The following is a 72,089-nucleotide window of genomic DNA, read 5'->3' on the forward strand; positions in this document are numbered from 1 at the left end:
CAGCCTATGGAACTGGCAACTCCCAAAGGGCTGGCATTTGCTGGGGCCACAAATTATAGCATATTATAACAGTAGGTTCTCCAGGTTGGTTGACCCGTTCTCCCTGAAGTGAAGCCAATTGGTTAGGCCTCAGCTCCATCATTTATATTTTTTCTGATATTCTAGCATGTACCGCAAAGCAATGCAGGCAAATAATGAGTTACTTGTCCTAGGACTAACAGTTCCCAACATTCCAACATGGGTGTGTATGTGTGTCTTCTTCATTTCCTCAGCATGATAGAAAAGTAAACAGAGGAAATTAGGTAGCTGCTTTGCTGGCATAAGGATTACACCCCTATCAGTGTCAGACAGCTAGCAATGTTGATTAGTGCCTGACCAAACACCTTGTGTAAGAAACCTACAGTTGCCCAATATGTCTGAAGCCTACTCTAAAAAACACAACACTGCCCTTTAAACAGGCCTTTGCACATTTAATAAACAGCATATAGGACAACGGTGTAAATTTAATACCAGATCTGACTCCTTAACATTTCTAGCTCACTACAGCCTGAGTGAATAAAAAGGTCTTCATCTAAATGGTATGCACAGGATCTAGTACAAGATGTAAAAGTTGTTGAACCAATTGGAAAAAGAGACCACCACCAGATTTAATATATATATTTAAGAAGAAAATTGCCAAATACAGTCACATTTTACTTCAAAGGAAAAACTCCTCTAAAATGAAGGAACTGGATCAAAAGAGAAAAAAAGCAATAGGGGCAAGAATACTGGAATCAAATATCAAGGCTGAGGAACTTTGCAACATAAAAATATGTAAGCGTATGATGGATGCTAGTTATTAAAACTAATTACTAGCCTAGACATTATAGGAAGCACAACAGAAACACAAGCAATATGAATTCACTAAGAAATTGCAAAGTCTTCCAGTATTTATGGATGACTGTTACAAGAAGATTCTTTCTAAGCATTTTCTGTACAGCAAATAGTGGCCAAGAGATGATTTTTGTCAGGGCCACTGCAGAGTGAATGGGTTGAAAAAACAACAAGGACCCTCCCTGCATTTTGCAATCATGATCAAACCTGCACCATAGCTTTTTTTTTTAAAAAAGCACAAACATTAATATGGAAATATGGATTTAACACCTTGAACACATGAGGGCCAAATAACACTTTTCTCTCATCCTCAGTCCCGTCATGTGCAATAAGAGTGGCATCATAGCACCACAGTAAAAGTCTCTGACGAACACAGGAAACTGCTTTATATCAAGTCAAGTCATTGGGCATCTACCTCAGTAATGTCTACACTGACTGGTAGCAGCTCCACATGATTTCTGGCCATGGTTTTTTCTAGCCCTACTTGGAGATTCCCGGGATTGAACCTGGGACCTTTTTATGCAAAACAAGCAAGAATGTCTGTCTGTTGTAATCTTATCCTTTTAATCCAAAATCCGTAGATGGGCAACCAACATTCCTAGCCTGATGACGAGTTCTGGAGAATTCAAATTCGCACACTTTCATGGGATTTCGGGTGGTATTGACCATCTATGGATTTTGGACTTTTTTTCTCTCTCTCCTAGGGTGACCATATGAAAAGGAGGACAGGGCTTCTGTATCTTTAACAGTTGTATTGAAAAGGAAATTTCAGCAGGTGTCATTTGTATATATGGGAAATCTGGGGGAATTTCCTCTTCATCACAACAGTTAAAGCTGCAGGTGCCCTGCCCTCTTTTAAATCTGGTTACTCTAGTATAGCTCCTGCACCTTTAACTGTTGTGAAGAAGACAGAATTTCATCAGGTTCTCCATATATTCAAATGACACCTGCTGAAATTGCCTTTTCTATGCAATTGTTAAAGATACAGGAGCCCTGTGCTCCTTTTCATATGGTCACGATCCAGCACGACTATTTTTGCTTTCTTATCCTTTTACTTCCACAAACCCAAAACTATCCCCCTTCCTCTTCCTCCCTTTGCTCTTCTTCCTTCTCCCGCAGCTCCACTTCCTTACCTTTTTAGCCTCCAAATTACATCTTTGCACCCAGTATAATTAGTACTACTTTTAAACGCGCCCTGAAGCCTTTAAAGATAACGCGACTCCAGATGTGGAGGGCGTTCTAGATGTGTTACCTCAGGGCGTGTGTGGCGAGGAGGGAAAAGGCATTCTGCACATGCTTTGGGATACTCTCGCCCTCGTTCCCCATTGAAGTAAGTCGCACGGCTGAGCCTGGGCGTCGAAAACGGGAAGCTCCGCCCCACTCGCCTGAGCCGCGGCTCTGACTGAAAACCGACATGGCTCTCGCGTGAGGGGGGGGAGGGGAGAGGAGGAGTTTGAATGTCAACGACCGTCTGGCGGGGCGGGGGGAAGCTGAGGGCACAGCGTTTCCCCCAAAGCAGGTGCGCGCGGTCGGCGCATGCGCGAACTGTCGACGCAGGCGCAGACTGGCCAGACGGTTCGAAAGGGGAGGGGTGACGTTCCCTGAGAAGGACTTCTTCTTTCGATCTCCCTCGCCGCCCTTACCTGAGGCAGTTGCTGCGGGTGTCCTCGCGGCCGGCGTTTTCCCGCCTTTTCCCTCTTTCCCCCCCACCCGCCCTCCGGAGCCGTCCTTAGTGCTCCGCTGAGGGCAAGAAGGGGGAGTCGTTGGCGGCGGCTCCTTGCTGCGCCCGCCATGCCCGCCGGTGCCCGGACCTGCCGCTGAGGGAGTCAGCGAACGCGCCAAAGGCCATGGCGGAGTTCCTGCCGGTGCCCGGGCTGTCCCTGCGGGAAGAGCCGCTTCCCGGGCCCGGCGCGGCCGAGACGGAGGCGGAACTCTCCCTCAGCCTGGCGCGCACCAAGACCCGCTCGTACGGCAGCACGGCCACCGTGGTGGCGCCTTTAGCCGAGCGCTACCTGGAGCATCGCCTCAGCCCCAGCGATACCCTGCAGGGCATCGCGCTCAAGTACGGCGTGACGGTAGGTGAGGGCCGGGCCGGGCCGGGCCCGACCACAAGGGGCTAAATACTCCCCCTTCCCCCCCCCCCGCTCGCACTCGCTTCTGGTGCTTCTCCTTCTCCCTCCCCCGTCACTGTGTTTCTATGCCCAGGAGTCGTCGTCCTCCGCTGAGCGCCATGGCTTTACCAAACATGGGTAAGGAAAGGGGAGAGAGCGCCCGAGCATGTGCAGAGGGCTTTCCTCGGGGTCTCCCATCAGCACAGTGATGCAACCAGGCATCTGTTTATTGATACTAGAGCGCCTCTCTGAGCATATGCAGAGTTCCCTTCCAGCCTGTTTCTTGGGCATCTGTGACAGATATAAGTATGTTTCTCTCTGAGCATGCACAGAGTGCCTGTCTTCTTTTTGCACCACCCCAACTTCAGGGATCTGTGATTTACAGAGTTGCCTTCCTTTGGGGCTCTTGACACCACAGTGGAATAATTACAGCCAATTCCTTGGGCATCTAGGAGGAGGGAGAACAATTCTGTGAGTATGTGCAGAGCCCCAGCCAGCCATTGGGGCATCTGACTACTCTCTCTTAGCATGTGCAGAATGTCTCTCTCCCCCATGTGGAGCAACTGTATGTGGAATGTGGTGGTGAGACAAGTTTTACCTCTGGCATCTTTCCTTTTAGGAGCAAATACATGGTTGGTCAGCAGATATTGCCCAGCTGGTTCAGGATACAAAGGTTTAGTTTATGAAGGTCCTGCTGCAACCCATTGCCTTGCAAATAATGGATAAGAGGAGAGAGCATCTTTGAGCATATGGAGGATGCCTCCCTTGCCACCACCATAGTTACTACAGTCAGTGCCTCAGCCATTTGGGATGTGGTAGGGCTTTCAGACGTTATTGAATTCCAACATCTTTTGCTTTTGGAACAAAGAAGTAGTTGAGCTATCAACATAACCCAGGGTATACAAAGGCTTCATGGGAGGAGTGAAAGTCCATGTGTGAACAGGAGGAGAAGGTGATGTGTGTTACACAACTGTTACTCTTTCCCACCCCGTTTGAACTGTGCTGCTGTGAACCTGAATTATTTAAAAGTTCACTCAATAATGTAAGCAACTGCTGTGGATTACAGTAAGTTTTAGAAGCAATACTGCAAAGAAACAGTGCATCATCTAGAAGGTGTAACCCCAGAAATGCCATGTGGCTGGGGATACTTAGATGTAACTCATAGAATGTGTACAGCCACCAGAAAATATTTTTTGTCATAGTCTTTGTGATACTGCAAAAGCTCCTGGGCAAATATATTGGGTTGCTTGAGGTAGCAAAGTGGACTTGTTTATACTGACTGGGTTCGAACAATCAGCGGGGGAAACAACGCAGTATGGCTTGTTTTCCTCACCCCTGTGTGTGCCGCTTGCACAAACAGCATTTATCTAATTACCTGTGTGCATTGTGTGTTGCGATGTCATCTGAAACTGGCATGTAGTGCATGCCAGGTTAGTAGCACATTCCCACCCCACAACCCCTATCACAAGCTATGGGTTGTGGGACCAGGGAAATAACTTATACTGTGTTGTTTCCACCACTGAACATCTGAATGTGGCTACTAACTTTGTTCTTGAATAATAAGATTTCCCTCTGTAACCTAGGTCTGTTTCATGCCATCCACTGCTCACTTCTATTTGTTAACCCTTCCTGTCTTCTGTTTGTCCCCCCACCCCGTCAAGATTTATTTTAAGTTCCTTCTTGCAGGGACCTGAGATAGGCTTTGAAAGAGTACAACCGGAAGTAGGCGAGTAATAGCAAAGTTCTTTACATTCTGAGTCTTAACGCTGCTTTATATGATATTTTACAGTTATGGGCACATTTCAGCTTCCCTTTCAGCTGCTTTTGGGGGTTGTTAGTGTAGTTTTCCTTTCTTCAATAAATTGCTTCTTAAACTACAAACAATATGTACATCAGCATCAAACAGGAGCATACAAGTGTTTTCATTCATGTGATTGATCAAATTATGTTTCTAGAATAAGAATGAACTTGGTAATAAATAATTTACTATTATCCTTCCTATCTACTGTCTCAAAAGAAAGTTGATTTGTAAAAAGATGTTTTACACTTCCTGTGCTTGTTTTGGTCTTTTGTAAATTTGAGTTGTGAGTACCTTGGGACAGGTATCATCTTTTGTGTGTATGTTACCTGATCTTGACTATGTGCCTGGCTTAAGACCTAGATATAATATCTAATATAACATTCTTGTCTCTTAGCTTGGCTATAGAAAGTGCAAACCACCAGGTTTAAACACAATAGCACTTAATAGTCACATAGCTTACTTCCAATATGAGATGTGGGCTCCCTGAATTCTAAGAGTTCACAGCCCCAAAAGGTTCACAGCCCCAGTATTGCAGCTATGCATCCAGTGTGGAGATCCCTTGGGTGTCCAGGCAGGTAACTGACCTCCCAGTGTGGTTGGGCAGTACTACTGAAATGGATGTCATCTAAGGAGGTGAGGCATTATCTGGGAATACAAGGCAAGAAGGTAGCACTATCAAGGAGGAAAACTCTAGTCCTAGAAAGATATATTTAGTTCCAGACAGAGTGTGTATATGCGAAGAGTGGATCATGGGGAGCAGGCAACTTGCTAGGTGAATCCCGGGAGGACCTTGGGGCCATACAACAGAGTGGCTGAGTGCATTGGGTTCTGTGGAGAATCTACTCAATTTCCTTAAGGGTATTGATAGAGTTCAGGCCAAGAGCTCAAAGGAGACAGTGACTTGGGATATACTCCAGATAGGACTGAACAAACGTTTCAGTAGCTTGGTATTGGAGAAGGAATTAGTAACCTTCCTTAGATTCTTGGCTTTTTGATTGAATTTGGGCTGGCTGATTAAGCATGACAAAAGCAAGACTTCCATGGGACCAATGGGTAGGTGTTCTCAGAACAAGAGAAACTACAAAGGGCATCCAGCTGAGGATGCTTCCGGTTTTAGATCACATTTTCCAACAAGACTATATTGACCAATTTGTATGTTACCTTTTGGGTTGCTTGACTATGATGGCGAGCTGGAAGTCAGCAAAAGATCTGCATTTATGTGGAATTTACATCATATTTGGGGCAACTTGTATTGATTGAGTTAATGCAAAGGACATACTTGTTATGAAATTTAATTCCAAGTAAGGCAGGTTATTAACACACTATCATTGGGATCGTTTTGCTTCTAGCTGCCTCAGATCTCTCTAGATCATGCAGCCTTCCAGTCTTAAAGTTTTAAAGTCAGATAGTTCTAACAGTATGTCTCAATAGGGTTTAAGAAGATGCCATGTAGCATAGCATAAGCAGCATTTCAAATGTTGCTATATATTTTTTTGTTTATTCGTTCAGTCGCTTCCGACTCTTCGTGACTTCATGGACCAGCCCACACCAGAGCTTTCTGTCGGCCGTTGCCACCCCTAGCTCCCCCAAGGTCAAGTCTGTCACCTCCAGAATATCGTCCATCCATCTTGCCCTTGGTCGGCCCCTCTTCCTTTTGCCTTCCACTTTCCCTAGCATCAGCCTCTTCTCCAGGGTATCCTGTCTTCTCATTATGTGGCCAGAGTACTTCAGTTTTGCCTTTAATACCATTCCCTCAAGTGAGCAGTCTGGCTTTATTTCCTGGAGTATGGACTGGTTTGATCTTCTTGCAGTCCAAGGCACTCTCAGAATTTTCCTCCAACACCGCAGTTCAAAAGCATCTATCTTCCTTCGCTCAGCTTTCCTTATGGTCCAGCTCTCGCAGCCATAGGTTACTACGGGGAATACCATTGCTTTAACTATGCGGACCTTTGTTGTCAGTGTGGTGTCTCTGCTATATTAGGACGTGTGAAATAGTTTTGGCAATTGTGTTGTATTTCATATCTGTTGTAAGTAACCTTGCGTATAACCACATCCTGTGCTGTATATTGGCACTGTGCATGCACATAAGAACATAAGAAGTGCCATGTTGGATTAGACCAAGGGTCTATCCAGCACTCTGTTCACACAGCGGCCAACCAGCCATCGGCCAGGGACCAACAAGCTGGACATGTTGCAACAGCACCCTCCCACCCATGTTCCCCAGCAACTGGTGTGCACAGGCTTACTGCCTCCAATACTGGAGATAGCACACAACCATCAGGGCTAGTAGCCATTGCAGTAAAATATTACATATGCCGTAAAATACTATTTCTGTAGTCTCAAGGCAAACATTTGGTTTTATTGTGTTTTACTATGCAGCCAAATCAGAAACTTTCCTTTCTGGAGTGAATTACTTATTATGTTATTGTAATAGTCCAGGATCTACAATAGACCACTATTAAAAAGTAGATGAGCATAGAATCTTGAAGTTTGTATGTGTTTCTGGACTATACAGGTACAAAATTAACTTGGATAGACATGCTCATAACAGACTTTCAATACCCAGATTTTTTTTGGGGGGGGGGGCAGATTAAAACTGTAATAAATAAAATACATTCTGTGGCATTAATTCTGTGGTGGATATGTGGCACTAATTCCAAGGTGGTGGATATGTGAACATGGATGTGTGATAATTCATGAATGAGTACATGTAGAAACCCTAGTTTGCTGGCAAAAAATATGGGGGGTTGGTCAAGATGTGCGGAAGAACTGATATATTTGCGAGTGGTGAAGTGGATAGAAGGTTAGATAAGGAATAGGCAGATCTGGGTTCAAATTCCCTCTTAGCTATGAAGCTCAATTCTGCTTAGCAGTAGATTACTAGCAGCTGAATGTGTAAGTTGATTCAACTGAAAACTATTCTGTAGTTAGAGGTGACATGAACTTTTCATCTGTAGTAATTTTAATTTGTAATGGCTCATTTACTGGTCTTATTTTTCATTTTGTGAACCGCCCAGAGAGCTTCAGCTATTGGGTGGTATAGAAATGCAATAAATAAATAAATAAAATTTACAAATGGAAGCCCATCACTTTAACCAGTCCGTAAAATGTCATGTTTAAGCCACTGTATAGAGAAGCAGTATGGAATAAGAGCCCAAGTTACACAATAGCTTTAGGTGCATTATTTATTAAGCTACACTGTAGTTGCCAGCAAGACAGCATCGTGGTAGTCCATTTTGAATATGAGAAGAAATATCACTGAGAAAATATTGTGTTTCTTGGAGTATACTGTGTATTTTTTTCAAATGGTTACATGTATAGAAAAACAGTGTGGCTTCAGAGTTAATAATAAATAGTAACAACAAAATAACTTTAATCCCGGGAGTCCCATAGAAATTAAAAGGAAGCACATTAATTCCCATTTTAATATGATCAATTAGAGTTGGAAGTATGGCAGGGCTCCAAAAAAGCTATTGTAACTGAAATAAGTACATGTCTGTAGCAGACACCTGTTATTTTTCAGCAGTAGTGATGATGAAACATGTTGGTGGAACAGTCACCAGAGATTCCTGTTGATTGCTTGTCAGTCTAGTGTTCCATTTATATTAATTACAACTTCTCCTTAGTACCATCTGAGAATTTTGGACGATTGTGGTGTGGTACAAATAGAGCCACTATTCTTCAGTTCAGTGCTATTGTATCTATTTATTTTATTACATTTATATACTGCCCCACAGCCGAAGCTATCTGGGCGGTTCACAAAATTGTAGTTCTAGGGTCTCCTTTATTTTAATTATTTGAGGAGTTAAGTGGCATGTAAAGGAGAGATTTAGGGTTCCTCTTTCTGTCTGCTACACAACGCTATTCTTGCTGCTTACAACGACTATTTCTAGCAAATGGTGGAGGGGCCCTCTAGGTTGGCAACTGGAAAGCCAGATCAGCCCTAATTTCCAACCAATTACAATGTATACAGGCAGGAGTTGCACTAGGTATCCTGGTTCATGAATTCAGTTCTGTTAATCACTGCTGAGTGAGTGAGAGAGAGAACTTGCATGGCTGTCTGGGGTTGTACTGCAACATGGCTAGAATTTAAATTCGGCTTTGCTGCATTATTTTGCACTCTTTGTAAGATACATTATAATGGGACACTTACAGAGGAATGTGGCTTAAGGGAGCACAGAATAGTAATTATATTACTTAAAGATACATTATATAGTATATATATTTTGAAAGAAGAGTCAGTAAAATCATTGAGAGAATATACTGGACATATATTTAAGAAATAAAGTTATGTCCTGAGGAAATGGTAGAAAACTGTTGGCTGTTGTGACATTTACTTGACTGCAATCAGTAACCATAGTTCTGTGTCTGTTTCAGATGGAACAAATAAAAAGGGCAAATAAACTGTTCACAAATGACTGTATATTTCTGAGAAAAACATTGAATATACCAGTTATATCTGAGAAGCCGTTGCTGTTTAATGGACTTAACTCCTTGGAGTCTCCTGAGAATGAAACCGACAGTCCACCTTCTTGTGAAGAAGGACCAGTGACAATTCAGGAAGACAACTCTTCACCCAGTCCTCAAGAACCTGACAATCAGCTCCCTCCACCTGAAGAATTATCTGCCAAAGATTTTCTACACAGACTGGATTTGCAGATTAAGTTGTCCAAACAGGCAGCTAGGAAATTAAAACCTGAAGATAACAGGTAAAATTTTATTTACCAATTTATTTAAACACATTTAGCAGGTTTGGGTGGGTAATTAAATGAGAGTAACATGAGTGCAACAGAGCTGACAGCAGCTTTTGTGCCAAAGTGACATCCCCTACCACTATGGTATCTACTACACAGATTAAACAGTTGCTGCATCATAGGTCTGAATGAATGGCACTTCAGAAGCCATCCTCAAATGTTTTACTTTGAAGTAGTGTTATAGAGTTGATTGAACTACTGTTGAATAAATTATGGATATCCTTGAATATTTTCATAGGTTTCCTTTTTCTTTAACAGGGAGGACGATGAGGAAAATTCCTATGCAACTTCTTCCTATCAGCAAGTAGATGAATGAAGAGCTGGAGCAAAAGCAGTTCTTAAAGAACTAAATATTTGAATATTCAAAAGCAAACCTTTTGGATTGATTTATTATGGTGTACTTGTTACAAGTTGTATATAGGTAATTCCACTGACTGTTCTTGCACTAAAATTATTTGATCTTTTGCCTTCCACAGGTCAGTGTCCTTTTCCTATACATTAATAAAGGAAGTGAACCTTCCAAAACTAGCAATTGCCTTCATATTTCTGCTATGAAAACATAGCACAGTAGCAACAATATATCCCTGAGACCACGTTGATGCAGGATCTTTAGGAAACAGTTGTACATGCTTATAGGATGACGTATAAGAGGGAGTAAGCGTTTATCAAAATATCATGGAGCCTTGAGGCAAATAAGCTTATCATGCAAATTTTGTGTGCATCAGAACTGACTGATGTGGCCCTGTACTGAGTGTGCGTGTTTGTACATGTGAATGTATATAGTTATATAAAAATACGTATATTTGTGTTCTTAAAATGAGCCAATTTTAGTGAACTGTTTTGGAAAAAAAGATGTTGGATTTTTAAGGTATGTATGGCAAAATATTTTGTTTGGAAGCTTGACTTTTTTTAAAAAAAACAAGAAACAAAGGGGGAAAGCTTAGTAAAAAGTATTTTTCTTTGTGCAAGGGTAATGTTTGAAACATAGCTTCTTGTGTGCAAATATATGTAGTTTTCATGTAATAAATACAAAATGCACTTTAAGAAAGTGACTTATCTTTGTTATTCAGTCTATCTGTATAGAAAGCACAGAGTGTCTGGTCCTTTGCAAATGCATTTCAAAATATGCTTTATTTGGAAGTATTAAAATTTCCTAAGCAGTCATAATGCCTGTGCCCTTTTTCCCCGCTATTGCAACTTTATTTGATATACGTTACGATTAGGATTGTGATGCCATCTACTTCCCTTGAACACACTTTTGATTTTTTTATTCTCAGAATATTAATATCTTGTTTGAGGAATACAAGAAAGCAGTGGCAGTACTGGGTTGGAACCAAAGTTAGAGTAGACCCATTGAAATTATTATTATTATTATTATTATTATTATTATTATTATTATTATTATTATTATTATTATTATTATAATATTTGTATCCTGCCTTTTGCCCAATACTGGGCTTCAAGGCGGTCTTGCAAAGTTTAAAACATACATTGTAAAACTTAGGAAAAGAAATGTAAAAAAAAAAAAAGTTTAAAATACACAACAAAATTATAAGACATTAACATAGATGGAGGACCAAATTAGAAATCAAATGCTTGAAATAGGCATGTCTTAATTAAGCCTCTACTCTATTAATAAGTCTGGATTGGTACAGCTCACATTTAGCACTTTTAAGCCCCATTGATTTCACTGGGAAAAGTTGAGTTATCAATTTATCCTCACTGGTGAACCCCCCAGCAGAGTGAGAAATGCTACAAAAAGGACTTGCTGAACTGGGGCAAGGTGCAACAAAATGACAACTGAGAGGCAAACTAGACATGACAATAAATCGAAATAGTTGCAGCGGGGTGGCAACAAGCGGAACTGGAATGAGGCTGGGCAGGGAGGGAGAGTTTCCTGTCCTACTGAGATCCTGAGAAGAATTCCCCACCCCCAAGTTGCCACAAATAGCATTGTGGGGTAAAGATGGGAAATGTTTAAATTTCCCTGCCTTCTGCTGTCCTGATCCTGATTGAGTCCCCCACCCCCAACTGGTTACTTCCATTTTTTAAAAATGTCCATGTTGATGTAGTTTGGCCCTGTGTTTCAGTGTAAGTAAGTGTACTGTAAAGTCATGCATGTTGGGGCAAAAAATACTAACTTCTATGCTGATGGGGTATGAACTGGCTGTGACCAACCAGGAAAAAGCTCTTGGGTTGTGATGATTAGCTCATGAAAATGCCTGCAGTGCAGCCATGGTGGAGAAAACAAGTCCCATGTTAGGGAAAGGGTTTGAAGCTAAAGCTACCAATATCAGAATGAGGAGGCTGTGTGACAAATACAGTTCTGGATATCTTATCCCAAAAACGAGAACTGAAAGAGATGCCAACCCCAACCCCCTCCCAAACATAGCCCAAATGATAGAAGTGGTGCAACATTTCCTTCTAAGAAAAGGATAAAGTTTGACGGACATGAAAAGAATGTATGTGAAAGAGATTTCTAAAATTAATGCTGCGGAGAAACTGGCCAAAGAACTTTTTTCTTGGTGAAATTGACTGGCAGTAGAGAGAGGACATATACAAGAAAATACTTCTTCATGCAATGCATCATATATGAAATTGACTGCCAGAAGATGTGGCCATGAATGGAGCTTAGTAGAGCAACAGCTATACAGCACAATGGCAGTATGAATCCTCCATGTTCAAAGGCAGCATACCAGCCTTCCCCAACCTGGTGCCCTACAGATGTTTTGGACTTTAATTCCCATCAGCCCCAGCCAATATTGCCAATGGCCAGGAATCCTGGGCATTGTAGTCCAAAACATCTTTTGGGCACAGGTTGAGGAAAGTTGTAGTATAATTTGGTTTGCTGAAGGCAAGCAACAGATTATATCTTCATGCCTTGCTTGTGGACTTCCCAGAAACATCTGGTTGGTTCTGAAAACAGGACACTGGACTAGATGGTCTGATCTATTTAGGTCTCTTGTGAACATATGTGATTGTGAGAGCACAGTCACATGGATGTATTGAAAAAAGATCAGAAGAGACATGTATTATGCTTATATCATGGTCCTTATAAAACGCGGGTGGGGAACTTGTGGCCTTCCAGATATTTTGGTCTACAATTCCCATCGACCTTAGCCAGCATGGCCTGTGCTGAGGGGTCATGGGAATTGTGAGCCAAAACAGCCATAAACTGTCCATCCCTTTTATAGCATGTGTTTACAATAGTTACAAACACGCAAGCTAATGGTGAAACTTGATAACTATGACCTGCATAACCGGCTTTGCAGTGCTGGTGCACTGAACCTCCAATAATAGAGATCCCCATTTTTATCAAGTAAACATTCTACAGTTCCAAACAAAGCATTCAGTGTCTCTCTGAGGTCTACTTTAAAAAACAAATATTGTGACATTACCTGCGAAGTTTTAACATTGATCTATTAGTTATTTCTCCTTTTATTCAAGCACAGCGAAAACTGCTGCTGCATGGATTGGCGTTTCTGTGAAATGAATTCAATTTAAGCTCTCCCTGTAGATTTACTGTCAACTTTTCTTCACTTCTTTTGAAAGAGAATCCTCCCGTGGTATTATTTTGCACTTATCATGGGCCTGTGCTTCTTAACACTGTGCTGGTTGAAAAGAACAATTGTCCTACTGCCCAAAGTAAAAAGAGAATGATAACTTATCTCACATCTGATTGACCTCTGGAAACTGATGGTTAAAGACATTAGCATGAACAAATAATGTTTCTAATAATAATAATGCAAGGTGCTTTTGCAAGTGACAAATGTGGATTTCGGTAAAATTTTGGAATGTATTTTAAACTACCATCATCAGAGTCATTATTTCACGGAGACGAATCCCTTTTACATAATTTCCAAATTGTACGTGCATTTATGTTTTTGGTGGCACCTGATCCAAGCTTACTGAAATCAAATGCAATGTGTTTCAAATATATTTTGTATCACAGAAAGTGCCTTAGAAGGATTACTCTGCCCGTTCCCTCCCATAGCCACCCATGCACATTCATAGACTTCAGTACTAATTTCTGCAGTGCAGGATCATGGCCTTTAAAGAGACAATGGACGAAAAAGAAGAATCAGAAATCGTCATTACTGTATCTTGTAGCAAAGCATTTAATAAAGTACAGTATCAGAAACAGGATTCTATTAGAAAAGTGAATCGTGAATGTAATATACTTTGTAATTGTTACGATTCCCTCCAGCAGCAATCTTTTTAAATAGTGAAGACTCCTCGAAGCATCTAAAAGATACTAAGAATGTTGTTGTTTTTTAAAAAACGGAGTGAGTGGAATTAGAACTAGAGATGTGCAGGCTTTTTCTTTTTTCTTTTGGTTCCATTTCAGTGATAGAGAAAATGCTCGCAAATGTGGTCTACTAATTGCCACTAAATGCTGTGATAGCAAAAGCATCCAATCAACAGTATACTATTAAGTACTTTATTGGGCATACGCAGTGCTAATTATAATAACCGAGATCACTCAGTCTGAGATTCATTCAGCACAAGTCAGAGACCTTTCGCAGTGCAGGGTAATGGTTGACGCTGCCCTTCACTTTGCTTTGTCATCTCGTGTTACAGAAGTTTATTGTGTTTGATGCTACCTAATATGACAACTTGAGCCAGTGATTAGAAACATTCACGGAACAAAGTACAGGAAAATGAACCTATTATTTTTTCATGTTATATTACGTAGCTATTAAAACCCCCACTATGTACTGAAAATGTGACTTATACAAAGTTTCAAAAAGCAAATTTTAAAATATGTACCAATATCAGGGCTGCTCCATTTTTACTTCCACTCTCTGCTTTGCAAGGGAAACACATGATCCAATTAGAACTAGACACATAAACCAAATAGTTGCTGATTTTTATATTTTAAAAGGGGGAGAAACTATGTTTTCTCTCTCTCTCTCAGCCTTTGGTGTAATCCAAGATTTATTTATTTATAATCGAAGATCTTATTTACACCTAACTTAATTAAGTCTGTGTAACACTTTCCTGCTTTTAATTTCAGACTGTTACAAACTGTAGAATATCACCTTTTCATCTTACAAAGCAGTATCTGCCCCCTCATGTGACCATCCAACCTGATTAAGAATTTTGATGAACTCGAAAGGTTTGCTTGCTACTTTGTCAACTTTTAGCTGGTCCTAATAAAGGTATTCCCTTACTGTTACTTTTGCATTTTTAACTAATGGACTAACACAGCTACCTTCAATTTTCTTGCTAGTGCCCTCTAAAGATACAAACCAAGGGGTTCCTGGACAAGTGTTTTATATTAGCTAAACTCTGAGTGGGTAGTTATGCCCTTCTTAGAATAACATACCACCCAGTCTCCAGCATAAGGCTAACATTCAACTCTCCATTGTCTCAACTTTTTCTTGCCCTCTCTCTCAGCTTCTGCCACTCAGTTCTCAGAGGTATTCTGAAAACCCACTCCTTTTGACACTCCTCTCTTCATCTACACATCCTCTTCTGCATCTTGATTCATTCACTCCTTAGTAGAAGCAAATTCTGTTGCTTGTTTGCATCACCTCTAAGCTGCATCCTTTACTCCATCCGCCTCCAACCTTCTCCAAACTGTTGCTGTCCAGAAGTTTGGGACTACAACTCCCAGGATTCCTAACCAATTGACAATGCTAACTAGAGCTGATGCAAGTTCAAGTCCCAAACACCCGAAGGACTGTCTTGACTACAGTAATTTCTTCCTCTTTCCTCTCCTTATGTCTTTAGACGTAACAATCTGCAATCATCAATTTCATCATTCCACATCCTTACCTCTAAAGCCTACTGCATCATTGTCCTATTTTCTCTCTTCCCTAACATTAATCTTGTGCTCCTTCCTTGTTCCATCCATTACATGTAAGCTCATCTATCATCACACTCCTTTGTCTCCTACTTCGCCTCATCTTTCCGTTTTCAGACAGCCAGAAAGACCAGGCATTGACATCTGTTCTCCTGACTGCCAGGGCATGTTTGCAGCCTCCACTGCTGCCAGTTCAGTGTTTTAATACTAACCTGGAAATGTGAGAATTAAGAAACTGTGTTGCAAAAGCAGCAGCTGTCACTCAACAAGAGACACCTACAGATGTTTGACTTTTGACAGCTCCACCTGCCCTGGCAGCACAATCCTACCTGCATCCTTACTCAGAAGTAAGTCCCACTGAGTTCATGTGGCCTCCTCCTACGTAAGTGTACTTTGGATTGCAGCTTTAACTTTGCTTTAGTGCTCCTTTCCCCATTACACAGGTACCAATCTTTTAACTACTGTTTAAGCTGTTTCCCTTGCAGAATTGAAAAGCCGGCATATTTTCTGAGTATATTTCATTTTCTTTTTTAAAGTCTTTACAATACTGATGATGCCAAATCAGTCATGCCCAAGCTGTGTGTGCTGGGGTCCTGTCGCAAGAGAGCCAACCCAAGAAATTAGTTAATGAAACAGTGAAAGCCTCCTCTGAAACTGAAATATCCATCTTCAAAGGAGGCTGCTAACTGTTAGTCTGCATGTTCCATAGCTTTGGTCTTGTCTCTTTCCAATCAATCTCTGCTGGAAGCAGTTAATTCTGCCCTGACCCTTCAATACATAGGATTGGATTGTTCAACCCTGTACCTATAGGAGCTTGCTTGAGCTTTAAAGGCTGCATCAAAGGCCCTCCTGTCCTGGCCTTCCATAGATAGCTCCTACATTGGCACCTCCCAGGGACAGAGCCTTTTCGGTGGTGGCCCCGCATCTCTAGAACTCCCTTCTCAGGGAAATATGCATAGCTCCATCACCTCTGCTTTTCAAGAGGTCCTCAAAGACACTACTATTCCAGTCTGTGTTTGGCTAATTTTAATGCTTTAATTTTTTTTATTGCTGCTGCTTATAGGTGAGGTTGATGGGGTATTTTATTGTATTTTTTTATTATTATTATTATTATTATTATTATTATTATTATTATTATTATTATTATTATTATTATTATTACCTTGTGTGTTTTCACTTCTTGTAAACCACCTTGAAAAAGCAGGTTAGGGTTTTTTCTAAGCAAGCAAACTTACTCTTGATGGAGACTCACCCGAAAAACCCATAAAAAGAAAGAGAAAAGAAAGACACAGCCACCTTCATGTAACATTTGGAACAGCGAGTTGCATGGAGACACACGAGGTAAAAGTCATCCTTCTGAAGTGCAAGTTGGAAGCGGCTTCCAATGTTAATTCAGAATGCTTCAGCTATCAGGCATTTGGGAAACACTGCTGCTAAATGGGCCATGGAGTCCAAAAGAGCTCTGGGAATTATAGCAATTTCCTTTGACGCCAAGGCAGGAGGGATGGTGGACCGCTCCAAATTTGACCTGGTTTGATTGGCAAACCAGCACACCTCTAATTCTAAGCTCCTCTAATGGGTTGCTTTTACATTTTTTTTTGTTTTGTCGTTAGAAATTAACACCTATTTACATGTGTCATTAGGTTACTCACATCAAGGATTCCATTCTTTATGCATGCACAGAGAAATAACACTTATTCAGGAGCGATGGAGTGTGTGAATTAATGAGAAGGTTGCTACTGTACCTGACCATAGCAATTCCATGGCAATGCAGCTCCTTCTCCCTGTAAGATCTCTTTTCAAGGCTGATGCAGTGTTGAACATTTAGCAGCTACATAATGGCACACGGACACAAGACAAACATACAGACAACAAGGAAATGGTGATAGCGCTAATGCATTGAAACAGGACCATCGTGGACTTGAAATAATAGAAACAGCAAATGGGAACTTGAACGTGAACTTTCTTTGCAAATATTTACTTGAGTTTTTGTTTTATTTTGCCCCAAGTAATGCCCTTTGCAAACCAAAAAGCATCTCTAAAAAGCCATTGAATGGTGTCACAAGTTGGTGGATGCTGGGGGGAAAGGAACTCTTCTTCAAAAACACTTGTCTTGTCTCAAAGAGCTGCTTGGTGACTAAAGTTAGGCTAAAGGGAACATGTTGGCATTTTACCCTGTTAACGATAAAGAAGGCAGCAAAATTCTGCCTTAAGTGGAATGGTGAAGGTATATGGAAGAATGGATATGCAGTCATTGGGGACTGTTGACAAAGATATATATTTTTTTAACCTGGAAAAGATTCAGTACAATGAAGACAGAATACTTTCTAATAACCTCTTAGGGGTAGAGACAGGGTAGTGGGGTGCGGGGAGAAAGAAGGTTGTAGGTCATAAAACTAGAGGTGGGTGAAGATAGACTAAACCTCTCTACAGCTTCAAGAGACATCTTCTGTTCTGTTCTTTACAGGCTACCGTAGATACGTTTGATCACGTCCGCCTCTTCTTTATCCAGAATGCCCTTGTCGACGTAAGCATCAGCTTGTTGATCAATGAAGTCTCGCAGTTTGGAAAGGTCGTAATCTGGAACGCAAGAATGAATTTATACCACAAATGTTGCTTGCAACAGGTCTTCCCTGTAAACTTGACTGTTTTACTTGGCAGGTTAAGGAGAATCATTTGATGGCAACAAGGAAAGGGCCTTTTCAGTGGTGGCCCCCCAATTATGGATGATCTCCCCCGATGAGGCTCGCCTGGCACCAACATTGTTATTTTTTCAGCGCCAGCATTTCTCTTCTCCCCAGCATTTAACAGCATTTAACAACATATGCTAAGTTTGTTTGTTTTTTAATGGACCCCAGAACTGTTGTGGTTTAAATGGATACTGTTGTTTTATACTGTTGTTTTTATATTTTTGATGGTTTAAAATTTTGTATACTTTTAATGTTCACTGTTTTTAACTTTTGTAAACTGCCCAGAGAGCTTTGGCTATGGGGTGGTATATAAAAAAAATAAAATAAAATAAAATAAAAAAAATATTTAAGGTCTTATTCAGGTTTCCCAACACCTATAAAATACACACCTGGAAAATGGGAATTAAAAACTCTTGACCTTGGATTCAAAGGACAATGCGTTAAGGAAGCATTCTGGGTTACTGGGTATAGACTGTGAATAAATGGGGAGAAACATCCCAAATATATCTGATCCTAAGCAAACTCAGGTTCTGTGACAAGAAAAGCTGAATGCCTTGACCTTTGAGGGCCATGGTGGGCTAAAAAGTGATATACAATTACTGTAAATAAACAAATAACAAATAGAAATTATGTGGATTACCATGCATGTCAACACAGAATTAAGTTTCACTTTTAATGGGATTTAGGCATGGTCTTACACAAGCAGCAATGAGGTGGCAAAACAGACTGCACCACTTCAAGTTGTGGTGGTGGTGGTGGTGGTCATGAGGAATCATGTTTTCAGATGTTCTTGTATGTTAAAAACTCATTACCAATAGAAAATTAGCATAGTAATGGTTGGGTTAGGACAGGGGTGGGAAGAAGGTAAGCTTCCAGATCTTTTGGACTTCAACTCCCAGCATACCTGACCACTAGCAATCCTGGCAGAAGGTAGCTCTCACACCTGGAGATCTACCTTCTGCCCTCCCCAGGGCTGGAACTTTCCCCCTGGTGTACTCATTTTCAGTTTGGAGGGATTTTTTTTAAAGAAGAGAATCATTTGAAAGCAGTATCCTTCACCTGTAGCCTGAAATGATAGAATCCATTAGACAACCTCAGCTAAATGCATCCATCACTTCATCACCATATTGAGCTTCAGGAATGGAGCACATGCTTTGTATGCAGAAGACCTCAGGTTTATTTCCTGGCCTTTCTAGTTCATAGGATAAGGTAGAAGGTGATGTAAAAGACTTCTACCTGAAACCCTGGAGAACCACTGCTAGTCATAGGAGACAATGCTGGACTAGATCAACAATAAACACAACCTGGTATAAGGTGGTTTCCTATGTTCCTTTTGGATCCAATTTTACCCCTGGAAAGGGTGCACAGAATTGCAGACTTCCAATGGTCCACCTTAGTTTGACCACCATCTTTCAGCTACATGCCATCAAATGTAGAATTCTTGGCTCTCTACACCAGTAGTCTTCCACTGGTGGATTGGGAACCAAACCTGGATCATGGGCCAACCTTCATATACATTTGTTTATTTTAAATTTGTTTTATTGTATTTTATAATTCTTGTAAGCCACCTAGCAGTCTTGATCTCTATGTATTCCAGTTCTGCGTTCACTTTTCATCCTCTAAGTTAGAAGATCAAGAAATACTTTTGTAAGCTGCCGTGAGAGCCTTTTTTGGCTGAATGGCGGCATAAAAATCCTTAAATAAATAAAATAAATAAATAAAGATCTGACTTTCAATTAGTACATTGAGAGCAGGATATTGTGAATCTATCTGCAAACACAAAGACCCTGCCATATTTCATAGCATTCACTTTCTGCAGCTATTAGGAGAATTTTATAATTGCTCGGCTAATTTATCTGAACTGAATAGGCAACGAAGTCTTCGTGTCATTTACTTTATGTTCATTTCAGTGTTTCGGCTTAACTTTCCAGATGATGAGCGTTAATATAAATGGAAGAACTTGCATATTATGAATAATTGGGTAAATATGTCTCCCGGTGCTATAACAATTAATAGACAAAGCACATCACTGATCTCTCTTCAGTTCTGTAGAAAAGTATGATAACGGGCACATTAGCCAAAAAAATCAGCAATATCTTCCATCTGTCATCTCAATTAACATTTACGCCTAAGGAACTGAACGTGGAGCTTTTACAAATTAATAATTCAAATCCCAATACTGTGTATATTTGCCACAGCATCTCTCGTCCTAGTTTTTCTTCATTTAGGGTTTCTTTTTTGTTGAGATTTTCCTTTCCTTATACTTCATCTTCTCGGGATTGCACACTCAAGGTTCTTCCAGTTTCAATTTTTGTTTTACAGAACGCTAAAATCTGCGCACCAGGCCTGCAGCTAGAGATGTTTTGGTAGGGAAACCTAAGGCTACGCTTGTTGGAGAACATTCGGCTATGTCAGTGCGAAATGGCAAAAAGAAAACCCAGAACTCTAAATATTGGTAGTCCTGAGAGAGCAATCCTAGAACCCCTAGGCAGTGTATGAGGAGCCATAGGATACTGAGACTGTAGACAGAGCTATGGCGTTGGAGGGGGAAAACCCTGCTTAGGTTTTTCACCCACCCCTCCCTCCCAGTTGATGCAGAAAGCTCTGTGGTGGTTTCTCTCCCAAGACCAGCCAAGGAGGAAAGAAGCCATCGATCTTACCCTGGGGATAAGCCCCATTGAACTCAATGGAACATACTTCTGAGTTGACATGTCTAAGATTGCACTGTTGGTCTGCAATCCTATACTCTGGAGTGAAGGTAGAAGATCTGGAGTGAAGGTACATCTCCAGATGTTCGGGACTTGGGCTCCCAGAAGCCCCTGCTAGCAAGACCAATGGTCAAGAATGCTGAAAAATGAAGTTCAAAGTACCTAGAGATTTACTTTCTGACACACTTGCCCAGAAGTAAGTCCCACTGAACTCAATATAAGTTACTTCTGAGGAGACAATGATCAGGTTGTGCCTCTTTCCATATCAAACTCCTTAAGCCTTGAGATCTTCCACTGAAGCCCTCTTGAAGTTGCCTTCTATAATGCAGATACAGTATTCAGCAGTGGTGTAGCAGAATCAGGGCTCACAGGGACACAGAGCCAGCAGTTTTTTATTAGCAGGATTGCTAATAATCCACCACCATCCTCCTCAGTCTTCCCTGTTCGTTCCCAGTTTAGCTGCAATTCTCACAGTATCTGTGGTGGTGGGAACGGATTTTCCCATCAACAATATATTATTCCCTATTGCAAAGTATTTTGGGGAAGCTTCCCCCCCCTTTTTTTTTTCCAGATGGGCAATTAAGATCCAGCAGCTTTGCAAAACACTTGCTCCTGCCAGAAGAGGATCATAGAAATGAATCAACAAAGCTGCTGGTTTTTCCAGGAAAATAGAATACTCGTCTTTATGTTTCCTTACTCTGGTTTTCTAAAACCCTAGTTCTAAACCTTATGCCAATTTATACCACTGAGCAAAATTCTGAGATGAACATGATCTGTGTCCTCGGCATGACAAAGTTCTCGCATCCTACCTTCTTTATTTCCCTGCGTGTTGTGTTTCTTCAGCCATTCAATGTTCTTTCTGATGGCTTCCAAATACGCTTCTGCTTTCCCTTTAAAGAGAAAAAAATAGGAAAGAAGAGAGAGATCAAAGCACTTATTAGCAGTTTAGACGTCTCAACTGGATTCGCATGACCATGAAGGGGGAAAGAAGCCATGGTGACTTAGAATCACAGAAGAGTAGAGTTGGAAGGGGCCTCTAAGGCCATCGAGTCCAACCCCCTGCTCAATGCAGGAATCCACCCTAAAGCATTCCTGACAGATGGTTGTCCAGCTGCCTCTTGAATGCTTCTAGTGTGGGAGAGCCCACAACCTCCCTGAGTAACTGGTTCCATTGTTGTACTGCTCTAACAGTCAGGAAGTTTTTCCTGATGTCCAGCTGGAATCTGGCTTCCTGTCACTTGAGCCCATCATTCCGTGTCCTGCACTCTGGGATGATCGAGAAGAGATCCATGCCCTCCTCTGTGTGACAACCTTCCAAGTATTTGAAGAGTGCTATCATGTCTCCCCTCAATCTCTTCTCCAGGCAAAACATGCCCAGTTCTTTCAGTCTCTTCTTTCCCCCTCCCTGCATGCCTGGGGGATTTGAGTAATTACCTTCGCTGGCATGGCTTGCCATGTTGGGTGAACCCAGAGATGGTGGATTCTGTCCATCCTTAACAACCAATGGGTCATTTTAGGGTCCTGGGCTGGCTTATTAACTATGGCAACAAGCCATCCCTGTCAGGTTAATATGGCATGGCAAGACGGGTGAGCGAGGAAAATTATGCAACCCCCCTGGCATGTGACTGGCACACAGGATGGGGGAACTAAGGCCCAGTTGCTTATGTCCCTCTCTGTCATCAGGCCCTTTGTGTGGTTAATTTGCTATATTTTGTTACAGTGTGGATTCAATTCAATCTATCATTGGTCTTACATTTTATGGGGCAATCCTGCAATTATTACATCTAAAGGAAAGAGCCCACTTGAAAGAAAGCTAAGGTCAGATCCTCCCCCTGGATTTGCACAGATTGATCTACCAAGGGCCACCCTAGTTGAACACAAGCCGTTCCCTCCTGATTTTCTGAGAATAATTCCCAGCTGTGAAATTAAAGCACTTGAGACTTGGTAATTTTTTTAAAAAACCCAATCCAATGAAGAGACCGACATGTAAATATGGCTGCATTTTCCAAGGGTTAAAATGGTATTTTAGAATAGCAACAACAACAACAACAACAACAACAATAATAATAATAATAAATCTTGTGCCTGTACAATGCAGTGTGTTTCCAATTTGAAGTATCAGCGAATCATTTTGCCTACGGTGCAGCCAGGACAAAATTAGCTTCAAAACTAAGCTAATGTGGACTCTGGGGGAATATAATAATTTAATGGATTCTGAACTTTTCTGGAGCTTCACGGATAATAACATGCTCGCTTTTGTTAGGAAATACAAGAGCTGTTAGCCTCCTGGAATGCTCTTACTGCCAGCTCTGCCTGTCTCATCCTGTCAAGAGCTGGTCGTTTGAGGAACAGATGAATTAAGTGCTAGCAGCTGGGGAATATTTGTCCGAAGAAAAATTCAGAAAGCTAGTCTATGTTGCGAAGAATAAATCAGGCAGATTCTCTTCTTATTAACTCACGTGTAAAGCCATTGAATTAAATAGGATTGTGTATGAGAGTACGGGTTCAAAATATTTCAGATGAATTTGGCTATAACCTATGATTTAAATCAGCACTCCCAACCTGGTGCCTTCCAGATGTTCTTGACTTCAACTCCCATCATCCCCAGCCAGCATGAGCAAGAGTTGGGAATCCTAGGAGTCATAGTCCAAAACATCTGGAGAGTCCCAGGTTGGGAAAGGCTGGTTTAAACAAATAATCCTGGAATACAAGATGGTAGCTCCTATAACGCCATAAATCAATATTGATTGGTTCACAGACGCCAATATTGGTGACTGCAGCTTCAAGTGGTGATTGGCAACGTATAGTAAACTGGACACATTTCTGGTGTCCTGAATCAATTATGGTGTGATTTAGCATCCTTCGATTATAGGTACTTTGGATTTTAATGTATCACACTGCTTACTCCACCTTGCTACCAAACCTTATTGGTGGCTGAATGTTATGTTTCGATGTCCTGACAAGGAGCTTGAGGAGGTCGGAGAACTACAGCTCCTATGGAGCTCTGTGCTGTGCAGGAATGTAGGGAGAAAGAACAAAGTCCTGGTATAACTGTGGCTGGTTACTCAAGGAAAGCTTCCTGACACAATGACGTTTTCAGGAGGAAGCGGAAGCGACACAGTGTTGGCATCTGCTTGACCTCCGATGGCAGGGAATTCCGTAGGAAGGGGGCCACCACACTGAAGGCTCTTCTCCTGGTGGACTCCAACCAGACCACAGGTCCATGTGGAACCACCAGGAACACAACTACTAACACCTGTGGCGATATGGGCTTTGCACAAGTGTGGTAGAGGGGAGGAAAATTCTGTTGACCTCTAGAAAGAACCATCACAGATCAAATATTGCAGAGGCTTTGCTTGCCTCTTAGCAAATCCTTGCGTACGACGCTGCACAAGTGGTTATGCAGAGAGCACTGAGGGCTAAAAGCTCCCCTTCCATCCATCATCTGTATTTCTTCCTGAGCCATTCAGCGGGCCGTATTTTTGACTGGAAACGAGTTACAGACGTTTGGTGTGTGTGTTTTACAACCTCTTGCGTTGCAGACTGATCAATATCCTCGGCCCAGACTATTGAACCAGCTAACGATTTTACGTTTTTAAAAAGGGAGAGATGCAATTAGGGGCGAATCTTAAGCGGCGGTGGCACACTGAACGTATTGAATTTGGGTTGCAAAAGCAGCGTTCTGAGTCTGAAAGGAAAGATAATGGCTCTGCTTGCATCAGAGATTCATTGTTGCTTTCCCATTTCCTTCTGCTTAGGGTTAACAGCACGAATCCATCACTGGATGGGATAACCTTATGACTGATTTGTTTTTCCAAGTTTCAAGCCCACCCTTTTCTCCAAGGAGTTCAGCCCCGCACCACATGCGGGGCAGTTCCATTTTTCATAAAAACATGGTACCATTCGGCCATCAGCAGCTTCCAGGTGGGAGCTAGGAACCAGAAATAGTTGCCAAGGAGTCAGAGCTGGTGAATACCGTTGCTGCCCGGGCAAGGTCCCATTTGGATAAGAGAAAGCTCATCTGTGCTGGTTCCAGGTTTTTGAGGGCCTCAATGGCCCCCCTCCCTCTGTGAGTCTACTTTCTTGCCACCATTGTTACCAGCTGCTGTTGGAACTCTCATTGCTACCACTTGCTTGCTTGACAGGTAGATAGCCAGAGAGCAAGTGGGCAGTGGCATCTATTGCTCCATCTTACCACCACGGCTGTTGTCCTGGCTGGAGCAATAGGCAGGTGAAGAGATTGCAGTGGGGGAAGAGGAGGACCAACTCCAGGGAGCCATTAGTAAGGTTGTACACTGCTTCGGGTCCAAACTCCGAATCTGAACTGAAGCAGGCCCATTCGGCCTGCTTCGGGCCAAATCTGGATTGGGACCGGATTGGGCCAAGGCAGTCCAGAGCAGACCGGATTGGGTCCAAAGTTATAGTAATATATAACAATAAGAGTCCTGCTACTCTCTCAAAATCAATAGGTGGTGGAAGCCAGTTTCCTTGTGGGGGCTTGGGGGAAGCCTGGACTCAGTCGATCAGCGGAGGAATTTCCCCAATGACCTCGAGGATCCGGTGCCTTGTAAGGGACCCCTGGAATATCAAAATGGAGCTCTAATCTGATCCAGTATGGTTCTCCTTATCTGTGCTTTTGGCAGCCAGCCATGGTAATAACTATATTAGATAAAGTAGGCCTGGGGAACTACTTTTGGGTGGGCTGTGGGCTGGATGAACCATCCCCACCCAACCCTCCATGGGCCAAATGATGTCTGGGGGAGTAGCTCCAGTCACAGATGGGAGATAATAGGATACTCCTCTCCCACCCTACCCTTAAGCCTCTAGGCTAGGTGGTGGGGCTTGGGAATGGGTGGGGCTTGGGTAGGGAAGGGGATGAGGCCCATGGAGGGCACCCACATCTCCACTGGCTGGATGGGGAATCTCCATGGGCCAGATTAAAATGCATGGGCCAGAGATTCTCCATCCCCGAGATAAAGGTTTGATGACACCTGCTGGAAATGATACAGCCACCTTAGGCTCTTACCTTTCGGCTCCTCATTGTTGCCTGTATTTTGTTCTTCAGCTTTTGTGGAATCTTTCAGCGTTTCGTACTCTTTTTCCATTTTCGCTGCTGCTGCTTTTGTGCTATCAGCCTCTTCAGTGCTCTTGTCTAGAGAGGTGGCAAGAAGACCATCTCCTTACTCTTGTATCCTCAGCATCTTCAAATGCACGTCATTAGGAAATCCTCTAACTTGTTATGTGTTGTATGGAACTTTAATGCTTTTGGGTGGCTTACTGATTTGGCAGAAAGGGTGCAGCAGCCCTAAAAAAGCTGTAGTACTACTGGCCACTCTTCACTGGCAACTTCCGCACATTGGATGGCTCCTTTAGAGTTGTGACTGAAACCCAGAGTGGATTCACTGCCCCACTGACATCAGAGCCACCAGCCTCCACTGCCATGAAGGCAATCAAAAATGGAGGGGATATGGGAATAAATTACACCACATACGAACCAGGGTTAAAGGAGTGCCTGGCCATAGTTCATGTTAAATCTTCTGGGAAAGACACTAAAAGAGGAGGGATAACAGACTAACGTAATACCTGATGGTAGTTTGGTTTTGGCACTGGGTTTTTCAAGTTTCTTTCTTGTCTGTAGAGCTATCATTGCATCCAGATTTTCTGGAAAACAGAAACAGAAAGTATAGCTTTATGTGGGACTCAATTTGATGGGTTAGCAAAACCACCAACAGTTTTTCTTGCACCACCAAAGTACAGATTTTCAGACATCTAAAAAGCAAAGTGAGTTATCTGGGATAACGATGCCGATTATAACATAAAGCAAAGAAATGAAAAACCTAGAAACCGAATCGAAACACACACAAATTCCATATATACCAGCAGCGTGCAAAATCTGTGTTTTTCCTGACCACAATTCTTTGCAATTTTTTCGGCCGGTGTGTTTGTGTGTGTTTCCTCATTCCAAAAGGCTGAAATTATTCCCTTAAGGCTTTAGTTCCTGGCATTTTCAGTAATTTGGTAATATGGCAGATATTTGGGTTAATTTTGACCCCACTCCTTTTGCTGAATGGGTGACACGCACGGCAGTCACTGCTGTTGTGGTCAAAAGATATTGTGCAGACGTTCATGACAAGATGGACAGCCAGTGTGGCGTAGTGGTTAGGAGTGTTGGGCAGGGAGCTGGGAGATCCGGGTTCTAGTCCCCACTTGGCCATGGAAGCTTACTGGGTGACTTTGGGCCAGTCACAGACTCTCAGCCCGTCCCACCTCCCATGCAGAATGCATTCTCAAGAGCTCAATCTTGCTAAGCGGGATTTCCTTCCTCCTGTTTAGAAAAGTTAAAAAGAAAAGAGTTGGCTCTGCTCCAAATCTAGACTACCCATCTGTGGCCACCAGCTGTGGTCTGAAAATGTGTGCACAATATTTGCTTTGAGTTATCCTAATAGGGTGAGTCATCTAGAGAAATGTCATCTGCATGGACAGTAGCTAAGCAACCGGGTGTCCTAGTTGGGGTTTTAACAAGATCCGATGTCATTGCTCCGCTGGTTGCCTTGGCGACTTAAAAAACGCACACAGTAAGAAGCTGAAGCCATTGAGTTGACAATCTTTCACCCATCTGGCTACCTATTTCTAACATTGTTCATTAAAATAAATGCCCCTGGAAGTGAACCGCTAGTAATAACTTCGAAAAACAATAACCCTAACTTGGCTTGGAAGAAGTTCTGTAGATTTCAGAGCAGGAATTCTAGGCACGTTCACTCAGAAGTATGTTTACTTCCAAGGTAAGGGTGTATAGGAGAGGGGTTGGGAACATCTGGCCTGTGAGCCAAATGCAGACCTTGTACTGAGTCAGAGCATTGGTCCATCTAAGCCCAGTATTGTTGACACTGACTGGCAGTGGCTCCCCATGGTTTCAGGCAAGAGTTTTTCATACCCTACACAGAGATGCTGGGGTTCGAACCTGAGACCTTCTGCATGCAAAGCAGGTGCTCTACCATTGAGCTTTGGCTCCTCCCCTGGGTTGCTCTCCCAGTCCAGACCTTGAGACTCTCCCCATGCCATGACCCCTCACCAGGCTCAAGCTTCCTGATATTCTTTACTCCATCCTTCTCCGTCCGCCGACTACAAAGCCAATGGAAAAAAACCTTACACAAGTTGGGGAAGGAGGACGCCTGGATGCAGATGTCTTGTTCTTTGCTCTTCTATACTGGAGCAAAGGTTCAAGTGTTACATCTGTTGCTCCAGCATGGCCAACACTGGCTGGGGATGGCTGGTGTTATGGTCCAACAGTTCGGGAGGGTACCTAGGATTATATCCTATGCTTGTCCTACTTAGCGAAAACCCACTGAAATACATGGAACTTGTTAGACTAACATTGTTCATAACTCACTGGATACAACCCAGGGGCGGCCTAAGGTGAAAGACAAGTTGGCACCCCCTCCCATTCCAGTATAAATGTTTTATTATTTTCTAATACACAAACAAACAAACACATAAACATGACAAAACATAAAATCAAACATCAACACAGAAAACATAAAAAAAAATACACAACTAAGATGGACTTCCGATTCCCTCCACAGCAAAGAATATGTAACAATATTTTCTCTTACTCTATAATTAAAAAGAATTTCTCTCTTTCTTTCATTTTAACATTTTCTTCTCATTCATTGAATCCACAGTTAAACAAGTTGTTGTTTTTTTCTAGTCTCTGCAAAAAGTCTATGAAAGGTTTCCATTAGGGGTGTGCACGGACCCCCCGCTCCGCTTCACTTGCAGATCCGCCATTTTCCGGATCGGGCCGCTCCGCCCCGCCCCCGCTCCGCCCACTTCCGCTCCGCTCCGCCCGGAGCTCCGGATCCGGATCCGGAGCTCCGTTTCCCCCCCCCCATAGGCTTGCATTGAAAGCTAAAAAATTATACAACTTTTTTTCTGTTCAAGTTAGAAACCTCATGTTTGGCACCATGACACCTCATGGGGATATACACACGCATGCCAAGTTTCAAAGCAATCCCATCATCCCCTGATTTTTGGCGAATTTTTGAAAATCGGGCACCCCACACACAACATCCCTGCGAGGTGGGCAGGGGAGGAGGGAGGGAAGGCAGGCAGGCATGCAGCTGGCATTTCTGGGGGCATAAGGAAGTGAGCCAAGGATAAGCCAGTAATGCATATAAAATGGAATAAATCAATCAATAAACAAAGGAGGGGTGGAATTAAAAGCAGCAGTGTTGCTCAATAAACAACAAGAAGAACTTTTTTTAAAAGGCTATATCTGTCTTTTACCAGCAATAGGGGGACGTGCCCGGGGGAGGGGGAAGTAGCTGCCAGTTCAAGACACTGACAGCCACAGCTCCGAGAAGAAGTAAAACGCTCACTTCGACTCAGAACAGGCATTGCTCCACCACTGAAAAGTGACCATTCACTTCAACTCATGATAGGCATTGCTCCACCGTTTTACTCTCTTTGGAAGGCTCTATGGCCTTCCAGTGCAGGAGAGAGTGGGGGCACGTCCACGATGAGATGCCCTAGGGGAGCTCATCCCCTTGCACCACATCGATTCAGTTGTTCACCAAGGTTAGGGTGGGGAGCAGTGCTGTGTTTCTATCTCTTATTCTTGGCTTAGTATATGATTTCAGGTTGTGTTTGTGCATTTGGTGGGGCTACTGTGTTAAAAAACACGGGGAAAAGCCCGTTCAGATGAAGAAAGAGAAGTTTCCCAGAATCCCAAGTTACCTGTTTTGCCTATGCCCTCCTCCAACTTTGGGATCATCATGACCGGGAGCTGACTCTGCCCCTCAGCCCTTTGAAAAAGGTATTTTTCCCGCCGATTTTTTAAAAACTTCTAGCCCGCGACCCGTACGATGCAGAAAGTTGAGAGTGGTCTCAAAATGACCCCCATCCACGACTCTCTGTGCACAAGAATTTTCAGAATGATAGCTTAACCCCCCCCCCAGTTATCCCCGATTCTTTCCCTCAATGCAATCTTATGGGCGAAAAGCCGAAAACGCAGTTTGAGCCATGCGGTTGACCCGATTTTCACAAAAACATTGCACGTGAACCACAGCACGCAGAAAGTTGAGAGTAGTCTCAAAATGACCCCCATCCACGACTCTCTGAGCACAAGAATTTTCAGAACGATAGCTTAAACCCCCCCCAGTTATCCCCGATTCTTTCCCTCAATGCAATCCTATGGGCGAAAAGCCGAAACGCAGTTTGAGCCGCGCGGTTGACCCGATTTTCAAAAAAATATAGCACGCGACACGGACAACGCAGAGAGGTGAGAGTGGTCTCAAAATGACCCCCATCCACGACTCTCTGAGCACAAGAATTTCCAGAGCGATAGCTTCAAAAACAACGTAGTTATGCGCGATTATTTGCCGCAATGCAATCCTATGGCGAAATGTTTTCAAGATGGCGACCGGAGCGCTCCGCCTGAACTCGGAGCTCCGAAAAATGGTCGCTTCTCTTCGCCTTGCTTCTAGGGGGTCCACGGTCCGCTCCTACTCCGCCTCTGGGTAAGGCGGAGCAGGCCAATCCGCTACTGCTTCTACGCTCCTAATCGGAGCGGAGCACATCCCTAGTTTCCATTTAGTTATAAACCTAGATGTTGACTTTTCTCTGATTATTGACGTGAGTTTTGCCATCTCTGCCATCTCCAACACCTTCAACCACCATTCATCCATAGTAGGTAATATTGAGCCTTTCCATTTTTGTGCATATAATAGTCTCGGTGCCGTAATCATATATAGAAACAGAGTTCCAAAGTTCTTTTTCATCTGGTCATCCATTAAACCCAACAAAAAAAGTGCCCGCTCTCATTCCATGTACGCAAACCAACTGGACTGGTTGTTGAATCTTCCTTCAGCACTGGAAATGGGACAGCAACTTTCACTGCACCTAAGGCAGCAGGCTAATTTAAGAAGCTCCAAACCGGCTGCACGGCACACAGCTATTTCTTCCAATACCAATTCCTCCATTGCTTCCCTCTGCCTAATGGTAGGGCCAGCCCTGATACAACCCCAGGTTGGGGAAGGCTGGTCAATTGCATATCTTTATTTACTTCATATGTTCCAATCGTTCCTATTTTCCAGGGACAGTCTTGATTTATTTTTCCTAGACTCTGTCCCTGGTAAATCAGTGTCCTTATTTTACATCTGGGTTGTGGTGTGTTTGTTTTATTGGTTTTTTTTGCCTTCTGGGGATGTCTTGTTAAACTGTTGCTAGTGTGAAATTCTGGAGCTGTCATTCTTCAGGGTTCGATTTCCCTCCACAGAGGCTTTCGAGGTCAAATCTCTGAAAGAGCGGGCTAGACATATCTTGCCTGTAGAGCACTTACACAGAAATGGGAACATAGGACACTGCCTTATACTGAGTCAAGTCATTAGTCCATCCAGCCCAGTATTCTCAACACTGACTGGCAGCAGTGGCTCTCCAGGATTTCAGGCAAGACATTTTCCAGCCCAACCTGGAGATGCTGGGGGTTGAACCTGTGACCTTCTACATGCAAAGCAGGTGCTCTGCCCACTGAGCCACAGCCCCTAAGCTCAGAGAGAACAGGGAAGCTTGAGATGGGTGGCAGATGACATCATCAGCCCTGCTCATCAAAACGTCCTGGTTCTTTGACCCTGTGAGCCCTGGTTCCGCTACACCCTGCTTGTGAATTGATATGACTTAGAAAGCTTCAAGACGAGGCTTTTATCACGCAATCGCCCTGCATCATTGAATTTGCCTAGAGGCAGGAGTTCAGCCGACACCGACTCCGTCTTGTAACCATCCCACGTTTTGCCACTGCTGCTTCTTTCTTTTTTCTTTCCATGAAAATAAAATAAAATAAAAACCCATCAAGGAGGAAAAGGCAGAATTAGCGGCACCATGTCTTTTGATTGATAGCACAAGGAGCCCTCCATCTGGAAGGATCCTTATAGAAACGTGACGTCGTGTTAAAAGGGTTCTGCTGAATTGTAGCAATGGTTAAGCAGACACATTTCTGGCTTGCTGTACTCATTGATGAAAAAATAATAACACAGCAGTCTTGGGAAAGCACCATTCCCTCAAAGCGTCCTTTGAAGGGAGCCCGTGGTGGTACTGCAATAATAGGAGAGGTCACGCAAACAGCTGTACATGGACGGAATGGGTTTGCAAGGCTTTGCTGTCTCTTTTTTAAAAAAATAAAAACACATTGGATTCCTCAGGCCAAAAGCATCAGCCGAGTGCACTGCCCTATTATTGAAACGGCGACCAGCCCTGCTGCTGGAGAGCAAGTAATCTGCCCATACAGGCATTTAACTGAATACACAAAGCAGCGATATTACTCTTCGTGTGTACATTGCCAGAGAGCTTCCATAACGTTTCCCGAAAGGGCAGATCTCTTTGCATAATCAACATATGCCTGAAAGGCACTTTTTCAGCCCACACTTGTTCACTTGTCAGCATAGCTTGGCGGCAAAGCGAATCAAGGCATCCGTAGCATCCAATCATTCTATAGGGAAAAGATCTGACATATCCCCCACCAGCTCAGTCATGTTTTTCTGTCCCCCCCCCCACTTTGAGTGCTGGAATAAAAATATTTAGAGTGAAATCTTAACCATGTTTAGACTGAAAAAAAAAATCCTACAACTCCCAGGATCCCCCAGTGAGTCATTGCCAAGATATATATAATATTATTGCATTTTTATACTGCCCAATACCCATTGCCACTGTAGGCTTCTGAGCACTCCTCTTGCCCCGTGTGCAGGGTTGCAGTGGGACCAGGACTCACAAGGAGGGAAATCTGGGACATTTGGATTGGCAGAGACAATGACATCATCTGTCCCGAGCTTAGCTGCAATCTTCAGCCACCTGTAGGGGATGCTTTAGGGTGGATTCCTGCATTGAGCAGGGGGTTGGACTTGATGGCCTTATAGGCCCCTTCCAACTCTGCTATTCTATGATTCTATAGATTTTCCCAACAACACACATACATAACACAGCGGACACAAGGACTGGCTTATCACTAATTTTGTGTGCGTGACACCCACAATATGCGCAAATAGAGATTTGTGTAAATAGCAGCTGAAATTTCCATAAGCTGTGCGAAACACATTGACTAGATATCAGAGTAGGATAATATCTATTTAAAGTAAGACAATCTGTGACCATATACATGCTCAGTTGTCTTTTCCCTAGCTGTGAACTCTAAACTAAGAAAGAGGAGAGACTGAAAGAACTGAGCATGTTGAGCCTTGAGAAGAGAAGCACTCTTGATAGCACTCTTAAAATACTAGAAAGGTTGTCACACAGAGGAGGGCCAGAATCTCTTCTTGATCGTCCCAGACTGCAGAACAAGGAATAATGGGCTCAAGTTACAGGAAGCCAGATTTTGGCTGGATATCAAGAAAAACTTCCTGACTGTTAGAGCAGTCCGACAGTGGAACCAATGACCTAGGGAGGTCGTGGCCTCTCCCACCCTAGAGGCCTTCAAGAGGCAGCTGGACAACCATCTGTCAGGGATGCTTTAAGGTGGATTCCTGCATTGAGCAGGGGGTTGGACTCGATGGCCTTGTAGGCTCCTTCCCACTCTACTATTCTATGAAAGAGTATGCTGTGGTGAGCAGCATTAGTCTTCAAGGACCTGGCTTGCCCACTCTGGCCCAGATGGTGGTGCTGGGCCTGTTTGCCACTGCCCTATCACTCTCTGGATGATCAACCCCCCCTCTCCCGGCTGTGGGCTAGTTCTCGCTGCAGCTCTGCCTGCAGCCTTACAGTCTTAAAGAGCTGAAAATAACAATTGCTTCCAGGTAGGGAAGCTTCTCAAAAGTCTGTCCCTCTTGATAAATTTTCACTCATAAAAATAGGGCCCTGGGGTGGGCAGCAATTGATCAAGCATATGTAACCAATTTGGCTTTGGAAAACGTTGAGGGCTAGTAACTTCGGTAGATTTATTTGCAAAAATGCTGTAAGCATTCCATCCTTTTGTCAAGGGTCTCAGGACATGTTATCTGGGCATGACCAGCCCACTTCCATTGACTCCCAAACGGATCCCCCATTTCTCTGCTGCACTACATTGCCTCCAAGTTGGAGGCTAGTAAATACAGACGTCGCTTTGGATCTTTGCTTTGCAAATGGCAGCACAGCGTGCGACTGGCATGAAGGCGCCGGTTACTCCAGTAGAAAATGATTGGTAGGTAAAAATAACAGAGCCAGCTGACGGTGAATAATCTCTGAAGACAGAAGGGATGGCGGAATGACGTTTAACACGGCAAGGAATACAAAGCAAATTCAAACAGGGTTGAGTGAAGATGAAAGGTTTGTTGTGGATAGAGAGAGATGCTCTTGAAGCGAGGGAGAACACTTTGGAAAATGTACATTCATCAGAACAATGGACTGCTCTGCTAATTGCCTTGGCTTCTTTTCATCCCCCTGTTCTAGCTGGGCAGATGTGAACCGGAAAGCTGCATGACGTAGTACCTTTTCTGTGGTTGCAACCCTGCCCATCTGGCCATGTATCAACTCATTACTGCCCAACTGGGGAAATGTACTCAGCACAGAATGTTATTTCCATGCTACCATTTAGATGCAGCAACAGAAAGGGAGAGGAATGGCCAACTCCACTGTCCTAAGCAGTTAAGCTTCCAGGGCCCACGTCAAGGGTTGGCAAGGCTGGGCACCTGTCAAGGGACCACATCCGAGCTGATAAGAGCCTGCTGGAGCCGCTCCTGTTCTCCACTTTTGCAACCTGCTTGTTTAACTGCCGCTCACTCTGGACCAGACAGTGCCAGATTTACGAACAAGCCAAGTAAGCTATGGCTTAGGGACTCATATTTTGAGGGGGGCTCTAAATACATTTGAGATAACTAAAATGAAATTGCTTTAGCTTAAATACGTTGGAAGGTCTGCTGTGACGTACGGCAGAATTGCCTTTTATAGAGGAAGTGCGGCAACACAGCATTTAGTACTGGAGGCAACAAGCACAAACTAGAGCCAGTTTAAAGGCAGTTTCAAATCAACTTACTTTATTAGTGTGTTTATACACATCTTCAGAGAAGGCTCACACTGTTTTTACAAGCACCCCCTAATGCTGGATGGTACCCTTTCCTTACCCTTCCTCTAATAATCTAATACACTTTTCCCCCTCTTTATTTTTATGGTATGGGACCTTGGAGTCTTGATTTGGCTTAGGGCCTCAGTATGCCTTAATCCAGCCCTGCAACTGGACATCAATGATGGTGAGAAGTTGGAGCAGGAGATACCGCTGCTTGCTAGCTGTCCGCTTGTCAAGAAAGCAAGGGAGAGCAACAATGAGAAAGAAGAACAGGAGCAGCTGGTGACCATGGTGGTGAGAAGGTTGACTCACTAAGGGAGGGGGGGTCCATTCTGGGTGTTTTGCCCAAGGACTCTCAGAAACCTGAAGCTGGCCCTGTCCGGAAGCACAATGTGACCACGGGTGAAATTTGGCTCACGAATTGCGTTGCAATAAAAGACGCTTCGGATCACTGATCTCTTCAGAGAAGTAGCAGCTCTACCATTCTTGGCCACATCCATTTATTATGATGCCATTGACTGGAGAGAACGTTTGCCTCTTAATTCCTTCCTTCAGGCAGGCTCCTGGTCCACAGGAGGTGGGACTTGCCCGGCTTGGCAAAGAAGAGCAAAATGTGGGGGAAGGCAAGACATATGGTGGCATCTGTACAGGTCCATCTCTGATCAAAACAATCCTCCCCTGCTTGGTTGCATGAAGGCCAGGGAATGGGATGGATGAGTCATGGGTGAAGGAGGAAGGTGTGAACTGCTGACTAAGGAAGGCAACGTGATCGCGAGTGGTGCAGCAAAGTGGAGAGCATTGGGATGTAGGTGGCTGCAGCCCAGAATTGAAGGAGGAAGATGGTTGACTCAAAAGTTCTCGTTGCTTATTAATAATCCACCATATCGCCTCATCCCACCTATAAGAACGTAAGAAGAGCCCTGCTGGATCAAACTAAGGGTCCATCTGGTCCAGCATTCTGGTCACACAGTAGCCGACCAGCTGACCATGGGAAACTCACAAGCAGGACATGAGTGCAACAGTGCCCTCCTGCCATCAACTGGTGTACAGAGGCATACTAGTATCCTCAACCTACTGTGGTAGTTGTTGAAGCACTTTTCTTTGGGCATTCTTGGAGTGTGTTACACTTCCATGAGTCTGTTAGTTTTACCCTACTGTTAGTTTTACCCTACCCAGTGCCTGTTTACCCTACCCTGTGCCTGTTTGCATTCTCTTCCCCTCCTTATTGTTTTATTATGATTTTATTAGAATGTAAGCCTATGCGGCAGGGTCTTGCTATTTACTGTTTTACTCTGTACAGCACCATGTACATTGATGGTGCTATATAAATAAATAAATAAATAAAAAATAATAATACTGCCAGTGATACTGGAGGTAGCAAGAAGCCGTCAGAACTAATAGCCTTTGATAGTCTTCTCCACCCCACCCACCCTTTTGCAAGAGAACAATAAAATGGTCCCTGAGCATGGACAGAAGATACATGATGCAGTAACCTTGCTCTAAGGAATATGTTGGGGGACCACCAAGGAAAACCTCCTGCCCCCCAATCTCTATGATGGAAGAAAGGCAGGCTCTACGTAAACACACAAAGTCATGAAAAGGGAATCGCTTTTGATCCAGACAAAGGTCTTCATTCCTCTGCTGCATTGTTTTAAGTTTGAATCTGATCTGCCTCCTTAGCCTTACTTTTTAATCCTACCTTTCTTTCCTGCCTCCGCTCATACAGTTAAGACCTAATAGCATCATTCACAGTCTGGGTGATCATCTCTTCTACGCAAAACTGTTGATATCAGAATTCATCTTACCGACATTTCCTTTCAAAGGCCCAAAGCAAAGGGAAGGATCATCAGTCCGCTGCTGACCAGAATTGAGATGTGATTGAGTTCTGAGAAAGTGCTTGCAAGAACTCACTTGTCGAGGTGACTCAGCCGAGCTGCTAGGAAGAGACCTCTCCTTTTTCTCCAAGGTGGCTTCTGAAGCAAAGCACCAGCAACAGAACCTGGTCCCAGAAGGCCCTCAGATGGTCCAGATGGAGATGATGGCTGTTGCAAACAGTGTTGAGGAAGATGGCAGAGCATAGAGCTCCATGGAGCAGTAAGAATGACGGCATGGATCGCAGTGGAGTATCTGACCTTGGATCCAGGAATCCAAATTATCCTATGCCACCACTGCCACCAAATGCTGTCTAGAGGCCATAGAATTGCTCTCTTAGGGATTGTTCCTAGAGAGTTTCTTTTTAGTACTTCTGCAAGCCCTACAGTTCCTCCAAGTCTGCTAATACCACCTTCTACTAGCTACTACATTGTGAATTGATGGCCCTGTTTTGGTGACATTCTCTTTAATAATAATAATAATAATAATAATAATAATAATAATAATAATAATAATAATTCTTACCTGCCTCTCTATTCTGATCGAGGCAGGGAACAACAGCAAATATAAAATACTCTTTGTCTTCAACCCCACCCACCACTGGAATACAACCTCCAAAAGCATCTCCTAAATGGACATTTGGGCCTCAGACTGAAAGGGGGAAAGAAGAGGATTCTGAACACAAAAGGCCAGGCTAGAATTCAGCTTCAGAGATCAGAAAAATACAGTTGCACATACAGCCTTGGTATCTATTCAACTGGCCCAGGATTCAGAAGCTAAGATCTGTGCAGCTTAGAGAGAGAGAGAGATATCTAATAACATCATTCACTGATGTTCACTGCAAGACTATTCCCCCTGGAGTGAGATCCGGCAATGGTGACATAATGTTGGGTCCTCAAATCCCAGACCAGCTGTTACCGAGATGTGCTTTTAAACTTCCTGTCTCTGTAGATTGTCAAGCCAGGTGCTCTAAAAGCATGTGACTTCATGGAATAAATGATGTATGGGTTCAAATGCATAATTCAGGCTTGTAGCTTCACCCTCTCTCCCAAAGCAGGCAGGGGTATTTTAAGGCAACTACTCTAAAACAGCTGCTCTTCTACAACCTGGTAGACATCACTGGCTGATGCTCTGGATAAAGAAAGAAGGTTGGTTATTTATTTATTTATTTATTTATTTATTGATAATACAACAGATTTCTTCAGGATAATTGCAGGAGGGGTGGTAACATGAGCTGACTGACCATCTCTCCCAGTTAGTAAACAGAGATAGACAACGATCTCATTGCACCCTAGAAAGCAGCTGCACAGATACATGCTTTGGAAGTCCTTAAGAGACAGTTGTTTGGAAGCCCAGCCTGGGATCAATGGATCCCTAAACATTTCACCGAATGTGACCACTCAGCAGGGGCTGGCCTTGGATTGAACCCGTTCCAGTCGGCCAGAACCAAAAGCTGTGGAACCAAGGAAAACCAGGCTACAGGGGGCAGGAGCAAGCCAAGATGGAAGAGCAACTCAGAATTGGAGTACAAACCAGGATGCTAGATGGAGGAGCAAGCCTGGACCAAAGAATAACCAGGTACACACCAGGGCTCAGGGAGACCTTGTTGCTGAAGGTAGACTTAACTGCAGGGTTGGCTCAACCATCAGGCAGATGTCATGACCCAGGATTGGGAGCCCTCAGAGACTGAGGCCTCCAGTGACAGTAATGCCAATGACATGTCTGAACCAGTCCCAGGTCCTTCTGAACGGGTCCACTGCCTTGGACCTTATTCAACCCCCAAGAGGTTCTACTGCTTCCTGACTCTAAGCAGAAGACCTCAGACTCAGAAGACCTCAGACCTCAGTGAACAGGGAGACCCTGAGGAGCAGCCCCGAACGGAGTTTTCACTCCCCCAACCCTCACTCCCCAGGAAAACCAACATTTACAGCTAGATACAGCACCTGAGGGAGTGGAGCTTCCAGAAGGATTCTCCTGGCCTGACTATTAAACGCTGCCTGTTGCTCCAGGTCAATGCAATAGCTCCAGGACTGTACTGTCCATGGTGCTGAAATGGGTGCAAGTCTCCGATGTGAAATTACTGCCATCCCACATCATGCTTCCTTGTCTGAACCATCACCTATTGTAGATGATGGAAGCCCACATGGAGTGTGACAGCAGAGTGAGGTGATTGCCTCAGGTGGCAGATGTGGGGGAGCGGTGGCACCGTCTCCCTGAATCCCCCGTTGGAGGACATAACTATGCAGGCCACATGGCCTGTCCAGGGCCCCTAAACTAGGCCGCTACTTCAAGTGCAGTGGAGGAACTATCTTGTAACCCGTGTTGAAGTAAGATTCAATGGCCAGAACAGTTGGCTTCAGTACATGGCATGGGCAGGGCCTACCATCTTGTCCTTTGCCTCAGGCAGCAAAATATCTTGAGCCAGCGTTAGTTAACTGGAACAGGAAGTCCTCTTATACTCCTTCCTGTCCCACTTTGGTGGGCGGAGTTAGTCCAGACCCTGAAGGTGGCAAACACAGTTCAAAGTTTCACCCCACAGGGGAGCTGTGTCCAGATCCAGCAGTCCCTGACAGAACGAGGGAACTCAACGGAAAGACTGGCCATTTCAGCCATCTTAGCACAGTAGGAAAAGGAAGTGATCTCAGAGTTGCATCTTTCGGGATTTGATGGGAGGGATTTCCGTGGCTCTTGATCCTGTTCTGAAACGTATTTTGGTGCATATTCTGGTTTCCTTTTCAAAAAAATGCTTTTTCCCCTTCTACCTGATAGTAGCAACATTGTTCCCTATCCAGCAGCAGCAATGCTCCAAAGCAACTGCACACGTTAAACCTTTTCACAAACCATAGAAACTCTGACAGCAAAACAATTTGCTTCTTTCTTTCTTTCTTTCTTTCTTTCTTTCTTTCTTTCATCATGCTATATTAAGCTAATATCCTCATGGTTTCCTAAGCCTCTTGAGAATATCAGATCAGTATTTTGAAGGTCAGAAAATAAAGAGTCATTTCTCAACTGCGACGCTAAAAATAGGACTGCACAGAAGCAACTCCAAGCCTTTCAGAAAGTGCTTTCAGGTTTCCGCTTTGGTTGGCTGCTTCGATGATGGAATATTGCCCTGAAGAGCATCACAGACTGGCAAGGCATTGCTGGGGCTAAACGCTGCTCAGGGCTGATCCCTGGGACAACCTACCACATCTTTCTGCTCAAGGCAAAGGACAAGGCCTGTGAAGCAGGGGGTGGGGGAGAGGGAAGGTTCGCACATTCCAAGTGAGTGCAGGAAGTATTGCCCTCCCTCTGATTTGGCTTCATGAACTGATTGGCCATGTGTTTGCTGGCCAAGTGTTCCCTGATTGCCTGGATCTTTAAGATGAAGAATATTTTATTTATTTATTTATTTTATTACATTTATATACCGCCCCACAGCTGAAGCTCTTAATACTCTTAAAAAGAAAAGAAAGTGCCAAAGCAGCTGAGCTGCTGAGAAATGCAGTGAACATGAGAAAAGCTGGTGCAAAAAGTTGAGGTTTGGATCCTTTAATTTCCCAGTGCTCAATCCCAACTCCACCTTTTTGAAATTAAGTCCCACCAATTTTGAGGACGCTTGCTCCCATGTAAGTGTGGATAAGATGACATTGGAAACCTTTGCAATTTTTTGCCACTTGCATGAAGTCTTCTACTACCACATCATGCTACTCTTCCTTTCTGTCCCATCATCTGAATCTCCAAATGTTCTGTTCAATGTGGTAGAGGTTAAGGGCCTTTTTACCCACCCAAATTTATCTATTTATTTATTTATTAAATTTATATACCGCCCCATAGCCGAAGCTCTCTAGGCGGTTTACAAAAGTTAAAAACAATGGACATTAAAAAAAGTATACAAAATTTTAAACCATCAAAAAATATAAAAACAACAGTATAAAACAGTATCCATTTTAAACAACAACAGTTCTGGGGTCCATTAAAAAACAAACAAACTTAGCATAGGTTGTTAAATGCTGTTAAATGCCTGGGAGAAGAGAAAGGCCTTGACCTGGTGCCGAAAAGATAACAATGTTGGTGCCAGGCGAGCCTCATTGGGGAGATCATTCCATAATTGGGGGGCCACCACTGACAAGGCCCTCTCCCTTGTTACCATCTTGAGTTGTCAACAGAGTTACAATCCAGCAAGACTGTCGAAGCATGTGCATACCTTAAGAATCCCCTGTCTTCCTCCCCTCATTCCCCCACCCCACCCCTCAAAGTAGCATCCCTCCATCAGACTGCATCACAAATTACTTTTGAAACCCGTAGGTTTTATTTAAGTGGCTTGTGTATCTGGCAGCATGACGCAGGAGAGCCTTTGTGTTGGGGAAGGGAGAGAGAAATGAAAACAGTTCTGCTGTGTATCTTTGGATCACAGCCAACCGCCTCTTTTCCTTCCCTTACCGAGACCACAGAGTAGAGGCGGGAAACATCAACTTGAGGCTGGCAGTTAAATCAAATCTTTAAGAAACAAAGGGGAAAAAACCCTACAATGGAGAACCCTTCGCACTGTCCCCCAACCCTCCAAAAAGACAGCCGAACGAGGACTGAGTATGTTTGGCGGGCAGAAAAAGCAATTGAGGCGGGGGACGGAAAACAAGATTGTGGAAGGGGAATGGAATGGAATGGTGTGGCTGCTGTCCTGAACAAAGAACACTGCACGCTGCAACATTTTGTTGCAGGTTCCTGAATACCAGATGCTCGGGGACAAATATCAGAAGGAGGCTGGAAACCCCTTTTGCCCACTGCTTGTGTGCATCCTAGAAGCATCTGACCATCCAGTGCTAAATACAGAAGAATGGACTAGATGAAGCAAAGAAGTCTTCTTTTATGAGAGCCTTTCCCCAACCTGTTGCCCTCCAGATGTGTTGGCTGCAACACCCATGTTGGCCATGCTGGCTGGGAATTATGGGTGTTGCAGCCAACACATCTGGACAGCAACAGGTTGAGGATGGCTATGCTATGACTTTTGTCTTGCAGCATTCCTTCTATGATCTTCACCATACTAATCAGCTCAGTCTCTCTCTGGGCCTCTTCAGACAACACGCTAAGCCACGGTTTAGCCGCTAACCCTTTTGCAGCAAACGGTTAGTAAGCATGTTTAAACCAGACGAGTGTTTTATTGCACGCTCGTTACTGGGCACTCATGGATTTTTGCGGGTCCCTCTCACGATGTCGTCTGCCTCCCCCTGAGTCTCCTGCCCCTTCTAGCCTTCTTCATGCATCAAACCCCACCCCCACCCCAGTAAGTCTGACTTATTTTTAAAGACAGAAATTGCCACTATCTCCTGCTGTGTACTGTAGTAGCAGTGGGATCAAAATGGCCCACTGAATGGGCCACGTGCACGTTGTTTACTTCCTCTTTCAAAAGAGGAAGTAATGAGGGACAAATGCATGGGCGGAGAAGTGATGGTAAGCAAACGTGATTTCCCCCTGTGTGGTGACGCTCCAGGTCATGGTTCACACGACACGCTAAGCCATAAAGTTTAGCTCAAAATGCTTAACCGCTGTGGCTTAGCGTCTCATCTGAACAGTCTCTCTCTCTCTCTCTCTCTCTCTCTCTCTCTCTCTCTCTCTCTCTCTCTCACACACACACACACACACACACACACACACACACACACTTTTGTTGCGGCAAACCGGGAATTCAAATAGAATGACAGAAATACCAATAACATAAAAACCAGAACAAAAGAGAAAAGGCAAAGCAATCAAGCAATACTAACAATGAAAAGAACAACAACAGATGTGATTTTTTTGGATGGCTCAGATTGTCCCATTAGCTTCTACAATTGTTTATACTCAATGCCGTGGCTAGTGAGTGAGTCAAATTGATTGACTAAAAACCAACATAACAGGCAAACTACTGAGTTTAAAAGAGAGACGATACCCAGCACTTTGATCCCCATTTTGGGAAATAAATTAGTATCTGATCCACTGGGCTGCAAGGGCGAACACAGAGACCTTATATGTAACATTATCCCTAACACACAATAGGTAACCAATATTTTCTCTACTGTTCAGAGAAGGAACTCTCCAGAATCTCTTTCAGAAACCTATCCCTAGGAGAATTATACAGATTGCAATACAATGCATAATAGACACTGTCTTCTCCCTCTATCTGGCCACAAATATATATATGGCAATTTACGGGCATGCCAGCATACCTCCTTTCTGAATCCTATACTCTTGCTCTGCGTTGATCTAAATTTATTTACCATTACCAATCATTTACCAATGATAATTCCAATGTTATCTACATTCTGCACATTTTCCATGCCTATGATCTAATCTTATTCTGAATGAAACGGTTTCATATCAAGGCCACGGATATGTATATTAGATACTTCCAACAGTATCTAAAATAATTTGTTAGGAAAAATCACTGCTTTGAATGAACCGGACCTGATGTTGAGCAAATATAATCACTCAGTCCCCATGGTACAAGAGAAACAACATGGTAAGAAGTCAGGGATGTCCTCTTACCTAAGTAGGAAACACCTTCTTCGGGTGTGATAGTTCCATATTTGACCATCATCTTCACAAAGTCTATTAAGGTCTTCATGATCGTTATCAGCGTTTCTTTTTCCTTAACTTCTTTCTCTGCATTGATGAACAAAGTGTTAGTCTAGGCAAGTGCACGATTTGTTAGAAAGCAGGAACAGCATTAAAAATAGTACAGGATGGGACCACTCTTGAATTTCAACCCACATTTAGCTACAACCTGCAACAGAGGACCCCTTTTCATTTTTTTCAACACATTTGCGTGTCCCCCTCCCTTTGTGCTTCTCTCTCTTCCAGGTTCTGTTCCAGGGAGCATTCCTTAACTGACAGCCACATTTTTATTGGCATTCTTTTCTTGTTTTTGTAAGTATAATTTTAATATGGTGTTTTAATCTTTAAATGTTTTAGTTCACCGCTCTGGAATCTGTTTTAGATAGGGAGCAGTACACAAATTTGGGAAATAAACAAATAAATCTATGTATACACACAGATGCGCGCGTGCACACACACACACACACACACATTTATATATACATTTATTTGTATATAGCTTCATATCTAAAACAGATTCCGGAGCAGTGAAGAGAAGAAATGTATATATGTGTGTGTACACCCACCCACCCACCCCTGCAGTAACTTATTTATTTATTTATTTATTGCATTTCTGTACCACCCAATAGCCGAAGCTCTCTGGGCGGTTTACAAAATTAAGAATTCAATGTATAAAACAACAGTATAAAACCATAATATAAAATACAGCATAAAAGCACAACCAAGATAAAAACAGCAGCAATGCAAAAATACAAATTTAAAATACAAATTTAAAACAGCAAAGTTAACATTAATTTATAGACTGTTAAAATGAATGAAATTTGCCCATCACGGCACTGACAGCTATGCAGGAAGCCTCCTGCATACAAGATGACTAGAGGGCCCTCTGCAAAGCCAGAACTCCTCATCAAGGTGAGAGAGGCGGAAGCAGCCACTCAGCTTTGGCAGGGGACCGAGCACAGCTTGGGATCTGTCACAGCCATTTTTCTTTTTTAAAGGATCTCCCCTCAAAAGAGCACTGCTTGCGATTTTTCACAGGTGAGCAGCTGCAGCATCACCATCCTCATTGCCTTCTGCATCCTGGCTTGACAGAGGCTGACAGGCTAAAAGGGGGAAGATCTCAGCTAAGCAAGAGAGGGCTCTGCCGAACGGATGATGGCATAAGAGCAAAGAAGAGTTCCCGGTTTCTTAGGAAAGGCAACGATCCATCAAAGCAAGTCATTTCTTTCCTCCCTGGCTCGCTCAGGCTCATCACCGACAGCGTGTTTGCTCACACAAAGGGATGGCTGCCTCCTTGACATACAGGAGTCAAGGTCAGAATGGATGCACTGATGTGAATTTTGACCCTGTCTTTCTTCTCAAACAAGAATTGAAAATGGGTGTTTAGAGTCCCTTGCCAGTTTTTTTTTTTTTTAAAGGGATAGGTGAAGTCAGCAGTGCAGTGAAGCTGGAGTCTACTTTTGCCTGCTAGTTTGGGTCTGAGCTTGAAGCACCAAAGATCCGACTTTCTGTGTTTCTAAGCAGCTTTCTGTGTTTCTAAGCAGCAAAGATCATGAAGTGAGATTTCCACACATTCAGGGCAAAATCCTACACATGTTTTGACAGAAAGAAACCCTACAACCCCCTCATTCCTCAGCCAGCATGGGAGCTGTAGGACTTTTCCCTGTGGAAACATACATAGGATTGGGCCCTTAGAAATGTTCTCAAACATCGCCTTAGCTTGTTACGAGACTCACCTGAGTTAAGGCTTTTCAGCAGTTCATAAAAATTAGGGAAATACTGGAGATCTTCAAAATTGTCCTCAGGAGGCAGCTCGTTTCTTCTTTCCAAGGTGTTGGAGGAAGTCCACGTGTTATCCAAGGTATCATCTTGATCTGTATTTTTGGGCACCTCCATGCAAAGCATTAAAAATAGTACGTCAATATGGACACTCGAACCAAAAGGGAAGGGAACCACAGCTCTTCTGCTTTCTTATCTCACTGGAGCTAGCTAGAACCTCAAGGACAACAGGATCCAGGTTCATGCTTCAAAGATGTGGGGGTTCCCAATATCCCAGATGGCTTTTTAAAGGGATTACACACAGCCAGCCTCAACCTGATATCCTCCAGATGTTTGGGACTCCAACTCCCATCAGCCCCTGCTAGCATGGTCAAGGGTCAGGAATGCTAGTCTAAAACATCTGGACGTCACCACTTTGGAGAAGGCTGGATTGGATGGATTAACAGTTGTTAGCCATGATAGCTAAATGAAATCTCTGTGTTTGATGGCAGGATACCTGATGGAATCAAAGGGATCCCCATCACTTCCATGCACTGTTTGCGAGAACCCAGAGGCATCTGGCTGGCCACTGTTTGCAGTAGTGCAGCTAGGGCTGATGTCCAGAGCTCTGTCCCCAAATGACAGGTGATGGGGAAAGTGCCAGGAGATGAGGACAGGAACCACAAGCAAGACCAGCCTAAGAACAAGGCACACTGGTCATAGAATCCTAGAATCCTAGACTAGCAGAGTTGGAAGGGGCCTACAAGGCCATCGAGTCCAACCCCCTGCTCAATGCAGGAATCCACCCTAAAGCATCCCTGACAGTCACAGTCTTCCCCACTATAGTGAGATGTACTGGATTACCATTATTTCTAAATTTGCATCTATGCATACAAGTTAGCGTATACAATTGGATGCCCTCTGTTTGGATGACACATTTCTTCTCCTTTTGTTGTGTGTGTGGGGTTGATTCAGAAGTGGCTGTCGTGTCTCTCAAACTGCCTGTACTTCCAATGAAAAGCAAATGATGAAGCTTGCTAAGTAATCTACACAGCTTTTATTAAACAACAAATGTCGCTTCTACTTGAATAAAGGCTACTTCTTAGAAACGAGGACCCCTGAGGCAACACTACGCAAACTAAATAAGACAATTGTCCGTTCAAGAAGAGAAAGAAGTTACTTCTCAAATGCCCATAACTTCAAAGCGCTTGGTCTGGAGGTCAGTTCTGGTGTAATCCCTCCGACTTTCTCACGGCTTTTTTTTTCGCACTGTGCGTTTCAGCTTCCGGCGGATTCTAGCATCAGTTAGTATTATGGAATGCTGCCGGAAGCACCCTCACTCCCCCCTGAGTCTGTAGGATTTGGCCTTGAGGAGATAAGCTCTGGAGAGGGCTGACACCCAGCTGGGGAATCGCCCTTGAGAGCTTCCTCCCCCACTGGTACAGGCTGGCTAGTGTCTGGCGCTGCCTCTTCTATTTCCGAATCTGATTCTGATTGATTATCTGAAACACCTTCTTCCAAAACTGGAGCAGTAGGGTTAGACATGACAGTGGCCACCCTCCAGGAAGGCAGAGCTTTTACATCCCGACAAATACTCAAGGGATACGTGGCTGTCTTAGCAATCATGAAACCACTTTAATTAGTTCATCCCCGAAGTCATACACCGCCAAGCAAACATCAGCAAGCGGGCCAGAACTGAGAAGCGTTACCATTTCCCCCTCCAGTTTCTCTTTGGCATCGCTGTCTGTTCTGCTTGGGATGTAGCTGAGCTCTTCGGATGCCTTTTCCCGATCTTTTGCTTCGTTGGCAATTAGCTGTTGCAAGACTTCGGCTACCTCGTCCTCCAGGGTGTAGGCCTGGCTTTCCGTAATCTTGGGAGGATGGGGAAAGAAGAAGAGAGATGACATTTCCCCCGCTTCAGCTCTGCAAATATTTTATTCATCTGAATCCAGGTCATTTTTGGCAAGGTGGCTGGCGGGGTGGCGTGCGGTATTGCTTATTTTTCTCGATCAAATCACCTTGGGAACCCATGGTTGATTGTTGGGTTGTTCAGCATGGCTAACAAGCCACACTGCATGGTTAATGAGCTACCCTGCAGAAAATGTCCTGGATTCAGACAACACGCTAACCCATGGTTCAAGAAACAACCAATGGTTCAACAACTCCCACTCAACCACTGAGTGTGGGTTAGCGTGTTGTGTGAACATCCCCAGCATAAGGCAGTTCCACCTTCTGGGAAAGGGCCATCGTTCTGTAAAAGGGCTGGTCCTATCATTAAGTAGAGTGAGACAGTTGCTTCAGGCGGCAGATTCTTGGTGGTGCAGAGGGAGCAAAGCGCTGGAACAGGCTGCCTGCTCTGCACCGCCTAAGTCAGCCTGCTGCTGCCTCCTGGTGTGGTGGAGTTAGGACAGATGCTGTCCTTCACCACCACTGCTGAAGAAAGATTCAACTGCCTGTCTGGAGTGCCGGTGGTGGTGGGGATGCCGTCTTCACCTCAGGCAGCAAAATGTCTTGTGCTTGCCCCGATCACTAGCACAACACATTATTTGCAGGCAGAAGACCCCAATCTCAAAAATGTCCAGCAGGACAGGGCAAAGCAAATGTTGGACAGATGGACCGATAGTTTGACTCTGCATCAGGCATCGTAATGTGATCACATCCTGTCTTCCCAGTGGAGGCTGGTGGCTCTGATGCCAGTGGGGCGGTGCACCTGCTTTGGGTTTAAGTCAGAACTCTAGAATAGCCATCCAAAGTGTGAAGCACCTTGGAGAGCTCCTTTAGATTTCTGACTGGTCCTGACCGAAACCCAGAGCGGATTCATTGCCCCACGGTCATTGGAGACACCAGCCTCCACTCCATCTTTCCATATGTATAATCACAAGTGACACAAACAGGGCATCTGTCGTGCAGGGAGACTGGAGCCTCCATTCTTTAATTAAACCTGAATCTACAGTTTCCTCTTTGAAATCAATAGTGTCTAGCTTGATGCGGCTGAAGGCTTAATTGTACGGTGCACAACGCTGCCATTTGATTAAGACCGCACTAATCATTTTGACTCACGAGCACATCAGGACAGGCGGGTGCAGGTAGTGGAAACTGTAGCTCAGCCTTCTCCAGACTCATGGAAATTCCCAGCATCCCCCAGTTGTAGTCCAACACATCCAGAAAGCACCAGGTTGGGGAAGGTTGGACTTGCTTGCCGTCATGACAGTGGAGGCTGGTGGCTCTGATTTCAGTGGGGCTGCAAGTCCATTCTGGGTTTCAGTTGGAGCTATTTAAGGAGCCAAACCTAGGGTTGGGGGTGGCATTCAGCACCTTGGATAGCTGCTTTAGAGTTCTGACTGAAACCCAGAATGGATTCACAGCCCTGCCGAAATCAGAGCCACCAGCCTACACTGACTAATTATTTTTAAAGCTTGCAGACTATGTTTTTCATAAGAATATCACGAGCTGCTCTGTAAACCCCAGAAGCTCTGCAGCGGGGAGGCCTTAATTGAGAGTGCTTCTCACATCCTTGCTATTTCTCCCCCTTCTGGGCTTATTTGCCCGGCATAAAGCCATTCAAGAACTTGGCATCTTTGCACAGCGTGGCCAAGCATCAAACAGCAGGTTTAACTGCAGGGCGAGATTGATGTGAATTGAATCCACTGCTGAAAGCTGGAGCTCTGATTCAAATGAACATCCATTTGTTTCGGGATCAAACTAATCATTCATTCATTCATTCATTCATTCCTTTTCAAATAGTAACTGAGAGAAAAAATAAGGGTGGGGCAGAGGAGAGAAAATCAGTCCGAGAATGTAAATAAATGGATGCCCCGATACTTACGAGGCCCAGATTCAGAAGCTTGGAAACGATTTTGTCAAAGACTCCTCTGTCATTTTCTTCATATATTCTTGTGGCAATCTTCTGGACGATGTCCTCAGCTGTTAGAGGTGTCCCATCAAGCTGGTGAAGTCCATCTGGGTCATCTGAAAAGTATCACAGTTTAACAAGGCGGTGCCCTCTTACATCTGATGCATGTTGCTTTGACATAAGAACATCAGAAGAGCCCTGCAGGGTCAGACCAAGGGTCCATCTAGTCCAGCACTCTGTTCACACAGGGGCCAACCAGCATTTGCTGTCCTTTCGTGACACTCAAAACCAAGGATGGCAACAAGGGAGCGGGCCTTCTCAGTGGTGGCAATTATGGAATGATCTCCCCAATGAGGTCCACCTGGCACCAACATTGTTATCTTTTTGGAGCCAGGTCAAGACATTTCTCTTCTCCCATGCATTTAACAGCATATGTTGAGTTTTAATCGACCCCAGATCTATCTTTAGGTCTGGATGAGAGTTCAAAGTTGGTTTTAAATGAACGTTGTCTTTGAATGTTGTCTGGTTGTGTGGTTTTAAATTTTGTATATCATTTTTGATCTTTGTAAACTGCCCAGAGAGCTTTGGTTATGGGGCGGTATAGAAATAATAATAATAATAATAGCTGCCAAATGGTAGTTCTGGCTCTGCCCCTGTACTAGATGGACCTTCAATCATGGTACAACAAAGGCAATTCTAAAGAACACCACCCTAGCAGTGGTAATCTTCCTATGTCAATATGCTCTGAATTATGGATGTCAGAGACATCCCCAATGGATTCAGGTGAGTTTGGGTTCTGCAGCAGACTGGCTTTTTCCAAGGATCAGTTTTTCACTTGTGTGTGTGTGGGGGAGATTTGCACTAATTCACACTAACTAGTGTGAATTAGTGCATTTGCATCAATGTAAATTAGCACAAGTAGAATGAAATATTGGTTAAAACAAAATCCAAATCTATCAATGAGTGGACAATGGAACAAAAGATTCCGGACAACCAGTGAAACACAGATGGAACATATTTAACAAAAACTGCACATCCCTATTTTAACTTCAAAGGGTGGATCTAGTGATGGCAACTTTGGTGGGCTCTGTGGATCATTGATATTACTGGGTTACATCCAATGACAGTCCTGCATAGAGTAGACCTCTGGAAATGAATGGAGATTAAGTTCATCATGACAAATTTAAGTCCAATTCATTTCCATAGGTCCACTCTGAGCAGGACTAACATTGGACACGATCCATTACATTCAAAATTAGTTCTAGATATATTAGTTTTCTCCCACCAGGTTCCCCCTTTTTTTCTTTCTTTTTTGGTCTTATTTTAAGAAATTGTCAAAATAGTCTGAATATATTGACAAAACATAACAGCACATTCACACTATGCAAAAAAGGCCTATAGAAGTCTGTTGATCAAATACGGAGGCATTAGAAGAACTCGGTTGCTACTCCCCATGAATTTCTCTAATAGCATATGGAGATTACTATGCATCTGGAATGCATCCATGGATAAAAGGCGGGGAGTTGGCAGCAGCTGAACCGTTCTTCCTGCACCAAGCTGCAATCCGTAGTATTGCTTGGCTCCTGCGATGCTGATTTCTAACAACAGCATCGGTCTGACTCCCCACAACCTCTAGGTGTGTGGGACTACAACTAGAGATGTCAGAGAAATCAGCAAATCGGCTTTTCCCAAGTTGCACAGATTCTGTGGACTGCTTTTTATTTATTTATTTATTAAAAAACTTTTGGTGGGTATTTCTGCAAATTTGCATGAACACACTAATTATTATTATTATTATTATTATTATTATTTATTTATATAGCACCATCAATGTACATGGTGCTGTACAGAGTAAAACAGTAAATAGCAAGACTCTGCCGCATAGGCTTACAATCTAATAAAATCATAGTAAAACAATAAGGAGGGGAAGAGAATGCCAACAGGTACAGGGAAGGGTAAGCAGGCACAGGGTAGGGAAAAACTAACAGTAGAAAGTAACAGTAGAAGTCTGCACAACATCAAGTTTTAAAAGCTTTAGGAAAAAGAAAAGTTTTTAGTGCATTAGGTCACATGAAATGCCAACAGTGAGCAGACAACGCAATGAGAGATACCTGACAATCCACGAAACACAGACAGGATGGTTTAAAAGAAATCCATACATTCCCAATGACAACTCCCATTGACTACAATGCCAATGGCCATGCTGCCAAGGGGATGATGTGACTAGTTGTCCATCTCATTTGGAGACCAAAGAGTGCCGGGCGGGGGGGGGGGGGGAGAGGCTGGGTTAGACCAGGGCTTCATAAAGTTGGCTTCAAGGGATGCCCACTTGAATGGTTTGGGTTGTTCCTTTCGCTCTGAACAGTCATCATCTCAAAGGGGGCCAATGTTTGTATGAATGGGATGCTTTTCTCCTGAAAAAATACATTGGTGCAGGAGGCCCACATGAAACTGCATCCACAGCGGGGGCAAAGGGATAAAACCCCATGCCACTTCCCATCCAGGTCCCACCCTCCACAAATGCAATTTACACTTCAAAACACACTCACAAACAAAAACAAAAATTATTCCAGCAGTTCCTCCATTGTCAACCAGCATTTCCCAGCTACAGAACATGACCAGTCATCAGTGTGGGGTGTGGATTGCCCCATTGCATAATTTTTAAAAGATTTTTTTTTCCTATTTCTGCAAAGCTTGGGATTCCCCCAAGCATGGCAATCCCTTCCTCTTGCTTCTCAGTGGCCCGTTCTGGCTACAACTCCATTGGCACGCACTACCCCAGTTCACTATTAGAGGGGCGTGTTGGCTCCCCTTGGGAGTTTCAACCTGCCTTTCAAATTGAGTTTCCAAATAGCATGCAATAAAATCCAACAAGACAACAGAAATCGAATTACAAAATATCATCAAATACCATAAAGCAATTAAAAACCCAAATCGCACCCAGTACGTAGAGCGAAACAACAGATGAGAGAAAAGCATGCTTGCAGGTTCAGCTTCCAAAAGCACAACAGCAAAGGAAAGTCTTATTCACCTGCTTCCAGAAAGGTGATGGACTGGAAGTTAGGTGGGCCTTACTACAGGGATTTCCAACCCTCATATATAAAAAAACACTCATTGCTATATTGTAGCTTAAAGCTCTTCCTGCCACCAACTAAGACTTGGGAGAGCATTTCAACCTTTTAGAATGAGGGAAAACATGCAAAACCTGGTAAACCGCCAAATGATTGGCAGTTGGGGAAGGGGTGGAGCCAAGGGAAGGGGTGTGGCTATCTGGGGAACCTGGCGGGCCATATTTGGGCCCATGGGCCAAAGGTTCATCATCCCTGGTAGATATGGTTGCTCACACAACTACGCTGCACATTGAGTTAAAGGACCTGGTTCTTCTGCAACATACATTCAAAGCATGGTGTTTGGTGGATGAAGGCTAATCAAATACCTTGATATTTATAGTCCAGGCCACTTTTTGTGGAGTCATAATCATCCACCAGCCTGCGGCTCTTGGTGGAATCTGTGTCATCAAGGGCCAGCTGTTGATCGTAGAGCGAGCTTCTGAGCGATTCCCTTTCCTTTTCCTTTCTCTCTTTTTCTACTGCTGATTTAAGCAGGTTCAGGTCATCAGCAAATGAATAATTTCTGAATTCTGGCTTATTCTCTGGAAAATGCATAACACAGGTACATGAAAAAAATGTCTTCCCTCTGAGCAATCAGCAATATGAGTGAGTATTTAATGAGAATCAAGTTTACCTGTAGAGGCTGATTTTTTCATTTTATCTGCCTCTGCCTCAGCAATCTGTTTTTTTTGGGTGGGGGAAAAAAAAAGATTGTATATGAGTATCTGAGCCCACTAAGTAGAATGAAGGGTAGGTGTGTCTTTCCACACTTCCTGCTTTAGAGATACATATTTGTGCTGTTTATTCAGGAGCTGGTGGAAATATTTTTGTAAACAATGATTTTTAGGCGAGGGCTTTTACTGCAGAGATGGAGTACCTCTGGCCCATGGGGCAATTTGGCTCATGGGGCCAGGCCATCTGGTTTGTAGAGTGAGACCCCTCTCCCTCCCTGAAAACCTAAAGCTAAATAGAATTAAAATTAAAGTGTGTGTGTGTGTGTGTGTGTGTGTGTATAAGACATGAGAGGCAACAGAGGCCTCATCTACACCATGCAGGATATTGCACTATGAATGTGGTATATAAAAGGCAGGAGCCACACCAAGCAGGATATACTGGTATGAAAGTGGTATATAGTATATGTCAACGGGTCCCAAGTTGTCAGCGCACTTCAATACCAATATAAAGCAGTAGTGTGGCTCCTACCTTTTATATACCACTTTCATAGTGCAATATCCTGCTTGGTGTAGATGAGGCTAGAGTTAGGAACCATTGGTTGTGGGTACACTATCACCATGGTGGGAAATTAGACACTTTGAGCATGCTCAGAGATACTTTTATTTAATGCTTCACATATGTTAGTTTAAAGAAAGGACACGGCACTGCATTAAAAGAAAGGGTGGGGCTATAAAAATAATAGCTTGTGCAAGTGTTTTCCTTCCTACTTACACACTGTTTAGCATATTAAGAAGTTACTAGTATTCTGAAATATACATAGGTCAAAGCTATGAGATGCATTCTTGTGCTCAGGCTGATCTTAAGCCTTTAAAAATCAATTGCTCAAGGTAAATAATAAAGAATGGAGCATTATTAGAATTCTCTAGTATATGTTTCAACTAAGTCATTTGTAAGTGGCCATTATAGAAGAAACTACCTGGTAGAACCCACAAAATTTGCTCTTGCATGTCTAGTTCAATATTTTTTCTTGCTTTGGCTAACCTTCAAAACATTTGAGAACTTTATAAAGCCTTGAAGATTAACACATTTATTGGGCTTTGGGTATGTAAAGCCCTACTTAAGCAAGTGCACAAATATAATATTGCCGCCTCTGATGTCTCTTTCTTGCTAAAAGCTCATGTCATAATACGGCTGCAATGGTATATATGGACTTACTTGAGTGTAAGCCCCATTGAAAACAAGTTCAATGGGAATAGTTGTTTGGCTTTATGATGACACAGGGCATTTTTTTTAAAAGATGCATTTCCTGCACCAGCTCACATGGCTGCTATTTTGAAATTCATCTCTTTGAACTACTGGGACCCTCCAGACAATGAAAGGTAGGTCAATCTGCTGAATGTAACAATGCCAATTAATATTTGTTCGGATAATAATTTTACCTACCTGTTCTTCTAGTGGTCTCTCAACACTTAATTCTCTGTTGTGTATTGATTTATCTAGAAAAAGACACATATACATACAGTTGTGGTATGCAGACAGTCTCTCTCTCTCTCTCTCTCTCTCTCTCTCTCTCTCTCACACACACACACACACACACACACACACACACACACCAATCAGCTAGTGATTGATCCTCTGCACATGTTTAAAGATGCTGAAACTAGGTCACAAAGAAGCTTTTAAGTTAGGGAAGGAGCAAATAGTTTGGGCCTTGCCTTTATTTAAGAAATTAGCACTGAGTACTTCCTTCACACTGGATTCCTCTGCTGCTTTCTCAACAGAAAACACACCCACACATTAAAAATAAATAAATAAAACAACTTATCCATGAGCTGGACCAAAATAGCAGTAACGTAATCGGATTGGAATAATCAAGAGATTAAAAGGTTTTATGACATGAAGAGCAACCCACACAAAGGGAGACATGGAAAACTGCTACACTACAGATGAGGAAGCCTCAGAATGCACTTGAGAAGGAAGAAAATCCGGAATAAATGAGGGCATGTTTATCTTCTCCAGTGATCCAGAAATGAAATGAAATGAAAAGAAAGTGTTGCCATTTTGCTTTCTAACCTGGCACATGCATCAACCTTGACCTGCTAGGATTTAGATCCATCTTCCCGACCCCATGCCCTATAGATGTGTTGGATTGCAACTCCCATCATTCTCAGCTAGGATGGCCCATGGGTGAAAATGCTGTGGTCCAACACACATCTAGAGGGAACTGAATTGGGACCACTGGTCTAGATCCTTGGGACCGACTTCTAAACAGAATGGTAATATAATAGGTGAAGTGCTTTTAGATCAAACTCAATCAACTTAGTATGTGGATTTAAAAAAAAAAGACTTGAGGTTCTCATAACCCTTCTTCAGGCTAAAGGGGGGACGAATGGGTAAAATGCAATGTAAAGTAGACCCATTGAAATGAATTGGAATTAAGTTAGTCATTACAAATTAGAATCCCATTCTTTTCAATGGACCTACTCTAAGTAGGGCTTATGTTGGATTGTACCCAGTGTCCAGAGCAGATTACAGCTACCCCATCCTGGGAAGTTTCAAAATGGGTCCCCTTGTCACGTGAAGTTCAAATGAGTTAGCAGAAGGTACCTACCTCCTTTGGTGCCTTCGGGCTTGGGGAAGCCATTTACATGGCCTACGATCAATGCCATTAGCGGTATCAGGACAGCCAGCTTGAGAAGCATCTTGCTTACCCTTGGGTCTTCTGCCTTGGCCGCGGTTTGGGGAAAGAAAGTCAGAGGCGAAGGGGTGGGGTAGGAGGACCCCTCCTGGCTGATTGAGCAAGATCCAAGGGGCGTTTAGACAGGATGCTTCCTCTTCCCTTCCTCCAGTAGAGCTTTGTGTGTGTTAATGCTTCCCTGCCGGGCTCAATAGGACCCAGCTTGCGCCCGCGGGAGCGGCTGCAAGAAACTGGGAGCTGTCCAGACCTCTTGGTGCTGAAATCACCGCCGCCGCGTCTGCCGCTGGACCTCCCAGCTCACTTTGGCGTGAGGCTAGAGAGATGCCTTCTTGCTCTGTTCTTTTTTTCTTCTTTCCTTGATCGGGAGATGAGCTAGTTCCTTTCCCTGTTGATAGCTCCGGACAGGGATGGGAGGAGAAAGAAGGGGAGGAGACCAGGGAGGAGAACTGGAAGGGAGGGGGGCTGCGGATGCGGGAGCATGCGTGCACCACCTGGTCCTACACACACACACACACACAGCTCTAACCCAGACTCGCCTGCTGGATGGAGCAGATCTTACAGAGCAAGCGGAAAAAGCTTTCAAATCCAGATGCAAAAGACCCCCTGCCTTCAGATTTGCAAGCAAACAACATCCCCACCTACAGAACGCCCCTGCGACCCATTCTAGCAGCAAAAGACATTGGTAGTAATACACACACACACACACACACACACACACATTAGCAACGTCCACGTAAGTGATGTGCAAGGCCTATGATTCACATTTATGATGTGTGTCATCTTTGCTTCTCAAACGCATGCAGGTCGGGAATAGCATCACTTCCCCACTGAGTGATTCCTGAACAAAGCCTCAGGCTGAGTCAGAGTACATTTATTATACCACATCTGGTGAGGTTTCAGGAGAAAGGATCACTTTGCAGCCAGCATAGGAAAGTTGGATGCTACACTGGTGTTCCCCCTCATTGAACTTCCAGTCCATTTCAGCAGCCTAGCACAAACACTAACCCACCTCTTACATTCCGCTCACACTCTTTGCACATGGTATTTTCATCTTCCCTACTGATGCAGGACATGATAAATCAATTTAGCACCAGTTCACTTTCCATCTTGTGATGATCAGGATTTAAAAGGGCAGGCATGAGTGGCAAACATAGAATTTTGAGGATTCCTTATGAGTTTCCAAGAGAGAGAACAGGATCAGAGGCCCATATTAAATAGTTGCCATACCAAGAAAAATCCTAAATCCATATTAGTGCAATACCTTTGTTACTTCACAAAAATGTGCAAGCTGTTATAGTTGTTCTGATCTTTTGGTTGGCCTAATGAAGGTATTACGCTAACGTGGCATTTAAAATACCTTTCCTTTATTTGAAGCAGATACAGACCAATATATGCCACAAGATGTGAAGAGTTTATTTTTTCTTCCTGTAATTCTAAAGGTCATGGAGGACACCAGAACAGAGGCGTTTTAAAAAGCAAGCCAATTCATGAAGAGGCCTGTTTAATGTAGGGTTGTCTGAGAAACCTGCAATGGGTTCAAATGGATTCAGATTTCTATGAATCTGACCTGTGGATTTTACAGCAGAGTCATATGGATTCTGTAGACTTGTGGATGGTTTTTCTTTAACTTTTTTTGGGGGTTGTGCAAATTAGCACTAATGCACACTTGTAGAAGTGGAATGAAATACTCATACGTTCCTTTTAAAAATATCTTAATCCATCAATGAGTGGATGGAACAAAAGATGCCTGACAGTCCATGAAACAGAGACAGAATGGATTTATTTATTTATTTATTTATTTATATTTATTTCTCATATTTTTACCCCACTCCTCAGCCCCCCAAAAGCTCTTGTAGCAGCTTACAATCAAGTAGCAAAGAAGACAGTCCCTGCTGTCAGGCTTACAATCTAAGAAAGACATAACACACAAGGAAAAGGAGTTCAGGAGGGAAGAGGGAAAAGAGAGAAAGAAATTAAGCAGACTAGCAACAGAGCTGATTGGATTGTTCTGCTCCCGAAGGAGGGGAGTCCAACTGGAGCAGACCCTGGTGTCTCCTCTGCCTGTTCTGTCCCCCTTGCTCTTTATTCTTCCCCACAGGGTCAAGATGTCAATTTTAACAAAATCTGTACACCACTAGTTCAAGGAATGGCTTGAGGGCATGCAATGGCTTGAGGGCATGCAATGTAACCAGCTTGCTCAACCAAAGCAGGTTTGGATCTGGCCAGTGCCTAGATAAAGAAGCAACTGAGAACCCCAGGATCACTACCTGGGGTTCCATAATGGAAGAAATGTGGGCTATAAATGAACTAAAACAAATAATGGTTTCAGCCATGTGAGCTTAAGATTTGAAATATTACAAGCAACTGTTTCACCTCTTACAGGTTCTCCCTCTTCAAGCGTTATGGAGATAGCTGAATTCTAATTATTTCCCTGAAAAGACAGGTAAACAGTCTCACAATTGCAAGTTGGACATTTGAGTAATTGGAATTATCAGCACTCCTGAATATTTATTGCATTTCTTATTGCAGAAATGTTTGGAAATACATTGTTAGAGGCAGGTGATGGGAAGATGAGTAGTAAAGAGACAGCAGACATATCTACGATTGGGTTGTAATCCTTTCCTTGCTTAATTGGGAGCAAGTCCCATTGAACTCAGTGGTGCTTACTGCTGAATAGACCTCCCTCAGATCAGGCTATTCAGGTGCAACGTGCTTTGGAGTCCTTAGGAACACAGGAAGCTGCCTTATATTGACTCAGACCATGGGTCCATCTAGTCCAGTACTGCCAACACAGCAGCTCCCCAGGGTTTCAGGCAGGAGTTTTTCTTGCCCTACCTGGAGATGCCAGAGATCAAACCTGGGACCATCCGCATGCAAAGCAGGTGCTCTACATCTGGATAAAAAGCCTATGAGGTTTCCTAAAATTTTCACTTAACAACTGGGGGAACATATTGTGGCTAAGAATACTTTCAGAGTCCAGAGTCACGCAATGATTCAGAGACATCCTAATGAGGGTTTGGTCTCAGGCATGGTGGCTTGAAAAAGAAAAAAGAAAAAAAGAGTGAACCACACACATTGACTAATTGAGGTACTGAAAGAAACACCTGTTCGCTCCCATTGGAATCCATCTGACCATTAAGATCATAATTGGAGGACTCTTCTCTGTGTGCCCCTCTTGACACAGGTTAGATGGATGGTGATTGATAAAAGAGCCTCTCTGTAGTTGCACCCCAGTTTGGAAACGCTCATCCCGGAGTTACTTGTCTTGACCCTAAGTTTAATGAGCTTTGGCTTTGATGCTATTCTTTGTTGATTGCTGACCTCCTCCTCCTCCTCCTCCTCCTCCTCCTCCTCCTCCTCCTCCTCTTCTTTTTCTATTTGTTAGGGATAATTGTAATGGTGTTGTTTATTTAGTGTTGTTTTAATTGAGCTAGAGTAGGCTGCTTTGGAATTATTTTTAATTATAAGGTGGTGTACCATTTTTAAAACATGCAAGGAAACAAAATTTCTAAGACATACAAATTATACTCTCTCTCTCTCTCTCTCTCACTCACACACACAGAGAGAAATATATACAAACACTCACAGATGTGTTTGTGTGTTTATGTGAGTCTTTAGTTATGAAAACACTCTGCACACACTCAGAAATGTGTCTAGTATTACTTCACACGTTCCTAAGGGTTAAGTAGAAGCTTACTTCACACATGCTCGACATGGCATTGTTATTACTTCAATGCACTATCTGGGTGTCCCTGATGTATTCTAGCTCTCATCAAGCCCTAAGCATATTATCATCCTACAGATTACAAAAGGAAGGAAGTACATTAACTGGAATCTTGGGTCAGTTTTAAGCCCTAGCAGATTCACAGCATTATGTTGAAAAAAGGAAGATTCTAAAGGAAGCTTTCTGGTATATCTCGACAGTGCCATCTTTAGACAAGTATCAATAGAAATCACAGCATGGCGTCGAAACCAAAGATGCAAATGACTGAAACAGAAAACCCAGGCAGATCAGTTTCCGGGCTTAACGTGGCTTCATTTCTGTCCCACCACTGTGCTTGAAGGCTAATATAATGAACATGTAGTATGCATTTTAAATTAGGTTCTCAATGCTATTAACCCATCTTAAAAAGAAAGTCTTGCATGTTTTCTTCTCCTCCTTCCAACATAATTACCCCATGCTCAGTAATATACCATCCAAATTCAGAGCCAATTACTATGAGAGGCCCAAGGCAAAGGAATGAATTGCTGAGGATCCTACTTCTATTGTATTTTTAATCTGCACAATAACCAATGCTCTCTAAAGAATTACAAAAAAATGTAGGTAAAAAATGTAAGTGAGCAGAAATCCCATGAATCTGATAGCATAGCTGGCACCAATGGATAGAAGCTGTTGTGTACTTTTTTATTGCCTTACCCCTTCAACTCCCAAGCTATCCATCCTTTTAGAAGATGTAGTGGTTTCAATTCTTTTCCTTGATGGCACTTTTCATGGCTCTGAAACCTCACACATTTGCTAGCTAGTCCACCATAGTCACAGTGCTGAGAAATATGATGGTTACGTTTCACATCACTCTGTCACACAAGTGTTTTTAAAAAGTAGGAGGGAACAGAGGAGCCAGGATCAGGACAGGAAACAAATCACAACCTTACATCCCTAAGGTCAGCCCATGTGCCCCAGGCTATCAACAGTGTTACTTATTTAAGAGCCCTGGAAGGAGGAACCAGTTAGATGCAGCTAAAATAGCAGCAATGGAAAGTAGTGCTGAGTCAGTATATAAGAAATGGTAGCACAATTTCTGCTGCAGTGTCAACCGTATTTCCCAGAGGGGGCAATTTAAAGCAAACTCTGACCACACTTTACCAGGGCTACTCATGACTAAACACCACAAACAAACGTATTTCTGTCTTGGAATGGAATGAGAGACTGCATGAAATGTGTGAATCAGGGCTTGTGTCACTGGAAGTTCCTTATCTTTCTCTAGTCCCAAAGCCAGTGGACAAGAGGTTGTCTAGAGCTAAAACTAGAACAGGAAATGATGGGCCAACTGGTGGTCATCCGTGAGGGCTGATTTTAGTTCAGGAGTGATCAGTTGCTGACTACTGCAACTGTCACATTCTGCTTTAGTAATAGACTCTTCTTCACTGCAAATCCACCTCTGCTCTGCATGGATGGTGTAAGAGTAATGTATTGTGGTAGGTGCATGTTGGGAGTTGTAGGAGAGGCATGGAGGGGAGCTGAGAGGAAGAGGAAGTAAAGGGGTGGAGTCAGGAAGATTGGAGTGTGTTTGTTAGAGTTGCAGTCTAGGCCGAGAATAAAGGAGTGTTTAAGAAGATGTCTCTGGTGTCTTAAGATTCTTGCAATACAACAGTAATATGTATATAAAATCTCAGAATTATTTTTAAAGTAAATTTATTCAAAAACTAGCACTATTCAGCTGGTCCATTTACTGACCCAATTGACCTGAAACGCATAGTTGTAAATTCAACTGCCTGCTGGTAAACATGGTACTTTCGAACACCAGATTTTGAAATCAGCAAATATAATTGATTTTGCATGAATATTGTTTTCAGATACCAGAAAAATCACTAAATAGGTTGTGTAGAGATGGGAACACTCTTTTTTGGAGGGAACTCATCTACCATTAACTGATCTTATTTCTGAGGACCTTGATAAGCTTGAGGAACTCTGAAGAACTAGAGTTTGAAAACTACCCTCTTTACCTTAATATTCTTACATATGAAGTTGTGTTTTGCTGCCACCTTCTGGCTTCTCAGAATCTATTCGTTAGGAGTATCACCATCTCAAAAGCGTGCCCACAATTTTGTGTGTATTCCATAGATCCTAACAAAGACATAAACCTTCGTGGCTCACTTTTGTATTTATTAATCATGTTGTTTGCAGTGCACCACAGTATTCACAAGACAGAGTCCAAAAAAATAACTTAAAAATGACTCTACTCACATGTTGGGAAACTGAGCAAAGATGTATATCAGTGAAATATGCTTTAGATCAATAATTTTAATAAGGAATGAGTGAAATAACTATGCTAAGAATTACAGAGAGGATTAACCCCCACCCCCATGGCTTCATTAGTTTCAAAAATGGTCCTCGGGCAAACCCCCCACCATCCTGTCCCCATCCTGTGAGATACAGGACCTTTTTCTGTCTAAACATGCATAGGATTACATCCTTATCTTACTGACATTGTTTTTAGTTGTTAACATTGTTTTACATACTGTACGTTAAAATTTGTACACTTTTTATTATCTTGTATCTGTGGTTTGCAATTTTTGTGAATTGTTGGGGGCAGGCGGTAGAGAAATTTATTTCATTTCTCTATGGGGCGGTTTGTTGTTTATTCGTTCAGACTCTTCGTGACTTCATGGACCAACCCACACCAGAGCTTTCTGTTGGCCATCGCCACCCCTAGCTCCCCCAAGGTCGAGTCCGTCACCTCCAGAATATCATCCATCCATCTTGCCCTTGGTCGGCCCCTCTTCCTTTTGCCTTCCACTTTCCCTAGCATCAGCATCTTCTCCAGGGTGTCCTGTCTTCTCATTATGTGGCCAAAGTACTTCAGTTTTGCCTTTAGTATCATTCCCTCAAGTGAGCAGTCTGGCTTTATTTCCTGGAGTATGGACTGGTTTGATCTTCTTGCAGTCCAAGGCACTCTCAGAATTTTCCTCCAACGCCACAGTAGAGAAATGAAATAAATAAATTTGTAACAACAACTCCCCTCAGGGCTTCCAGGATGAGGACATCCTACTAATTCCAGAAAAAACATCATCATCATCACGACAACAACAATGCCCCTCAGGGCTCCCCAGGCACTTGTGGCTTACTTTATCCCCAAAACTCCATAACAACTCCTCCTCCTCTCAGGGCTCTCCAAGTACATGTATGTATGTATGTATGTATGTATTTATTTATTTATTACATTTTTGTACCGCCCAATAGCCGAAGCTCTCTGGGTGGTTCACAAAAATTAAAACCATAAAAAGCATAAAAAACACCCAACAGTCTAAAAACACCAATACAAAATACAATATAAAAAAAGCACAACCAGGATAAAACCACACAGCAGAAATTGATCTAGGTTAAAATACGGAATTAAAACAGCTAAATTTAAATTTATTTATTTATTTATTTTATTACACTTATATACCGCCCCACAGCCGAAGCTCTCTGCAACTTTAATTACAACAATTAAAAATGGTAAACATTAAAAGTATACAAAATTTAAAAACCATCAAAAACATAAAATATTTTATGTTTAATTTAAGTTGAATTTAAGTTGAATTAGGTGTTAAAATACTGAGAAAATAAAAAAGGTCTTCCACTGGCGATGGAAGGAGTACAGCGTAGGCGCCAGGCGGACCTCTCTGGGGAGCTCATTCCACAGCCAGGGTGCCACAGCAGAAAAAGCTGCTAATCCCAAAAATGCCAAAATAACAACAACAACCTCCCCTCAGGGCTCCCTGTGTGTGCAGGTCCTACTAATCCCAGAAAAGCCATCATAACAACAACAACAACAACAACAACAACAACAACAACAAAACACTCTTCAAATACTTGAAAGGTTGTCACACAGAGGAGGGCCAGGATCTCTTATTGATCTTCCCAGAGTGCAGGACACGGAATAACGGGCTGAAGTTACAGGAAGCCAGAGTCCAGCTGGACATCAGGAAAAACTTCCTGACTGTTAGAGCAGTACGACAATGGAACCAGTTACCTAGGGAGGTTGTGGGCTCTCTCACACTAGAGGCCTTCAAGAGGCAGCTGGACAGCCATCTGTCAGGGATGCTTTAGGGTGGATTCCTGCATTGAGCAGGGGGTTGGACTCGATGGCTTTATAGGCCCCTTCCAACTCTACTATTCTATGATTCCCACACTAGAGGCCTTCAAGAGGCAGCTGGACAACCGTCTGTCAGGGATGCTAGGGTGGATTCCTTTACAATCTCCATTTACTCTTACCCAATTCTTTGTCCATTGTTCCAATTGCCAATAATTTAACCAGGTTAATTTCTTTTCTTTTAAAACCTCTTCTATTTTCTCACATGTATCCATCCCTCTTAACCAATCTTTTAGCTTCATTTTATTTTCCTCTATTAAAATTTTGCTCAAAATATTTTTTAAATTCCCAGGGAAATTCCTTAGCATTATCATCGGTGTTAAAGGAGAAATGCTCGAGAGTAACTCCTTTTTGTATTTTTTTCCATATTTCCCAGTGGAGCTTTAAAAAGGGATTACTTATTTTTTCAATCCAGTTTTTACTTCCTTCACCAAAAAATATATTTTCCAATTTATAATCTATATCGTTCTAGTATTATCTTCCAACCATTCTAAATCTCCACCTCCTAACATTGCTTCTGCTATGTATCTTAACCTATTGGCTGCGTAATATAGTTTAATATTTGGGAGTCCCAATCCTCCTTTTTTTTTAACTTAAGTACCATTTATTTTTATTTATCCTCGCTTTCCTATCCCCATTACATAGGGTGACCATATTTGGGAAACCAAAAAAGAGGACACCTAGTGTGTGTGTGGGGAAGCAGCTTTCTGAGTCCTGCAGAAAGTACGTCATTCCCCCACCACCTTAAAGAACCCAATTGGAGTGGAGGAAGGGAAAGGATTTCATTCTGCACCACCACCATCCACTCCAATTGGGGCCTTTTCTATAATGTCCACGAATGGTCCACTTTCCCCTTTAAGACCTCAATTGGAGCTCGGGGTGGGGGACTGATGTGCCTCAAGAAAGCATGTCATTCCCTCCTGCCATGCTAATGGAAGCCTTAAAGGGGAAGGTGTGTCATTCCAGGACATTATTGAAAATTATAGAAAATCCCCCCTGACACCATGGAAAGAACAAAAACCAGGACAAATCCGGGGAAATCCTGACAATTTATTCTCAATTCCGTAACTTCTTCAAATTCTTTCAAATGTTGTTTGATTCTTCCTATTTTTTCCATTGGATTTTTAATCGTTATCAATGTATCATCTGCAAACATGTTCAATTTTAGCTTTTTTATACTTCCAATCCCTTCAAGCTCCTCATCGTCTCTTATTGCATTTGCCAATAGCTCCATAACCAATACAAATAGGACAAGTGAGAGTGGGCATCCTTGTCTTGTTCCTCTGGTCAGTCATATTTTGTCTGTAAGTCCATCATTTATCACCACTACAGCTGTATTTTGAGAGTATAGTTTTTCTATTATACCTTTAAATTTGTCTCCAAATCCCAATCTTTTTATTACCAGCTTTAATGCTTGCCAACTCACACAATCAAAGGCCTTAAATATATCCAGCGCTAATATTCCCGCCTTACTCTTTGTCTTTTCTACCTCCTCTGTTATATTTAAAACTCTTCCAACTAAATTATGCATTTGTCTACCAGTTACAAAACCACATTGATCTTTTCCTACATAATTAGCTATAAATTTATTCATTCATTTTGCTAGAATAGTTGAAAAAATTTTTGCATCTTGATTTATTAATGAAATCGGTCTATATGAATCAGGAACAGTCAAATCCTTGTCTGGTTTGAGGATTAATATAATTAATTATTGTTCCCATGATTCCGGGATCTTCTCCCCTTCTATTATTCTGTTATACAAATTTAATAATTTTGGTATTAATAGCTTTTAAAAAGTTTTATAATATTCCGTTCCCAAACCATCTACCCCGGGAGATTTACCCCCCTTCAAATTCTCTATAACTTCCTCAATTTCTCTTTGAGATATACTCATTTCCATTAATTCTTTATGTTCTTTTATCAGTCCCTTCTTAATGTACTTTTCAATATAAACTTCAATCTTCTTCTTCCCGAAATCCTTTTCTTTATATAATTCTTGAAAAAATTCTTGAAAAATTTTGATTTTACCTTTCATTGTACAACAATAGTTCCCTAACTTGTCTTTGACTATTCCTAACAAATTCCTAGCCTTTTCTTTTTGTGTGAGGCTAGCCAGCATTTTAGAATTTTTATTGCTATTTTCGAAATATTCTCTTTTCATGTAAATTAAATTCTTCTGAACTTCCTCTAAATTTTTATTCTCTAGCTCTTTTTTCTTTGCTTGTAATTCTATTAGTTTTTGTTTGTTTTTAGTATACCAATACTTTTTCTCCAGCTTCTTAATCTCTTCCTCTAACTTTTGCTGAATTTTGTTGCCTCTTTAACTTACATGTTTCTATGATACAAATCCCTCTCGCTACAGCCTTCATGGTGTCCCAAACGGTTGCCATTCAGTTTCCCCCCTTTTCGTTAATTTCCCAAATTTCTGACAGTTCATTTTGCATTTTCTCCACCACTTTATTATATTTTAAAATCCTGGTATTCAGCTTCCATCTAAACGCTTCTTTATAATCCTTCTTAACTGTAAACTCTAAACTTAGCATTGCATGATCTGTTACCTTAATTACCCCAAATCCATTTTACATACCTTAGTTGTTGCAAACTCTTTTGAAACAAAAACATGATCTATTCTAGAATAGGTATTATAAACTGGAGAATAATATGTGAAACCAATCTCCCCCCCCCTCAAATTAAATGCCAACCGTCAACATAATTTTTCTCTTTTATCAGCTTATTTAATATTGTAATATTGTTCCTCTTTTGCACACTAGTGGGGTTAGACTTATCCATTCTATTACCCATTACCATATTAAAATCTCCAGCTAAAATGACATATTCTTCTTTAAATTCTTCTATTTCTTTAAGCAACTCTTTATAAAATTCTTTATGTCTCTCATTTGGGGCATAAACATTAACCAACGTGTAAAGTTTACCTTCAATTTGCCCTTTAATCATAAGATATCTACCTTTCCCATCTTTTTTTACATTCTCCATATTAAATCCACTTCTTTTAGAAATCAAAATGGCCACTCCATTTTTTTTGAAGTCCCCAAAGACTTTTCATAATACACTGACCATTTCAATCGGATTTCATTTACACCATTCTTTACTTGAGGCGTCTCCTGCAAAAAGATAAAGTCAGATCCTTCTTTATTTAACAATTGCTCTATTCTTCTTCTTTTCACCACTGCCCCGAGACCTTTAACATTGAGTTTTGTTATCTTTATCCATATTCTTATCCATATTCACTTTGTTGTTGTTCTTTTAGATCCCTTGTGGCCACCATAACCATATCATAAATTCTAACACATAAAAACACAAAACCCCTATAAACCTCCCACCTAACAAAAAATATCCCTACAACAATTTTTTATCTAATCTTACCCCTCCCCACCCCACTCCTGTCCCCTTTCCTTCCCCCCTCACCCCCCTCACTCTTTCCCCCCCTCTAAATCCCCGTGAGTCTAATACTCCGGCCATATTATTTACCCTAAAAGGGGGGGAGATGAAGCCCGCAGTCCCGAAACAGTAAGCCTGTTACTTAAAATGTATTACTTTCTTATTATCTCCATAGTATAAATATCACTTCCCGGTTGCTCCAGCTCCTTCTTACCCTCCTTCTGCCTGTTTGGATGTGGAATCGTCATAAAGTCCCAAACTTTTTAACAGCTCCTGTCCATGCTCCAATGAGGTTACTCTCTGCTGTTTCCCCGCATAACTAAATCTCAGAAAAACCGGGTAGCCCCATGAGTAAAACACTCCTTTTCTCTTTAACTTTTCTGTAATCGGTTTGACACTTTGTCTCCAGCTGATAGTTTGCTGACAAAGATCATTATAGATTTGGACCGTCGCATTTTGGAACTTCAACAAAACCATCGATCTTAACTTCTTCATGAGCTGCTCCTTTTTAAAATAGTTGCCAAATTTCATCAAAATGTCCCTTGGGGTGGTTCTAGAACTTTGTCCACCCACTCTGTGCACCCTATCCACGTCTTCATCATTAATCAATAGATCTGGAATCATTTCTTTAAACCATCTCAGAAGTAGCTTCCTCAGATCTCCTTGAACCTGAGGAAAGTTCTTGATTCAAATAGAGGACCATCGATTCTAGTCTTCAAGCTGAATCAGCCTTTTTTCATGTGCATCAAACTCCATATTATGCTTCTCTTCAAGCTGCACCATTTGCTTTGACAGACGGCTTACTTCTAATTGAGTTAATTTGATATCTTTATCATTTTGAGCTACTTTAGTAGCAAGGTCATCAAATTTTTTATTTACGTCCTCTCTAACCTTATCCATCCTTTCAAATAGAGTGGTGTTGTTGCTAAGAATGAATTTTTTAATCTCTTCCACGTCAGCACTTGGCTTCTTTCCAGCTTTTGACGCCATTTTAACACTAAAGTCCGTTTCTTCTAAAGAGTCAGTTGGAGATATTTTTGTTAGTCTGGCAGAAGTATGATTAGAAGGACGAACGTGCAAGCTACTCCAAGTAGTTTTTTTTTTTATCTTTTTCCCTCTCGTGCCTTTCACGCTAGACATTAAATCGGGAGTTATTCATTTCCAGACGGAAGACAGCTAAATAAATATATCTTATTCTTAATTGCTCTTCCTTTGTCTGGGGTTAAGATAACTTCTCCGACCATCCAAATAACAATCAATCACTTTTATCTCTCTGCTCTCTGACAAGTTTTACGGGACGTTAATTAGGCCGCGCTCATGAACGGTATAAGAAGTCCTGCATAGCCTTAAACGCCACAGTTTTTCTCTTTGTTTTTTACTCATCGTTGGCAGAGACATTCACAAATGAATTCATTCCAAAAACTTGCCCATTAATTTGAGATAATAAGGTTTATTGACTTCCTTGTTCAGAAGTCAATAAACTTCTACCGGATCATCAGGCTGCTAGGCTCCGCCCCCTCTTATACATCTTAAACATCTTCCACATCTTACCCCTCTTAAACCTCTTAACCATCTTAAACCTAGGCATACACATAGACATCGGCCTACCCATGACCATAAGCCTACCTGTCTTCCATCTCCTATTGGCAGCCCCTTTTTTATCTGTCCCCCTTTCCCTATTCGGCGACTTTCCCCCTTTTGTCCATGATTCTTCCCGTTTTGTGCTAGGGATCTCTGTTTTTAGGAACCCCCCTCTTTGTTTCACGTCCTACCCCCTCCCAATCCAACCCTGAGCACTTCTGATACCCTCCTACAACTCTTCCCCCTGTTGTTCCTTTCCGCGCCTGTTTCCCCCGTGCTTCTTTCTACCCTGACTAAAGCCTCCTTTTCTGTGCCCGCTCTTCTTTCTGGCAATCTCTTTTGTGCCTGGGGACTTAGTGTCTAGTTAGATTTAGGCCTCAGGTTCTATAGGTTTCTGGGGATTTAGGCTCTGGGTTCAGTGTGATGGTGCTCTAATCTCCAGATCCCTTAATGTTTTTTCAGCTCCTCCCCATCTTCCCTAGTTGACTTTCCACGGCCAGTATTTCCTCCACTTTCCCTCTGTCATGGCTTGTCTTTCCCCGTTTGCTATGGTGTCTATTTCTTGAATGATGTGTGCGAGTGTGGCCGGTGGCTTGGCCAAGGCGCGCAGCACCACTAGGTTGATAATCCTGACCATTGACCACGGCACTGAGGTGTTTGCAGGTCCTGCGATGTTTCCCTGCTTTGGAGGCAGTCCCGAGACGATATTCTCCCAGTGCTGCTTTTGGATTTGCGGCCATCATAGGGTGTGGGCTAGTTGCTCCCAGATGCGCTTGGCTGCCATCCCTCGCTGTACATATTCCTGTATGTCTGCTCATGCTGGGTGGCTTCCGTTATAGATCTGGTGGTATGCCATCCATTGCACTTCCCATAGGTGGTATGGGAGTCTCTGATCTTGGAAGGTGTTGATGGGCCCGTTTGTCTCTGTGAGGTAGGTGGAAATGCGTGTGTGCTGCTGCTTCCGGCCCATCTTTAGGATGCACTCGCAAATGTCCGTTTTGAGCTGCCTGCGGTCTGCCGCTGCTTTGGGTGGACGTATGTTGGCCGCTTTGAGTTGCGTGTGCAGGTGCTGCAGGTCTTCTGTACTGTCCCCCGCTTTGTCTCTGAGCTTGTGTTGCGTCCACCAGCTGTGCACCCATGTGGATTGTTCACCCCTGCTGGCGAAGGTGACTGCCCATGGTTGATGCGTTTCTTTGTGCCTGACATTTGCCCATGGCAGGCAGTTTGCTGTGACGAAGGAGGCGGCGATGGCCAGCCCTATGGAGGGCAGCTGCACTCCTCTGTTGGCTGTGTTGTTGCAGGCGACTGCCGCCGCGTCTCCCATGGGCGCCCTGTGTTCTCCCACAGGAACGCGAAGATGGCATCATCGGCCTGCTCGATGATGCGCTGCGGCGGCAGATCTACAGCAGCCAAGGTGCCGATGACAGGCACGAGGTAGGTGGCGACGTAGATGGCTCTCTGGTAGACGTTGAGCATTCTCGTTTTCCATTTGCGCACCGTCTCTTGGATGCGTTGCACTCACGGGTGCCAGTTGTCTTCCTCCATTCTGCCGCTCCTGATGGAGAAGCGCACTCCGAGGATTTTGACGCTGTGTACGCATTCTCGGTGCGTGCCGTCGATGTCTGCGCGCTTAATGTATTTTCCTCCCAGGCTATAGAGGTAGCTTTTGCCTCTGTTGATGTTCACCCCCGAGGCCTCTCCGAAGATCCCATAGTCATGCCATGTCTGCTCTGCTCCTGGCCAGGACGTCGTGGTTGTACGTGATGACCTTGATGGCGGCCGTGGCAGCGCTCACTGAGTGCGTCCATTGCACGCCCGTGATGCGCTCGTCTGCCTTGATGGCGTCCAACACCGGGTCCAGGGCAAGGACATAGAGCAGCGGGCTGAGCGGGCACCCCTGCTGAACTCCCTTTCTCACAGGGACGTCATCCCCTCTCCACCCACGTATCTGCAGCATGGCGGTGGTGTGGCGATACAGCATGTGCACAGCGTCGACGAATGTCAGTGGGACCCCTTTGCTGCACAGCACTCTCCACAGGTACCCGTGACACATGTTATCGAAAGCCTTGACCTGATCCACGTGCACCATGTCTCCGTGCCATCTTCCTGCATGCACGTTGTGACACAGCTCCTGGATGGCCCTCAGCGAGTCCGTGATGTTTTGTCCTGGCATGGTGCTAGTCTGTGCTGTGACCACCACCTCACGCGCCACCCACTTCAGCTGATCATTGCAGACGCGTGCGAGTATGTGGTAATTGCCATTGGTCAGGGTGGTGAGCCTCTAGTTGTGGGGCCGTGTGACATTGCCTGCCTTGGGGGAAAAGATGAGCGTTCCACGGTTGAGCGAGTCTCCGAGGTGTCCCCTTCTCAGCATGTCATTGAAGAAGTCTGCCATGGGCTGCTGCAGCTGACAGCAAATATCGCACGTAGAAGTCGTGGCAGAATCTGTTGGGACCTGGTGCCATGACCCTCTTGCCCCGCTTCATGGCCGCCCTGATGTCATCGGGGCTGATGGGCTGCACCAAGGTGTCCGCCACCGCATCTGAGATGCGCCTCCTGCTGCCTCTGGCCAGCAGCTCTTGCATGCGCCTGTCCTCATCCTCGTCCCGCTCTTCTCTTTCATAGAGCTCTTTGTAGTAGTCGCCCATGATTCGGAGCATGTCTCTTGGGTGCTTGCTGGGGGCCACGCTGTTGTCGCTCCTGAGCCCTTGCTGGAAAGCTGCCCGGCTGCTGCTGCCGCCGCCTTTGCTACCGCTGTCATTGCTCCATCTTCTGCTCGTGCTGTCGTCCCACTTTCCCAGTCCCACCAGCGGCCCCTTCTTGCGGCATGTCTCCCTGGCACGGTGCGGCACATCTGATGGAAGCGCACAACCTCCATCCTGGCCCTCTGGAGCACGCGCTTGTCCACCGGCAGGCCGTCTGTCGCCCTCCGGTGCCATTGGAGGAACACGTAGACGGCCCTGTTGAAGCATGCCACGTCTTCCCTGTGCGCTTTTCCTTGCGCTTGCTGGCATCGGCTGGCCACCAGATTCTTTAGCCATTCCCACCATGCCGTGAGCACTCCGCCCTCGCCCTCGCCGCCGCTGCCGTCGTCCTGCTGCTGCTCGATGAACTTCCTGGTGAACAGCATTTCATCGAGCGCCTGCTCCACAGCTTGCTGGCAATGCGGCTTGGCCAGCTCCCTCGGCGCCAGGTGCCACAACTGCTTTGTCGCTCGCTTTCTGCCTTCGTCGTCAAGAAGACACTCCAACATGACAATGGCGTGCTGCGTCACGGCGACCTGGCAACTTCGCATGCGCACCTCCTCCAGTGCCCAGAGGCCGCTCCTCCTACTTGCGTGCTGTCGCTGGGGCTTGAAGAAGGTGCACAGGGGCCTCTCTTGTCTGTTGGCCTTTTCCCCAAAGCGTGCCACGTACTCGCTGCGATGGCCCACTGGGAAGAAGTCGAGCGTGTTGGCCACCCCCAGCGCCTTGTCTTGCAGGCCTTCAACCCAGAGCTACGTTTGCTGATGCCACCACTGTTGTTGCTGTTGCTGCTGTGGCAGTGAGGTCGGCAGGCAGAGGGTACGTTTGGGCCATGGCCTGGAAGCAGCCTTCCCGGCCAGCAAGCGTGAACCTGTCCCAGCGAAGGGCTCGTGGGAGGGCCTGCGCCAGGCCATCCCGCAGCGGTGCTCCTGTGCGCTTTACCTCACGTGGATTTCAGAGGTGCTTGTGGGGTGGTGGTGTCGTCCCCAGGAAAGCGCCAACGTGCGTGCAATGGCCATCTCGTTGTTCGGGCAGCTGGTGATGAGAGCGAAAGAAGTTGACAAGACCCTCCTGGAGAAGGAAGTTGTGCACAGCCTGCTCCCTTTGCTGCTCCACCTGAAAGACCGGGACGGCACAGTTGCCATGGCAAGTCTAGAGGCCCACGCGGGACAGAGCCAAGCCCCTCCTCAGGCGCATTTCC

General features: G+C 43.6%; 2 protein-coding genes across 2 annotated transcripts; one reads left to right on the top strand and one right to left on the bottom strand.

Annotated features, from left to right (window-relative positions):
• The first annotated feature begins 2,469 nt into the window (after positions 1–2,469).
• LYSMD2 (LysM domain containing 2) lies at positions 2,470–10,706 on the top strand. Its single transcript, XM_063142188.1, has 3 exons — positions 2,470–2,948; positions 9,163–9,494; positions 9,798–10,706. Exons 1-3 carry the CDS (start codon positions 2,721–2,723, stop codon positions 9,853–9,855), a joined length of 618 nt encoding a protein of 205 aa, XP_062998258.1. The 5' UTR covers positions 2,470–2,720; the 3' UTR covers positions 9,856–10,706.
• A 6,763-nt stretch (positions 10,707–17,469) lies between these two features.
• Positions 17,470–55,426, bottom strand: SCG3 (secretogranin III). The gene is made up of 12 exons (XM_063142517.1): positions 55,222–55,426; positions 54,054–54,106; positions 52,570–52,615; positions 52,262–52,477; positions 48,799–48,941; positions 46,682–46,843; positions 44,951–45,104; positions 43,146–43,262; positions 26,330–26,407; positions 25,773–25,898; positions 21,556–21,636; positions 17,470–17,928 (listed from the first exon to the last, which is right to left on the bottom strand). Exons 1-12 carry the CDS (start codon positions 55,310–55,312, stop codon positions 17,810–17,812), a joined length of 1,386 nt encoding a protein of 461 aa, XP_062998587.1. The 5' UTR covers positions 55,313–55,426; the 3' UTR covers positions 17,470–17,809.
• Between the last annotated feature and the right edge of the window lie 16,663 nt (positions 55,427–72,089).

Source organism: Elgaria multicarinata, chromosome 16 (genome assembly GCF_023053635.1).
Source record: "Elgaria multicarinata webbii isolate HBS135686 ecotype San Diego chromosome 16, rElgMul1.1.pri, whole genome shotgun sequence".
Classification (NCBI taxonomy): domain Eukaryota; kingdom Metazoa; phylum Chordata; class Lepidosauria; order Squamata; family Anguidae; genus Elgaria; species Elgaria multicarinata.

Coding starts and splice junctions, on each gene's coding strand:
- SCG3 (XM_063142517.1), bottom strand. CDS start 55,312: ATGCTTCTCAAGCTGGCTGTCCTGATACCGCTAATGGCATTGATCGTA. Junction 45,105..46,681: donor AGAAACTGGAGGGGGAAATG/GTAACGCTTCTC, acceptor CTTTGCATGGAG/GTGCCCAAAAATACAGATCA. Junction 17,929..21,555: donor CACGCAGGGAAATAAAGAAG/GTAGGATGCGAG, acceptor CTTGCGTTCCAG/ATTACGACCTTTCCAAACTG.
- LYSMD2 (XM_063142188.1), top strand. CDS start 2,721: ATGGCGGAGTTCCTGCCGGTGCCCGGGCTGTCCCTGCGGGAAGAGCCG. Junction 2,949..9,162: donor CGCTCAAGTACGGCGTGACG/GTAGGTGAGGGC, acceptor TGTCTGTTTCAG/ATGGAACAAATAAAAAGGGC. Junction 9,495..9,797: donor TTAAAACCTGAAGATAACAG/GTAAAATTTTAT, acceptor TTTCTTTAACAG/GGAGGACGATGAGGAAAATT.